We start from the raw sequence: 71,613 nt of genomic DNA, 5'->3' as shown, positions 1-71,613 counted from the left end.
TGCGCACCTAAGTACATGTGTGCTAATGGCACATGAATTCTATAATGAAAACTTATGATTCATCATTGGTAGACAGTCAGAATTCCAAGTGTACTGGTTTTCTTCCCCCCACCCTAAACAATCCTCATGAAAATCCCATACTCATAGAAATAATATTGGCTCCTTTTTCTTTCTTTCTTTTTTTTTTTTTAAACATAATGTTTTGATTACTCCGGCTCCAGCAAGTCTGCTCTCCTCCTCTATCTGCATGCTTTTGGGGGAAAAAAGCTTTTTTTGGTTCTGACAGACCAATCTATGCACCTGAAACATTTTGGAATCATCTAAGTGTTAGAGTCTGCGCCAAGAAGGAAGCTGGAGGAAGAGTTTCAGCAGTGCCAAGGCCCAGCTGGGTAGAGGGAGCCAGAATTCTTGGGAATGGGTGAAAACTGAGATCCTGAGCACATTGCGCGTACAGTTCCAGTAAGATGGGATAGGAAAAAAAATACCTGAAAATGATACAGGGGGTTGAAGTAGTGGATGGGATTTAGTGAAGGAAAAGGCATAGTAGGACCCTGGATTCCAGGGAGACCATCTTTTGAGCCAGAGAGATGAAGGGGCTGTTGTCTCCCAGAGTTATTGTATTGTTCTGGACACAGAGCAGAGTATTTTCTATCTTCTCAGCCAGTTCTAGGCATCTGAATGCACATGGAAATGGTTTCACCATCTTCACAGTATGGTCATGGGATAGAAGACCCCCTACCTCTCCTCTCCTCTCCTTGTTCGGTGAGCCTCTCATCTGTGCCTCATTTTTCTTTGGCTAGTAAAGAAAAAATACAGCTTTGCAATAGGTTTACCTTTGCTCTCATTTTCCATCTGTGGTGGTCAAGTTTCCCACGATGTTATACTCAGTACTCTTGGAGACTATGTCACTTTGTCTCTATGCTTTCTTTGGGTCTTACATCTGAATTTATTTTGAATTATTATTATTTGTGTGTGTTCAGACTTAATGAGTTATCCATTACTTAGTCATATTAAACATAGGTTTACTATGTTTTAAACTCATTTTTGCTTCTATTTGTGAGGCCTTCTAAATAGTGGTCAGGGACTCTTCTTTTCCCACATACCTAACCATGTCCAGTGGGGGCCTAGGAGAACCATCACTCATCTGGCTTCATTGCATCTTGTTCCTGCTGTCTGAGTCCCCGCTTTTCCTAAGATAAGATGTGCTCATCCTGCTACTGCTCTGCTTTCTCTGCCCCTAGTCAGTGCTCTCCAAGCAGTTTTTCTCCCAAATAAAGCAAATAAAACTGTCAGGATGTTTATTCTAATAATTAGCTTGGATTTATTGCCCTTAAAGCACTTAGTCCTTCCCCTGGTGGGACACATGTGCTTCCCACTAACCCCTCCCTGAATTTCTGATGGTGCCAGGTAGAACCTGTGACTCACACATATCTTAGCCCTCTTACCCCCCACCTTGAGATAGCTCCTGGTTTTCTATTCATTTCTCCACCCGACAGCAGCATGGCTGTAACAAGGAGGGTCCAGCCTAGAACTCTGGAGTTGTCCCGATTTCTCAAGGCAAAGTCATTGCCTCTTTCCTGGAGCTCTGTAAAAGGCTGGTTATGTTGAGAAAGCAGAAGCTGACTTCATTGTCTGACACAGGTCTTTGTGAGTCAATGGATGGCATCCACCACCCCAACTTCTGGCTGGCCCAAGGCGAAACAGAAATCTTCTCTATTGCTGTTCTTGAGAGAATAAATTCTGATCTGTCCATCCCTCCTCCTTCCTTTCTACTTCTATGGGGTTATTTAGTTCTAGGAAGGTCACCACTGTTAGTTTATGTAGCCCTGAAAGAGACCTAAGACTCTGCCTTGATTAATGTAATGGGACACTGGATTTTTTTTTTTGTTTGTTTTTTGTTTGTTTTTTTTTTTTTTGGGCCACACCTGGCGGTGCTCAGGGGTTACTCCTGGCTGTCTGCTCAGAACTAGCTCCTGGCAGGCACGGGGGACCATATGGGATACCAGGCTTCGAACCAACCACCTTTGGTCCTGGATCGGCTGCTTGCAAGGAAAACGCCGCTGTGGTATCTCTCCGGGCCTGGATTTTTTTTTTTTCTTAATCCAGCATTTAGGCTGTTTCAGCACAGACAAGTTGAACTTCATCTCCAAATCAGGATACATCACTACTTGTTTGGCTGGAGTTGATATATGACCAAGTTTGTTCACCAGGATTCTTTGGGTTCTACCAGCTGCCCACTCAATGCCTGGAGCTTGTTGAGTGGATCTCAACACTTCCCAGTGATAACATTATCCCTTAATCTTGTTTTGTTTGGCACAAACTCTTTTTTGACCTCCCAAAAATGTACATTTAAAAATCACAGATAGCAAAAGGTTCAAATTCTATAGCAGTGGCAATATTCCTGGTTTATATTTTGAGTTTGTTTCTCCTGGAATCCAATAAACTCTTCATAATCTCACCCCAAATTTTTTTTTTGTTTTTCGAGTCACACCTGTTTGATGCTCAGGGGTTACTCCTGGCTAAGCGCTCAGAAATTGCCCCTGGGTTGGGGGGACCACATGGGACGCCGGGGGATCGAACCGCGGTCCTTCCTTGCAAGGCAGACACCTTATCTCTAGCGCCACCTCGCCGTCCCCAAATTTTTAAACAAAGGAAAAAGATGATATGGAGCAGGCTCAGGTGATGTATCATTTATTTTTAAACTTTATTTATTTTGTTTTTGGGGCCACACCCTGGTGCTGCTCAGGACTAACTCCTGGCTCTGCACTCAGAAATTAGGCTGTTCGCTGGCAGGCTCAGGGAACATTATGGGATGCTGGAAAATTAATGGATTGGCTGCATAAAAGGCAAATGTCTTCCCTACTAAGCTATCACTATGGCCTCAGGTGATGTATGTAGAGCTGAAATAACTTGCTGGGGGTAAAATTTTAATGTAAAAAAAAATGAGAATGAAGAACTCCCAGGACCCAAACTGTGGGTAGAACAGCAGTGTTGTTTATTGAGCTAAATAAGACTACAAGCTTGGAGTTATCAGTGTAGGTTTGGTTATTGTGTGTGTGTTTTGGGAAGTTGTGGTTTTTAATTTGGGATTTCTTCCTGACTGTGCTCAGGGATTACTCCTGGTGGGCTCAGTGGATCATATGAGGTGCCTGGGTCAGCTGCATACAAGACAAGTGTCTTATCCAGTGTCCTGTCTCTTGGGCCCTGAGGGAATCAAGTTTTATTTTGGACGGGTGATATATTCCTGAAATAGTCAAGTGAAGAAATCATACAGACAGATACATGAGTCTAGCAATCAGGCTTGTCTTGAATAGTCATTATTGTAGAGCGTCCAATCTGAGTCTTCAGCTTAAATTTCTCTCTGTAGTTTCAGACTTGCCAATGCCATCATATGGGATCTAACAGATACCTCAGGCTTAAATAGCTGTGAAACTAAATCCTTCTTAAACATAAATATATATATTGCTTCTCTTTCATCTTTCCCCTTTTAGTTAATAAGCACCATTTCTCGTCACTTTTAGTCCAAATGTAAATTTGCTTCTCTCAAATTAATGTTAGATTTCATCAGAATCTAACATTAGACTCTGACCCTTTCTTACCATTTAGTAATGCTACATTCTACCCTTACTTGGATGATTTCAAGTCAGCATCTTTGCTTCTAACTCTGACTCCCTCCTCTTCTTCATTTATTGTTTAAGGAAATGCTTTCTTATCACGATTCAGATCTATCTTATCCGAATAAATAAATAGCCATTTTCTCAAAGTAAAAGCCAGATCCTTACAGTGACATGAAGGAATGTCAAGTGACACACCCTCCTCACTAGCTCTGAGCTCATGTCCTACAATCCTCTCCCCTACATGCCCTTCTCAGCCACACTGTCAAATAAAAGGCAATCGTCTGTCAAAAAGAAAAACACAAAAACACAAAAAAATAAAATGGCTTACCAACAAATACATGTTCACTTATAGTGTAAGTTGGGTAGTAGCTACCCAGCCAATACCAGGATGCAATGGAGACATAAATCCCAGAGAGCCAGCTTGTTATTTGAGGCTAAGAGAGCTGAGATGGTGACAAATGGGAACTTCTCACTATCTCCTCACCACACACCTGCCACCAGAATCAGTCCTTCCACCCCAGTCACCCCTTGCACCCACACTTTTTCCCATTGTCTGTAAGTTTACGTTTCTATCTCACAGTTTCAGACTGGAATAAAATTCTTTGAGTCTTCCGTGGCACGACTTCTTCTTAACCAAAATAAACCTTCTCTTCTGAGGGACCAACTCCGGTTTCCAAGCTCTCCATTGGGAATGGATCTTTGCAGGATAGAGTCTGGCATGGCTCTTTGAGGGATAGAAGGAAGGTGGGGGTGGAGGAGGAAGAAGGGACTTAAATGAGAGAGAATTGGTGTTTTCTGCCCCCCTTGAAAACCTTAAATATCACTAACTCCTGATCACAAAAACTTGAGTAAAGCCTCAGTGTCCCTGCCCTGGGCCTTCTAACTACCTTCATATTTTAAATGTCTTTTTCCTTTGTAAAAAGCTTTAAATAGGGGCCAGTGGTAGGGCATTTGCTTTGCATGCAGCCAACCCAGAATAGACAGTGGTTCAAATCCCGGCATCCCATATGATGTGAGTGCAGAGTTGGGAGTAATCCCTGAGCACTGCTGGGTGTGCCCCCCAAAACAAACAAATAAAACAAATAAACAACAAACAAAAAAGCTTTAAATAAAAGTCCTCTTAAACAAAGCACTGGCTTCTCAAAAATGCCTTTCCTTTTTCTTGCCACAGTCCAGGTAAGAATCTTTTCCCTTTTTCTTTTTTTTTGGTTTTTGGTTTTGGGGTCACACCCGGTGGTGCTCAGGGGTTACTCCTGGCTCTATGCTCAGAAATTGCTCCTGGCAGGCTTGGGGGACAATATGGGATTCAAACCACTGTCCTGCATGCAAGGCAAACGCCTACCTCCATGCTATCTCTCTGGCCCAAGAATCTTTTTCTTGTTGGGAAATGTCTCCCCTCTTCTATCTCTCTGTGGTATGTTTCCATCATTTTCTGCAAATTCCCAACTAGTCTCCCAAACCAAGATCTTGTCCTCATATCTCAACACAACTAGAGTACAAGTCAACAGAGTCTACCCACTTGATTTCACTGATGTCAAAGATGGATCATTACCCAGACAATGAGCTAAATATCTAACCTACCACTTCCCATGTTCTCCTTATCCCATAACCCTCCTTTCATGACTGTGGGAGAAAAAAAATCCCCATGTATCATGGACTCAGAGATGAGTACATTAGACCAAGAACTTTTAGGATTGTGAGGCATTTTGTTTTTGTGCTCAGCCAATAAAACCTTCACTCTAGTTCTCTGTGAGTCTCCTCTATCAATGCCAGAGCCTTCCCTCATAGGCACATGCATGCCCAAGACAATCTATGATTTTATTTAACAACAATCATAAGACAAATCCTCAGAGGCCTGGTGAGCTCTTGATTAGGAGGCCTGTCAAGGTCACTCATATCAGGGACATATCCAGCCTATTAGGAATTACAAGGCCAGCTGTTGTTTCATATCATTAGATGTTTGGAACCAACTGGGAGAAAACATCTTTCTGCCAAGAGGCAAGCCTCCAGCCCTGCAACAAATATCAGCTCCAATTTGGTTGAAGTTGCACAGGGTTATTTTTTCCTATGTTGGTCATGGTTCCAAAACTAGATTCTCTGCACATTGGTTGGAATGCAACCTCAGCATGTAAGATTTTCCACCTCAGTTAGACAGCTGGGCATTAACTCCTGCCCACCAACTCACAGTGAGAGGTGGCCACCACAAGGCCTAATGTGTGTCACTGATCATGTTTGCCTCAGACAAGGGATAAGGGGGCGGGGGGAGGGAATTCTAACTTGTTATTTCTTCTTGCTTGCAAGAAGATGTCTTGTCCAAAGTTGGGAGCTATTCAGAAATCTGCAGGTGGCTCTCTCTGGCAGTACGGCATTTGGAGTTTGACAGGGACATGGGTGATTTCCTGGCATTTTGAAGTCACAAAGTGTTAGCGTTGGAAGGGAGTTGGTGAGCATGTGACCCAAATGCCTCTTTTTCCTGAGGTCAACATTGATGTTCTTCTGAGTTGCCTCACAGAGGCTGAAGTCATAGCATAGGCCTTGGTGTGAGGTCTGGGAGCAGTCTCTGGACCCGGGAGTTTATCTTTCCATGATTCCACATCTGACTTTCCTGCTCTTTGCTGACATGTCCAACTCTACTGGCTCACTCTGCTGACAGGTGCCAGCTGGGCAGAGAAGCTCCATAAAACAGGAACTTTCATAAGAAAAAATTTTTTTTGGTTTTTGGATCACACCCAGCATCGCTCAGGGGTCACTCCTGGCTCCATGCCCAGAAAGCGCTCCTGGCAGGCTTGGAGGACCACATGGGATGCCAGGATTCGAACCACCATACTTTTGCATCTAAGGCAAATGCCTTACCGCTGTGCTATCTCTCCGCCCCCTCAAAATATTTTAATTGGAGTTTAATTGGACCTGATTCACAGTGTCAATGTTTATGGTCAGGATGTACAAGATTCCAGCCCCTTCTTCACCACCAAAATGCTGACAGCGCTTCTGCACTGTCTTCATGGCACTCCTAGGTTGCCCATCACCTGGCCTTTAGCCCATGCTTGGATCCCTTCCCTGGTGCTTGGGAACCTCAGTTATTCTTATTTTTGTTCACTCCTGATGGTATTCAGGGGCTACTCCCATCTCTGTGCTTAGAGGTCACTCCAATCTTGGGGGAACCATATGGTGCCAAGGCTCTAGCTTACCTGTCACATGCAGAACCTATCAGTGTAGCATGTGTACAAACCTTTCTGACTTAGAGCTTAGCCCCAAGTTCTCCCCATAACCAGCATTCCCCCCACCCCCCAACTTCCTCATCACATCCGTGTGTGCTTGAACATGACTGGGAAAAGGCCACCCAGCAATATCCTTGACTCTGACCCCCATTTCTTTTTTCCTTTTTTTTTTTTTTGATTTTGGGGCACATGTGGGGGTACTCAGGGGTTTTTCTTGGCTGTGCTCAAAAATCACACCTGGCAGGTTCAGGGAACCATATGGAATACCAGGGACCAAACCTGGGTTAGCTGCATTTAAGGCAAACACCCTACCTATCGTGCTATTTCTTTGGCCAGGAGGACTGCCATGTCTTTCATTTGTTTTTGCTTCTGTTTTGGCAGTGCTCAAGGGTTAATCCTGGCTCTGTATACAGGAATCACTCCTGATGGTGCTCAGGGGACCTTAAAAGATGCTGAACATTGAACCAGGGTTGGCTGCCTATAAGGCAAAAGCCTCCCTGCTATAGTTTTCTCTATCCCTGACCCTGCTTTCTTCATCTCCAGGTTCCCTGTGGCCTCTGTGCTGGCAGGAAACCCTACTTCTCATGTCTGGCCAGATGCTTCCAGCCCACACCTTCCTATGAGCAGCATCTTCAGCTACTCATCTGCAGGTGTAGACAGGTGGAAACGCATCAGTGTGGCCTTGGTTAGAACTGGCCTGTAGCCATTAGGGCGGCTGCTTCAGTGCAGGTGGAAGGAGGCTGAGGGGAGCCTGATACCCCCTCTCCAGCCCCTTCCCTTACCCCCTTACCTCTGCTTCCTATGCTTGCTCCAGAGCAAAGAGAATTTCTTGACACCCATTATCCTGTCAGCCCCTGTCAACGCCATCAGCACATCTGAGCTCTCCCGGCTGCAGTAAACCTGCTGCTCCTCTTGGGTCAGCCACTAGCAGCAAGGAGCCACCCTGTCGTGCCCACTTGCTCTCCAAGGCCCCCCAGGACCAGATTTCACCCTCCCACACACCCCTTTTTGTGGTATTCATACACACCTCGCTGTGATGTAGATAGAAATCACTGGTGACCCCAGGTATGGCAGGTGACTGAGCTCAGAGAGTGCATAGGGGAAACTGGGGGTCTAGATAGGGTGGGATATGGGGGTACAGAGGACTTGGACCATGGAGTATCCTGAACAACACTGTCTAGGATGAATTTTCCCTGGGCTCTGGAGGCATGAGTGAGTTGACTACTTAGTACTCAAAAAAAAAAAAAAAAAAAAGCCCAGAATCCCCCAAACTCTCACCCACTCACCTTGGTCCCACATTCTTCTTATTTGAAAATGTGCTTCACATGTGTGATCCTAGGAAGTACACAATGCTAATGATGATGAGGATGGATAGACTGGAACTACCTTTGGACTGAATTTGGCCTCTCAGGAACAGCTGGTGATGAAGAGCTCAGAGCCTGCATATCTCCCAGAGCTATTGGGTCAGGAAGGATGAACTTTCTCTCCACAGCGACACCTGCCTTCCTTGGCTGGACTATGATTGTGGCTCTTAGCCACGACAGACACTTGTACTTTTTCTCTTTAATTTTGTTCATCTGTTTGTTTCATTTTATTTTTGGTCATACCCGGTGGTGTTCAGGGATTACTCCTGACTCTGTGTTCAGAAATCACTCCTGACGAATTTAGGGGATGCCAGGGATTGAACCCCCAGCTCGGTTGTATGCAAGGCAAACACCCTCCCCACAGTGCTATCACTCTGACCCCCAATACACTTGAACTCTTAGTGCTGAAAGACCTCTTTGACTCATGAATATCCTCTTTACTGCCCAGCTTTAAGAGAAAACAGCAAATTGTTGTGTATGTAAATATTTTTGGGATTATTATGTTACTGACCCTACCCTGATCCAGTGATTGTGCCCTACCATAGGGTGTGACCTGGCACTCTGCCCCCACCCTAGGGTGGTACCTGATTCTGCTTCCACCATTGGGTGGTATCTGATCCCACCATTGGGTGGTACCTGATTCTGGGGGATAAAAACAAGGGTCTGTGGAAGATGAGGTGTGGTTGGCTGGAACTGAGGCTGAGACCTTGGACTTCAGTCTTGTCCACCGAATAAAGCTAATATTTCCACAAGCCTGACTGTGAGCTGTTTACCTGCCGTTTCACCTCAGAACCGTTGGCTGGACAGGGTGGCAGACGGGTGCTCCGAGCTGGAGGGGAAAGACCTCATCCTCCATCCCTCCATCAGTCAACCTCTTCACGGGCTGACTTGCAACAGCAAATAGCATACATTTTTCTCTTTGGCTTGGTTTTGGGGCTATCCTTAGAAGCTACTCCTGGCTCTGTCTGGGAGGTCACTCTGCTGCTAAGCATTAAACCTGGGCTCTTGCACACAGAGATGAGCCTCAGCCTGCTGATCTTTCTCCAGCTCCTTTTCGTCTTCCATGGACATCTGGCTTGGGGGTCGGTGCTAGTTTTTCTAATAATCACTCAATGATGGAAAAACAAATTTAAAGGTCACTCCTGAGCAATGAGTGGGCGTCAGAAATGTTTTCCTCCATCTCTGCACGGCTGCTACAGAATCTGCAGGGAGGCAGGCAAAACAAAAATGTGGGGTCCTTTGTTTAAAAATGATGAAGGGTTTGAAGAAAGTGACAGCCAAGAGCTCAATCAATCTGGAGAACAGGGGACCTTGTGAGTCTTGAGCCCTGGGGAGAAATACATTGGGGTCTTCATCTGCTTAGGAAACCAAGATGTCATTTAAAACTAGATTCTGTTAGTAAATAGAGTCAACATGAGTCTTACAATCTTTCCCGGGAATATGGTCCAGGGGTAGGCAAAATAACTGGAGATGGCTCCAGATGGACATTTATTCATGGTAATAGCTACGTAATAGTGTGTTTGGCTCTATGTAATAGTCATGTAAATGTGCTTTCAGGAAATACAATTTGCACATCTATCAGTGATTTTATGTTTATTATTGCTTGGGACAAGCCTAAGTTTAAAAAACAAACCGAATTAAAGAAAAATATTAAGTAAATAAGAGTACGTCTGGTAAGCAGATGTTGCACAGTATAAAATGGTTCTTTATTGATTGAAGTTTGGAGGCTGTTGCAAAAATTGGATGGTCACAATATTCTAATGCCCTTAGGATTTGGGAGGACTTCTGACTGGGGATTTTCTGTTTTGATTTCCTCATTTGGATTTTCACATGAGGCAGGTAAAAGCTATTCCAATAGGGGCCGGAGAGATAGTACAGGGGCTAAGGCACTTGCCTTGCATGCAGCTGACTTGCTTGGTCCTCCAAGCACTCCCAGGCGTGATCCCTGAACACTGTCAGGTGTGGCCCAATTCTCTCCTCAAAACATTTTTGAAAAAAATATTGAACATAAAAGGCCACTGAATTTGGAGAGTTGAGGGTTATCTGAGGCTATTGCCTACATTTATATCCTTATTTCTCTAAAGTGCATAAAAATGTATATAGTTAGTTCTAATCTGTTTGATTTTATCAACAAGACAACTTGACCTTTTCAACAAATCTGAGTAAGAATATTCAGATTTCCACATTGTTGCGCCAACTGACTTGTCCAAAGCTCACCTAGGGTAAGGGAACTCTTCCAATTGACAAGTTTTAACTAAATTCAATGGTCTTTTTCTCCATCTATTTTTATGAGTCCTAAACTCCTCAGTGGTCTATACTTGAGTGATATCTCTTCCTATATTCCCTTAGTTCTAGAAATCTGAAGTCCCAAGTTCGTCCTGAAATTCTTCCAAAGTCTTTATACTCCTTTGCTCATTATTCCAGATATCTAAAAATGCTTAATACATACATTTAATACAATGTTCTAATGTGTGTTATTAAAGGTAGTAGACATTAAGCTGGGTAGTACTAAAAGAACTATAACTTAGACCAATTATTCAATGACTGAAAACCTCCAGAAAACATGATTTCATAGATTTTAAATAAGGTAACACTTAGGTTCACAAGAAACAGTAGGCACAATCCCAAGCTAATATTAAAAATTTAGGAATTTCTTTTTCTTCAGGAGCTTTTTGTAGATATATATACATGTACATATATATACATACATAAACACATTTCTTAGGAAATGTGCATAGAATATTTTTGTATTTAAACCTAATATATATGAGAATTGCTCCTGGTTAGCAGTGACCAGAGCCATAAACTTCCATTTAAACCCCAGAAAGTCATTAAAAAAAAAAAAGACCAAATCATCCATGAGTTTTCCTGTGCACTTGATCATGACGACTTATTTGTCAAGGCCCCTGTGATGCAGTGTATTCTTTGTGTGCTTGATTGAATTTGAGTCTCAGAGGAGAGAAAATCTTTTGCTATGTTCCCAATTTATCAGCTCACTTGATTCGGGATTTAAAAAATGCTCAGAGAGTAAAATAAATGGTGAGACAAAATGGCTAGCGGCTTCTTACCTAGAGCAGGCATCTCTCGGGGCTTGTGTGTTCCAACAAAGGGGCTCTTGATAATATATCCTTCTTTTGGAACTATGGAACCTTTTTAATTGTGGGCTAGCTAATGAGTGTTGCTCCATGAACTTCAAACCCTGAACTTCAAACTGTACTTTTCTGGAATAACCATTTCTTGGGAGGTCATTGCTGACCTCTAATTCAGCCCTTTCATGATTGTCTGCTTTTTACTTAGGGGCTCCCTAAACAAGCTCTCCTGGTAGACCCTCTTCTGCCATACTAGATAGACATGTGTTTCTTATTGAAATGTTTCACTGCCTCAACTGAAAACAAATCCACTTGTTTTGGGGATCTTGAGAGGAAAAGAAGGTGGGGATGTATTCCTGGATAAGCCCAAGGAAAACGTTATCCTAATGGATGAAATATGTTTGCAGTAAAGACTTCTCAAAATCCTCTTTTCTGACTCTGTATCCTTGCCTTGGAAAGAGGACAAATGCAGAAGAGCCCTGTAGGTTCATCCTGGCTTTGTCCTCCCAAGGGGGGCATACCCCTTTTGGGTGGACTCAGATAAGCACCGAAAGGACCAGTCACTATCACTGGGACAAGCCATGTAGTTTAGAAGATAGTGCTAGAGGATTCTCATGGCCAACCCTAGTGGTAGAAACCCACTTCCTCTAATTCTCAAGCCCGATTCTCGCATCCATCCTTGTTCCTCTGTCACCCGCCCTTACCCCCTCGCACAGCTCTCACTGGCTCCTTAATGCTCCAGTGGTCAGCCAGAAAATTGCTTCTGGAAAATATATTTTGGCTTTCTGCAGGGAAAATAATGGTCTCCTTAAGACTGGTGGAGGAATTTTGGCTTCCTTGTCTGTTTTGTACCCTGATGGGACACAGGGACTAGAAAACCAGATTCCTTGCCTTGGAAGGCCCAGGGTGTGCCTGTTTTAGGGATTGTCTTCATCATAGACTTTGTGCTAGACAGTCCCATATGAAGCTGAACTCCGTTCTCAGGCACTGCCGGGAAAAGGTTTTAACATAAATGGCTTTATTTCGCCATCTCTGCTAGTACAGGAAAATTAAAAAAAAATTTCTTTTGGACTTTGATTTTGTCAGTCAGGGCTTTGGGAAGTGAATGGAACTTGAGATCTGGCACACAGCACCATGTATTCAGAGCCCAGCACTTGCTGGCTCCAGTTCCTTGTGATGTGGCTGTGTGTTTAGCACTGAGAAAACACTAAAATTGAGAGGGGGCACGATTAAAGCCTTTGCATTGGATGTGGTTCATCCTGGCTGGTTCCTTGCACCACACATCAACCTGAGTCCTGCCAGAGTATAGGTCACTGTACCATCTAGAGAGAAATTGCCTCAGATGTTGGGGAAGCAGGGTATCTTCTCTTGGAATATGCCGTGAGTGTCTTTTCCACTTCATTGGCTTGTTTCTCATATGCCTTGGAGAAATAAAGTTGCTCAGTGTTTGTCTTTTCCCAGCAAACTTGTTCAGTTGAGCATAGCATCCAAAGTCCAATGACATATATAGTAGAATTATATCTGGATTATTATGGGTTTTATATATATATGTATATATATATGGATACTATGAAATAAGTTAGTTCTTATCTCTTTCTGAGAGAAGGAATCAACATTTTTAGATGTAGTGAAAGTTTTCTATTCTACAGTGGAAACCTGGATAATGCAGGTAGTTATGGCACAAGACTTGGAGTCAGTTGGGGCAGGAGTGGGACACAGAAAAGATTGAGATACACTGGCTTAGACCATGGAATTTCCTGGAAACACATGATTGAGTAGGAATTGGAGCCAGTCGAAACCAAGGCAGGTGTTCCTGGTAGAAATTGCCATTTCTCTGACTGAAGGCTGGGTTAAGTAGTAGATCTGCAGTTCTCATGTGTTTAGCTTTTTATTTTTATTTTTTGGGGGTGGGGAAGGGTCTTTGGCCTCATTCAGCAGTGCTCAGGGCTGACTCCTGGCTCTGTACTCAGAAATTACACCTGACAAGGATCGGGACCCTATGGAATGCCAGAAATTAAACCTAGGTTGGCCACATGCAAGGTCAACACCCTTCCTGCTATTCAACCACTCCACCCCTCATTTGCATTTGCATTTGCACCCCTTCATCTGCTAACAATGCCCATGCTCTTTTGTCTGATTGCTCTGTGTCCTGTCCCAGTGTCATTTTCCAGCTCTTCCTACTGCTGCTTCAAAATAAATTTTCCATTGTGAGCATGTGACCTCCTTTGAGCATCATCAATTCTTGGTACCTCTACCCACACCTGCCCCTTCTTCACTATACACACACACACACACACACACACACACACACACACACACACACACACACACACACCTCCCCTCTCCCCATCACTGAGTGCTCAGACATTCTTGATGAAACCCACTTTCCAGCCCTATGCCCCAGCGCCCCCTCCCCTATCTCTTCTTCCCAACCTACTCTTGACTGTCTGATGCAGGCCTAAGAACTGGTTTTTGTTTTTGCTTGTACTGCCTTTTTCAGCATATTTTTATTGGTCTGAACACTGAACTTGAGTTTCACAATTCACTTCTTCTGTCCTCCCTCCCTCTCTCCCTTCCATTAACTCACTGTACTTTGAACCCAGTAGTTGTTTTCAACACTTAACTTTGTGGTTTCATCCTAATTTATTTTTAAAAAGTGTTTTCTTTTCTTTTTATGATAGTGATCATAATAATCATATTAGTGATGATGATAATAAGAATATGATGAAAAGTGCTGTCTAAGATGTCTGTGTTGTTACCTACCTGGCACTGTAGGTCTGAAAGATGTTGGCTAAGAAATATAAAGTTAAGTGGATTAAAGCCTCCTTGACGCATTCCTGTTATGCTCTTAGAAACAGCCCCACATTTGAATGATGCATTTTTCCTTTCCAGGGAAGGCTTCCCATGTGGATCTGAAATTCCCTCTCACCTCTGCTTTTCCAGTATGTGACTGAGATCCTGGGACATCTCTTCTTGATGCTCAGAGACAATTAGCAGGTGCCCAGAAAGGCTGTGAGAGACGACACTGTACCTAATGTTTATCTTTCTTTTTATTGAAAAGAAATTCATTTCTACTCTAGTGCAAAGAATGTACATTTTACATCATAAAGCAAGATATAATTTACATATTATATTTTACGAGAACTTTATATCCTAAATATCATTCCTTTTTTATCTTTTAATATTTTTTAATTCAGTCACCTCTTCCAGTATGATGTAACCTGCCATGTACTCTACAAGCCAGCTTCTTGTCAGGGGGTGGGGGGACAAATTGGGATTCAGATACTTTGTATGTGTGTCTTTGTCTGGAGCATGGGGTAGAGACAATGAGTGACAGGTGGTATTCATTTGAACTCTGATGGGAGATCTGATGCCTGGTCTCAAAATGTGCATCAAAACTCAATTTTCTTGAAGTCAAAATTAGATGATCTAAACAGAGGAGCTGCTTGTTTCCACAAAAGTATGTCCTTTCAGATACTCAGAAAACATGCTTGTGAGAGTCATTCTAGAATGAGCATGGGCAGCTCTGGCCAGCACCATCTGCTGTGTGATGTCCCAGCCATCACTTGCCCAGCTGTCTGGCCACATTGCCCAATCTCTCCACACCTTTGCACTCAAGCCTCAGGCTTGTCCTTCACCAATGAAAATTGAAATGACTTGATTTCCCTGGGATCCCCCTTTTCTCTGAACTTGCTCTTCCAAGATGCCTCCCTCCACAAAATACCCTTTTCATGAATGCTGACCAATCTTTGCTCTCAAACCCACAGACTCTTTCCACCAGTCTCCCCCAAACCCCTAGAGTTCACCCATTCACCAGTCACAATACGTCTGAGTCTGTTAGGATACACCATTACTTGGAAACGCATTAATCCACAATAGCTAATAGGGCAAAAGAAAGGGAACTTTTGAGGAAAGCAAGTAATGTATTCAGCCAGCCTGCATGAATGAAATGTTCTGATTCTCAGTTGAAACCAGGAGGAAGTCAGTTGGCAAAATCAAGAGATTCTAAGGTGAATTTTCTTCTCGTTAGTGGAAGAAATAAAGACTCAGCCTATGAAATGCATATTTTCAAATGAGTGACTGGGAGATATATCACCAATAGCTAAATCCAGTATGTTAAAATAAAGGAGAAATGTTTGCTAAAATTGCGTCTTAAATTCACCCCAGTCCCAAACCCTTATGTGTCACCCCAAGTTACCTCTTTGGCCAATAGCAATCTAATGTGTTTTAATCACCATTAATTACAAACAATAAGAACCAGGCTTCTTAGGATGTAAATGTAAGGCAGTAAGATAGATATTCTGTGCATATGAACTTATTCTTAGGTCAGCTGAATGTGTTTGGGGAAGTCTGTTGTAGGAACCTATTGCTCTTTACCTTATATGGTGCACAACATCCAGATCTGCATCTTTCCATGAACATGGTATATGGATTAATAGCCCTTTCCCCATGTAGCCACAAAGTGCTGGGCATACAGAGCTAGGGAAGAATGAGGGAGCAAGCGAACAAAGCCTCACACACCCCTGTGAGGTAGTTTAGGGTCCCTAAACCCATTTTACAGAAAAGGTAAGCTTAGGTATGGCCTGGGAGCATGGTTTGGTCAAGTCCACCTGGAAGGAAGGAAGGAAGGAAGGAAGGAAGGAAGGAAGGAAGGAAGGAAGGAAGGAAGGAAGGAAGGAAGGAAGGAAGGAAGGAAGGAAGGAAGGAAGGAAGGAAGGAAGGAAGGAAGGAAAGAGGAAATGAGGAGGGAGGAAGAGAGAAAGAGAGGAAGAGAGGCCTCAGCTCTGAAAGCTAAACTATTTCAAAACTTCAGAAACAAGAGCCAGAGCCCACAGTTGCCTTTTGAGCCAGGGGCTGTTGACAAGTCATTGTAACATTCTACTTAAACTTGTGTCTTTGGAGAAATAGCAGGTGATTTGGCTTCCCTCACTCCTTTCCCTAAATGTGACTCTGAGTGACATCAACCAGGTTTCTAATACAAGGAGATTTCTACAGCCTCAGATAGTGACCACTGCACACCCTCATGGGAACATGAGACCATGAGACTGACAGCCAAGAAGTGTTTGTCAAGAAGGGAAGGAAAGAGGAAAGGGAAGTGAAGGAAAAGAGTTCCCTAATAAAGACATTTTATCACTAGCATATATATACATATATGTATATATGTACATATATACATATATACATACATATATACATATATTCAAGTGTTGGGTCAGATGGACCAATAACCTGATGCTGAATACAATACTTTGGGATATTTGTTTTTCCCCCCAGTAGCAGATAGAAAATCCCACTATGGCCCACAGAAATGATAACAGTAAGGAAGGAAATCATGACAGGTATTGGCTCTTTTAAGAGATGCTCTTAAAGAGGGGACTGTTGGCTTTTTAAAAAATATCCTCCAGAGGGCTGGAATGATAGATAGCACAGTGAGTAGGATGTTTGCCTTGCATGCGATCAACCTGGGTTCCATCCCCAGAATCCTATATGGTCCCCTGAACCTGCCAGGAGCAACTTCTAAGTGCAGAGCCAGCAGTAACCCTGAGCACCACCCGGTTTGGCCCCCAAACAAGCAAGTGAACAAAATCTCCCAGAGCCTCTCTCTAAAGAACTGAAAAGTACAAAGGCATAGAGGGTCAGGTATACCAATGAAAGATTCTAGGCATGATTCAGAATACAGACACATACACATACATATCTACATGCATATGTAGTTTCTTTGGTAGCTATAGGTTTTTAAAAACCAGTACAAACAAGGTAGGGTGAGGTGGGTAGGCTGACCCAAACTGAAGAAGCTGAAAGTAGATCAGGCAAAGCACATGATCAGAAGGTAAAGCATATGTAACACACACATGTACATATAAGTGCTGGAGGTACCCAGAGCAGGGAGGGTCATTGGGTCATGGGGATTATTAACTAATTTCCATTTCTCTTCCTCTCCTGCCCTCTCTCTGCATGGGTTCCAGTATCTGTCTTGGGTTGGGATGGGCTGTGATGACTGATCTGTGTTTGGTGGTCCACAGATGAAGCAGCGACTGACAGAGCTGGAGAGGTGACTTAGGGGTTTTGTGGTATTTGGTGTGTTGCTGTTTTGGTTTGGTTTTTGGTTTTTATTTATTTTTTAAAATTTCTTCTCAGGCCTGTGTAATTGTTTTCCTCAGTTCACTGTTGGCACCTGGTTCCTCTGTAAACTATATTCCTTGGCCTTCAGTCTCAGGTTGGCAATGCTGTTGGCCATGTGGATGCCCTGGGCAGGGCTATGGTTGGCGCATGTGGCAGAGTAAGTGACCATGGCACTGTAGGGACAAAGGAGAGAGTGGGGAGAACAACAGGCATTAGTTCCACACAGTTGCACGACTGTACTCCAGGGGGGTGTGACTGTCAGATTGGGGAGTTATGTGAGGGGGGGGGGTTCAGGGGAGGGAACACCGTGGCCTCTAAGATCCCTGTCAAGCCAAGACTTGCATTCAGAGATGGTGCCCAGGTTTGGAAGAGCAGAGGGCATTCCTGGAGAGGCCCAGGGTGGAGGGGGCACAGTGAACTAGTGTCTATTTCTGGGATGCACAATGGGCCCAGGAGAGAAAATGGTGCAGGTGTGGGATATTTGCTGACCTTTCAAGTGGTTAAGATTGGTGATGGGGAATTAAGGTGGGAAACAAGTGTTTGAGAAGAGACCCAAGAGGTTGTAGGGGGGTTGTTGGGGCACTGACTCTAATGCCAACATTCCTTGAGACTCCAGAGCAGTGCGTGTCTGGGGGGGGGGGGAGCAGAAAATCCACCACGAAATGTCTCTTCCATTCTCCAGCCCTAGGGGTATTGTGTTCAGTCCTGTCCACACCCCTGTGGCCTTTACTGGGGAACATCACCTTTGGAGCACCCCCAGAGCTGCTCACTCTGCCCTTGGAGTCTGTTATTTGGTAAATGCTTAAATTCCACAAACGGACCCTCTGGGGCTACCATTTTGGGGAGGGGGGACATCCAATCTTGGAGGGAATGAATGACATCTCCCTGTCTGAGGGTTGTGAAATGACTGAGGTGTCTTTTCTGTCAGAAAAGTTGTGGTTCAGACCTGGGAATGCCACGGGGCAGAAATTCAATATAAGTGTGAATGTGTGTGTTTGTGTGTGTGGTGGTAGTGGTGGTGGGGTTTTTTGTGCTTCATGTGTCAAAATTTCTTTTCATTTCTGAGACTGAGTGGCCTTGATTCCTAGCTCTCTATCAAACAGCTAAAAGGGCACTATTTGGATTAAACAGAAACATTCCAGTTGTTTTTAAGATTAGCAAAAGAAAAAACAAAACAAAACTATAATAGCCCAACACACACACACATACCACACACACACACACACACACACACACAGAAGCATTCCAGTTGTTTCTAAGATTAGCAAAAACAAAAAACAAAAACAAAAAACCCTAAACTATAATAACACAACACACACACACACACACACACACACACACACACACACACACACACACCCTGTTCACTACCACTCAGAGGTTGGGGCTCAAGGAATAAGCCCAGGGAGAGGAAAGGAAGAAGCCCCACCCTGTGAGTGTCAGGTCGATCTGAGACTGCAACAGAGAGCATCAAGTCCACACCACCTTTGACTCCTTCCTGCCCATCACTACCCATGAACCCAGAGAAAGTAGGATAAAGACACAGAACAAGGCCCAGATTTTTTTGAAACACAAGGAAACTAGTTCTTTCTGATAAAAAGGCCTTAATTTGAAATCATGTTGTTTTCTGTTTATTTCCAGCACTGATCTTAGGCAACATAAGGATGCCAAGAGAATTCCAAGTTCTTCTATTTTCCATAATGATCTTCACTCTGACACAACATATTTGGGGAGACATGTTCAACCCTTGCCTCAAAGTGAGGTTCCTATTAGAAGGAATACCTTGAATGTCTCCTTCAAGCCCTTAATTCAGTTCCTCCTCTCTGAAACCCAGAGATCTGAGCTACTACCTCTGTTTCCCCTGCCCTGCCTAGATAGAGCCAGACAAATCCAACATCCAGTTAGTATTTCAGAGCTACTGACTGTGTGAGTAGTCACACAACTTCAGAATAGCTGGACATTTGGGTGAGTGATATAAGATGGTAAAATGAATCCAACTCAGTTCTGTGTATGGACACTTTCTTCTGTGACTAGCAACTGCTACAAGTATTTTCCCAAGGTGCTTGAACTTTGCAGAGACTAATTCTTTTGGTGAATTTTGCTTAATGGAATGGCAAAATCAGAAGGGAGAAGCCAGCAGAAAAGAGTGATAATAATTGCTTGATTGTTCACAGACCCCATCAAAAATTGACTCAAGAATTGGTATCAAAAATTAACTACTGTGGGTTAGACTTAGAGACAGACCAATGTAGTGACTATCATTTTCTAGATACTGAAGAAAAGTCCAATGAAGGGAGATTTATTTATTTATTTATTTATTTATTTATTTATTTATTTATTTATTTATTTTGGTTTTGGGGCCACACCTGGCGGTGCTCAGGAGTTACTCCTGGCTGTCTGCTCAGAAATAGCTCCTGGCAGGCATGGGAGACCATATGGGACACCGGGATTCGACCCAACCACCTTTGGTCCTGGATCGCAGGCAGTGCTCAGGGGTTATTCCTGGCTCCAGGCTCAGAAATTGCTCCTGGCAGGCACGGGAGACCATATGGGACGCCGGGATTTGAACCGATGACCTCCTGCATGAAAGGCAAACGCTTTACCTCCATGCTATCTCGAAGGGAGATTTTTTTAAAAAGGAGTGAGAAAAAATTATCAGAACAACTCATGAAAATAGAACAAGTGTGGGTTTTCCCCCCACATTATATCATGAAACTTAAATTGTTTTCAAAGCCTCTTTGTGTATAATCATTTAATGAGCTCTCTGTATCCTTCTAAAACTCTACTAAAAATAAATGCAAATCCTTAAGCCTTAAACTCATGAATTTCATAGATATGATGACAGCTAAAAGTTCAAAAACAGTCTATGATCTAAGTAGCTAAGAAAAGAAACTTTGCTTTGAGAGTGAATCTATGTTCTAGTGTGTGGAATCTGTGCAATCATCCCCCCCCCCAAAAAAAATTAAGCCCTATAAAGAGTCGTAGTATGATTTGAAATAGCTGTTTAAAAGTTGGATTTGTAGGTCAATTATATTTTTTGTAAAGAACTGGGAACAAGATGGAATGGCTTCTGAAAACAAGAGACTAAATCTTCCTAAGGGTGCATAAAGAGAAAATTCTCTGCCAGTCCATCATAAATCACTAGGGAGATCTGTACTTTTAAAGTGCTGACTCTTTTTTTGTTTTTGTTTGTTTTGTTTTGGGGCCATACCTGGTGACGCTCAGGGGTTACTCCTGCCAATGCGCTCAGAAATCGCTCCCGGCTTGGGGAACCATATGGGGCGCCAGGGATTGAACCACGATCTGTTCTAGGTTAGCCACATGCAAGGCAAATGCCCTACTGCTTGTGCCACTGCTCTGGCCCCTAAAGTGCTCATTCTTAAGAGACTTTTAAGTAACTAAAGTCCTGTTTAATTGTCTCTTTTTATTTAATTAATTTATCTTGCTAAGGTTTATCTTCCTTAGCAAAGGGAACAACAGACGTGGGATTCTTTGGCTTATGGAATATGTTATTGTTTATAAGTGTCTAGTCTTAAGACTTCTTATGTACTAACACATTTCTTGGAATTACTCTCATTTATATATATATATATATATATATATATATATATATATATATATATATATATGTACTTTTAGCAATGCCAGAAGTCTCACCCAGGGCTCAAGCCTGTATTTTTCCCAATGAGCCATATCCCCATCTTGAAAACACTTTTTCCTCTTTCTAATCCAAGACACTTGGATCCCCATCAAAATAGATACTGACCCCAATCTCCAGACCAAATGACTGGAAACACAGGGTAGACTTGACTTTGGTGGTTGAATTTTCACAGGCCATTGTCCCAAAGTCCATATTTACAGGCTTGAGAACAATGGTCTTATCCAGCTGTGCTTAGACACTGTCAGGGAAACACCACAGTGTTCAGGGGAGCTGGAGGTTTTGGGGTGGTTCTTAACCTCATGAGGGGTAAGAACAATATGTTCGTTGACATAAACACATGAGTTTTTCCATTATGAGAGGATATTTCTATTCAATTCTGTTCTGGGAAATTGTGACCACCCAAGAATTGCTTACAGTTATTTCTGTATGGGGACAGCCCTGAGTAGTGGGACAAAGAGGCTCAGAAATGTTCAGCCACAGCTCATAGCAGACATGTTGCCACCACATGGTGCCAGGTTATGGTCATGTTTGTGCATACTCAATGAACAGTCCATCTGGCACTTTCTCAGCATCAACTACACAACCTAGAGGGCAAGAGGGCAAGTGGGAGCTCTTCTGGGCTACTGTGGGGCTGGGGTGGACTGGTCACAGGTCAGACAAGACAGGCTTTAGGAGTGAATATGCTGCCTCTGATCTAGGGGCATTAGACAGATGGTTGAGATATGCTCCCACTCCCGAAAGCAACCATCTGAAAAGATAGTTCTTCACTCTGAATCTAGATCATCATTTGAATTAATAAGAGAAAGAACCAGAAGATGTTTTTACCCAAGCTAGAAGGGCTGTGAATGTGCATGCCATTGGAAACATCAATGGATGTTTCCAACCATCAATAAAGTTCTTCAAATCTCCTTCAACTGTCACTCCATCCTCTCCTGGTTGAGCTTTCTGAGGTCAAAGATGAGGCCTGTCAACCCCCAGAGGACAGTCCTGTCTTCTCTCAGAATGCAGTGACATGCCCAAGACTGGCTTGAGAGGGTTTAACAAAGCAGCTTCCCTAGTCTTCTTGTTGGTTTTGGTTGGGGGCTACATCTGACTGTACTCAGGGTTGACTCTTGGCTCTGTGCTCACAGATCCCTTCTAACAGGGTTGTGGGGAACTAGGGACTACCCCCTTACTGGAAGCATGCAAGGCAAGCACCCCACTTGCCATACTATCTCTTCAGCCCTTCTGCTATGTTTTTTCAAGAGCACAAAGTTCTTTGAGTCTGTCATGGGTAAGAACCTATCATTGGCCATGGGCTGACCAGAGGAATCAGAGATAATTAAGCATAGCTTGTTTCCCAGCTCAGCACATTCACATCAGGCCTTGAACCTGGAGGGTGCAGGTGTGGCTAAGTGGGCTTAAAGTGAAGCTCCTTCTCTGGAGCTCAGCTGCCCACAGCAGGACACTAACAGCTTGCAGGGCTCAATTCTGCTACAGCTGGAGTCAGGTCAACTTGAATCATTTTAGCCTGGCCTGGGAGGTGGTGGCCAAGACAGAAGCATCCCAGTGACGGCCATGAAGAAGGACAGGGTAGGTAGATATGCAAAGGAAAAAGGAGTGCCCATAACATTGGCAGTCATGGATGTTATCATGGATGGCTATCCCTCTACGTCTTATCACCCAGGTGTGGTGCAGAACCCACAGAATACCTGTCATTGGGTGGAACTGGGGAAAGAGGGGGCACAGGATACTTGACTCTGTTTCCATTTTTACTTGGCGCTCTAGAGTGGTTCTTCTGAATGGAATGTGACCAACTATTGAAAATGTCATTGGTTCCTGGGGGCACAGTGATAGCACTTTTGATGCTACTTTGCATGCAGTCCACCTGTGTTAAATCTCCAGCATCCCATAGGACCCCCTTAACCCATCAAGAGTGATTCCTGAGTACAGAGCCAAGAGTAACTCCTGAGCACTGCTAGATATGGCCCCCCCAAACAAAAGAAAACAAAGCAAAAACAAATAAAAGTGTCATTGCTCCTCCCCAAGGTGAATCTGTCAACCCACATGGTTCATGTCTTGTTAAGACCCTAGAATTTTCCCCAGTTCGAGTTCTGACCTACCCACTGCCCCCTGAACCCTAGACTGGAGAACTTAAGGTTTTCCTAATTACAGGGTGCAGAGATGATAGCCAGTTATATGCTACTTTTGTACAAGCTAGAACCATGGAGGTCCCCTGGCCTCCCTCAAGGAAATCTTGTTCCCCTCATTCCCAGGAAGCTACTACTGAGGGAGATCCCTGAGCTTCTCCCCTGGGTTAAATAGTCGCTTCCATCCAGTGCTGTGTCATGGTGCCATGGAATCTGATACAGGATGCTCCTGTGCCCTTACTGTCTTATTTCACAGTTGGCAAGGCCATCGCACCTTATTCCATTGGTGACATTTCTTTTTAGAAAGTTATGGGTAACAGAGGTAGAGATTGGCCTTGCCTGGCAGTGCTCAAACACAATCTGGCTTTGCACTCCAGGGTCACTCCTGACCAGTCTGGGGTGGGGGAATCATTGGTGGTACTGAGGATCAAACCTGGGCCAGCCACATTCATGGCAGGCACCTTCACCACCATCTTGTACCCCCAGCTCCTCTAGGGATAATTTCCTTCTGGGAGTCTCAAATCTCTCTCCTGCTGAGCCCAGTCCTTTGGGATTGTGGCCTTGAGAAGGTTGGAAGCAGGAACTCAGCAAATTTATTAGGGTGTCTGATGGCCTAAGGTTCCATTGGCCTGAGGCCATAGGAACTGGTACCAGAACATAGGAACAGATCCAACACAACTATTCCCTCCACATTTGCCCTTAGCTTGGACCAGATGCACATCCAGGAGATGAAAGAGCTTCGGTGTGACAGTCTCAGCCTGCATTAAATGGCTCCCCCACTAGGACAAAGCCTTGAGGGGGTCCACAAGTCTCCCTGCTCCAGGGCCTCCCTTCGTCCATCAACCACTCAGCCTGTGAGTCCCGTTCTTAGCACCCCAGTGACAGACATCTTGCCCAGCAGCCCCCCTCACGCCCCTCTGACCAGTTTACCTTTGCAGTCTTCCGTTAGAATCCGTTAGGAAGCCCCTCGTGTAAACAACATCTTGGGAGGGACGAAGATCTATTTTTGAAAGCGTGAAAGGGAGAAATGAGCTAATTGCACTGAGCAGATGATAGCCGCCCCGTGACCATCATGGGGATGGGAGGGACAGGCAGGCCAGATTGGGGCGCCACTGGCCTGGCTGGGACCTCCATGTCCTGGAGTCCTGTCCCAAAAGGGATGTCTCTGCAGACTGCTTCTAGAACTGTCTGGATCCTTCTAGGACTGGAGGTGGGGAGACCCTGCCTGCAGCAGGAGGAAACAGAGCCTCAAACCCAGTGATAAGTCAGAACTTGGGGGCTTCCTTTGCTTTTGAGAAATGATTCTGTGTTCGGCTGTGCAGAGGGAAGTGTCCCCTTATTCCAGGCTTCTAGGAATGAAGGATTGGGGTCCTGGAGTGCACTGAGCATCCCCGGGGCCAAAGAGCATCCTGGGCAATGATCTTTACCCTTCGTGGCTCTTACAGCACCTACTTTCATGCTTCCAAGCATACTGGGATTTGCAGAATGAAAGAGCAGCAGCGGCCAGCCTAGAGAAAGTGACCAGGCCACTGCCACCACCCCTCTGACCACTAGAAAAAGGCAGGAAAGAGCTCTGGGTCTCAGTTTTCCATCCTATCTGCTCAAAGCCGCTGCCTGATAGTGGGTAACCCCCAGAATAGGCCTCTGTATGGCCAGCCTGCTTCCAATGGAGTCAGTGGTCTCAAAGACATTGTCCTCGCATGACAGCCACTCTCAGGTAGCTTTGATCCACATGAAAATCAGGGCAAGGGGCTCCCTTCAGTGGGGGAAGCGACTTTTGAATGTAAGAGGCTGAGCCCCACACAGGACCCAGATGTAGATGCCACCACCCAACCATGTTGCCAGCCACCCAAGAATGGACAGAGCAGGAGCCCCTTAAAGAGCCACAATCTGTCCCCTCAACATGAGGGTCTCTGCCTCCTTGCTCCCCAGTTGCTTCTCCCCCCCCACATAGTTCCTGAACCCCAGTTATGTCTCCTACCAAGCTGCGAAATGTGTCCTCAAAACCGAGTTGGGTTCTAAATGGACAGAGCAAGGGAGAAAAGGGAGAACAGAACCACCTTTTATGGGGGGGGGGGGCAATTTTCACGATGACTCAAATACAAACACTTCAGTCAACAATGGGTCCAAAAATAACACATTATTATTGATTAAATTACGGCATTAAACCAGTTTTCTTTCTATTCATATCTGGAGATTAATTTATTCTTCATACAGAATATGAACAATTAGATTCTATGAAACCACTTTAATTATTATATATATATATATTTTTTTTTACAAACTCTGCACCCAACAGAGAAAAGATATAAAAGGATACCATGAAATGGGTAAAAAGGTATTAGGTTATATGCTTTTAAGTGAAAAGAGCAGAATACAAAATAATATGGACTCTCTAAGTCTACACTATATATAAAATACCAAACTAATCGCAAAAGTTAACAAAGTATAATGTCAACCCAGTGGAATCATGAATTAAAAAATGTACCTAATATTTCTACACAATCCTTCTGATTAAAATAGATAGAACATTCCCCTAAAGGCACATATGAATTGTAGTTTCATTGATTGAATTTGTTGCCCACAACAAAATGATGCTGGTGCAGGAAAGGGAGTGTAATTTTGGCTGAAGTAAAGGAGAATCTGGCCCTGTTTTATTCCCAGAATTCTGTCCTCCTCTGCAGCCCTCTATTTGGCACTGATGAGGTCCTGGAACAGCCCATCTGCCTTATTTAACATGGCTATGAAAAGTTCCCAACTCTGACCCAGGCAGGAAAAAAGAAAAAGAAAAAGCAATACAGTCTAGTTGAATCCAGATCCAAGCCAGAGACCTGGAACCTCGAGCTGAGAGCTGTATCCAAACAAAACCAGCTGGCGGATCTCAGAGCTGGCACTGATTTCTCCAAGAACCCAGTAAACTTTAGGCTGTTTCAGATATTCAGGAGAGGAGCCACTTTGCAAAGGGCTTAAAATGGTGCAAGACCTGGGGGATGGTGTGAACTAGAACACACAGACACAGCTCATTGTTTGAAATCAAGGCATGCCATATTGGAGAACTATGGGAATGTCTGATTTCCTGCATGCTCCCCTCACTCCAATTAAAAAAAATAAAAACCAAACTATTTGGGCTCATTTCTCACCATGGGGTCTCAGAGGAAGTCCTAGAGATGCATGGAAGGTATTTCTTTAAAAGAACTCAGTTGGAACAGAAATGAATATTCAGTGGAGGGGTCTTAGGCTTCAATGAGGAATTCAGACTTTCAGGGTGGGGTGGGGGAGAGAATGTCACTGTGGGGGTGATTCTCACAGAGAGCTTCAGCTGCAGCCAGGAGCTGACCAGCTGAGAGTCATTTTAAGATTCTCCTTTCTTCCTTCTACCCCTCACCTGAACAAACCTGCTACCCCCCTGACTCTCTGTCTTCTAAATGTTTTTAGGCTCCCTTCCAGTGAGCACTGGGTTCTTAGCTTTCTTTAGGCATGAATGTAGAGTTTCAGCACATGGGTGTTCTTGGCATTTGTTTCTTTAAAATGCTCCAGCATGTTATTGGTTTTTCGGGCCACACCCGTTTGATGCTCAGGGGTTACGCGTTCAGAAATTGCCCCTGCTTGGGGGGACCATATGGGACGCTGGGGGATCGAACCGAGGTCCTTCCTTGGCTAGCGCTTGCAAGGCAGACACGTTACCTCTAGCGCCACCTCGCCGGCCCCGCTCCAGCATTTTAAATATTAAATGTAGTATAAAAATCATACATTCTTTTTTTTATGTTGTAACAATACAGCAATAAAAAACCACAGCACAAATAAACATCTCCCCTCAAGTTTCCCCCAAGAAAGCATTAGACCAGAAGTTTTAGGCAAAGCATGGGAAAAGCTTTTGCATTTGGAGACATTCCTGCCTGCAACCTAGGGTCTTGGGGCTGTGAAGGCTATAGAACGTTCCTGGGTTTGCTTTCTGTCTCCTTTCCTTCCTGTTCATGCAATAATAATAATATAATAATATAATAATAACAACAATAACCAGTTAGCCTGTGTCTCGCCTTGAGCCTACCCTAAGCTCCCAGCTAAACGGCCACCTCTGAGCAAGTCTAGTTCCACTTCAGAATTGGAGAGACTCACTCAGTTCCAGGAGGGTGAGTGGCAAGAGGGACCGTGGGCATAGCTTAATGATCGGAAGATCATTAATTCATTAATCATTAATTATTCATTAATGATTAATGATTAATCATTCATCCAATTCTTCCCCATCTTGGAAACCTGTTGTGAGAGTTCCTGAGTCCAGAGGAGCCTGCAAGGGGGTTTTGTGGGGGTGGAGAGCTGCCTAATATCCCCCCAAGAGTATGTGGGATGTCAGGAAGTTGTAGTGTCTCTGTGGGCAGCTCACAGGGGATGCCGGATGGCTGGGAAAGGTGTGGAAGGAGCAAGGGAGATCGGGCCCAGCATTCACCTGTATGGAGAAGCAGTCCCCCAGGACAAGTAATCGGTGGGTCTGGGAGCTGGACGGGGCACGATGGGCTGTTCCACAGCTGCCACTTCACCCGAGTAGGACTTGAGCAGGGAAACGTTCTTATTGGCCAGCATGGCTCGCTCATTCCTGCGGAACTTGGCCCTTCGGTTCTGAAACCACACCTGAAGAGCAAGCAAAGATGCAAGGAGGCACGATAAGCTCCCAGAAGGGCATTTCCCAGAAGGAAACCATATCTGAGTGAACAGTGTTATCTGGAGCTCAGGTCAGTGAGAGAGGAATGGGGACCTCCTTGTTCTTGGGGAAGGTGGCCCTGAAAAAGAAAGGATTTTTTTTGAGGGGGCTTTCCCAGCTAACCACTTTGAGAAGAGGCAGAAACACAATCTGGGCCCACCCAGAAGTTATCTTAGCCAAGTACCTCTTCCTGGGTGCTCTTGATACTCACTGGGAGATCCAGAGAATGTCCCCTCCCTCCCCAAAGTGGACCCTGCAGTCGGGATACAAGGACACAGATGTGGAGGAAGGGAAGGGGCACCCATAGAAATTCAAGGAGAAGGGTCTGCTGTGAATTCAGCAACCCTGAGGTGTCCTCCATGTCCTCGGGAATCTTTGGTATGTTCTAGGATACATCTCAGGGAAAATCGGGAGCCAGGATTTCCCCCACTGGCCCTGCCCTGGGTGTCTATCTTTTGAGGTGGAACCCCAGATTTCCAGGAGTTGAGCAAAAGGCAGATTTCAAGGGAAGCCATGAGCAGGAGTGCATTTTTCTGTAGTGGTAAAATCCTGGGCTGCCTCTTGTGGTAATCGCCCATCTAGTTATGCTCCTGGGACTTGGAGAAGTACCTCATAGGACACACCTATGGCCAGGGCTTGGGGGTTCTGCATCAGGGCTGAGCAAACAAGGAGAGGCCAATGTTGACAGTCCCAGGCAGCCCAGGATATTACCACTACAGAAAAAGATAGACACCCAGGGCAGGGGCAGTGGGGGAAACCCTGGCTCCCGATTTTCCCTGAGATGTATCCTAGAACAATCCAAAGTGACCTGGCTCTCTCTCTCTCTCTCTCTCTCTCTCTCTCTCTCTCTCTCTCTCTCTCTCTCTCTCTCTCTCTCTCGCTCGCTCGCTCTCGCTCTCCTTTTACTTTATTTTGATTTTGTTTGTTTGGGGGCCATACCCAGCTGTGCTGAGAGGTTCCTCCTGGTTTTGCGTTCAGAAATTACTCCTGGCAGGCTTGGGGGACCCTATGGTATGCCGTCTGGGGATTGAACCTGGGTTGACCACGTACCAGGCAAACGCCCTACCTACTGTGCTATCCCTACACCTCTATTTTATTTTATTATTTTTAATTGCATTGCTTTTGAAAACTTTGGAAAGTTCTGTGGGTGTCCATGGTCTAACCTCATGCATCTGTGTCACTGTACCCCCACCAGCAGTCTGATTCCATCTGTCACTCCTCAGTGGACCCTTTCACCCCCTTCACTTGTTCCCTCCACTCCCTGCTCTTGGTCTGAGAATGTGTATGGGGCCGGATTGTTTCACTCTCTTCTTCCTGTGTGTTTCCCACAGTCCTCATCCGTGAGAGCTCATGTGTATAGAGTGTTTAATTCATGCTGGAGTTCAAAAGGGTATGGTCTTGAGCTGGGGCACTGCTTCCATCTTTGTCTCTCCAGCCTCAACACTAAGGTGATGGAAGTGCAGAGCAGGTCATCCTGCTCGTCCATCACATAAATACATGGATTTCATTGGGTGGGAAGTGATTAAAGCCTCACCACAGGAAGCGGTACCAGCTGGGAGGACAAGAAGGGTCCCACACCATCTGGTTACCTGCACTCTGGCTTCTGTGAGGTTGACTCGGCGGGCAAGATCCTCGCGCACGAAGGCGTCAGGGTAGTGTGTCCTCTCGAAGACCCGCTCCAGTGCCTGCAGCTGGCTGCTGTTGAACGTGGTCCTGTTCCGCCGCTGCTTCCTCTTCTTCTTATCCTCCGAGTTGAGCTGATCATCTGGAAGGGGAAAAGGCATGACCAGGAGACATAGATGTGAGTTACACTTCTTAACACCTGGTTCTTTTGGCACCTTGTGCCCCTCTTTTCATCCCTGGAGCCCCCTTCCCTCTCCTATCCTTGGCCCTTCTGACACTTTGGCAACTTCTCAAGTTGGGGCCCACTTGAAGCTCACAGAGTTTGCTCAGGACTCTTGGCAGCTTAGAGGGGCTGACTTTACTCCTGCTACACAAATGTCTGCAGAAACAAAGCAAATCCAAACAAAACCTCTTGCTTCTATTCCTTTGGGTGCCCTGAAGAGGCATAGGGAGGTGGGTGTGAGGCTGCACAATGCTGTGGAGAGTGAAGGTAATTTTGAACCATCTCCAGAAAATCCTTCCCACCCCCACTTTCATCTAGCCCCCTATTTGTTTTCCTTCCTACAGCAAACTCCTTTCTCTGGAATCACCCCCCAAGTCATCTGCCTCTCTCCTCTGGGGCGCTAAACTCGAATCAAGCCAGAGACCAGCTCTTGACTTGTTCTTTGCACTGCCCCACCAAATCCACCAGCCCAAGCTTCGTCCCTCTGGGACACTTTGGACTCTTTACCCTAGTCCCAAAGCCCATCCACTCCCCAGGGACAGCAGAGAACCACCCTTTGCTCCTGTACAGGAGTAAGTAGTTCCTGCTTCCTGGAGAAGATGCTTGCTTTAAACCAATGCAAACATCCACCCAGAGCACATGGAGGGAGAAAAAAGACATGCAGAGATCAGAATCTGGCAGATGTCCTTCCTGAGGCGAGCCTGATGGGGAGAGACAACCACCAGCTGGGCCCTCACCCAGCTACCCTGCCCTGCTCTCTAGTCCCTTACTAGTTCCTGCCCTTCTTGTGAACAGACACCTTGGAGCCCTGCCCAGGTTCTTGGGGGGCCTGCAGTGATGTTTGTGTTTTTCTAGGATTCAAGCCTTGGGGCTGGGGGAGAGCCTGTCACACCAAGAAGAGGTATTACAGGGAACAAATCTCATGCAGGAAAAGTATCTTTGTCTCTCACAAGAAGACAAGACAATTCCTGGAGAAGGTGGGTGTGAGACTGAGTCCAGCCACATGCTGAGATCCCAAAGCAAGCAGGATCCTCCCAAGAGTGACAGTCTCAAGTTGTTTTTACTATGGGACCATCTTATTTCTTGGTAGGGGACAGGTCTCTAAAGTGGTATAGAGAGCTGCTTTGGCCCTGCAATGCCGGGGACATACTCATCACCCCAGCTAGTGTTCTCCTGACTCCTGGGTGTGTTTCTTTTTCTTAGTTTTTTTTTTTTTTTTAGTTTTTTTTTTGGGGGGGGTCACACCCGGCAGCGCTCAGGGGTTACTCCTGGCTCTACGCTCAGAAATCACTCCTGGCAGGCTCAGGGGACCATATGGGATGCCAGGAGTCGAACCACTGTCCTTTAACATGCAAGGCAAACGCCTTACCTCCATGCTATCTCTCCGGCCCCTTCTTAGTTCTTTTTTAAATTATTTATTTATTTAAGCACCATTGTTACAGAAATGTTCATAGTTAGGTATCAGTAATAGAATGTATACCACCCTTCACCAGTGCAACTTTCCCACCACCAATGTCTCCTATTTCCTTCCTCATCCCCTGCCTCTCTCTGGGATAGGCATTACGCATCTGTCTCTCACTATTATTGTCATGGTAGTTGTCAGTGCAATTAGTGCTCTGACTGCTTAACCACTCTTTGTGGTAAGCTTCATATCATAGGCTGGTCCTCCTGGCCCTCATCTCTCTTGTCTCTGGATATTATTTCCATACTGTCTTTTATTTTTCTTCAATTCCACAGATGAGTGAGACTGTTCTGTGTCTGTCTCTCTCTGTCTTATTTCACTCAGCATAATAGTTTCCATGTCCATCCATGTATAGGAAAATTTCATGACTTCATTTTTCCTAATGGCTGCATAGTGTCCCACTGTGTAGATGAACCACAGTTTCTTTAGCTACTCATCTGTTGTTGGACACTTGGGTTGTTTCCAGATTCTGGCTATTGTAAATATTGTTGTGATGAACATAGAAGTGCAAAGCGCATTTTTGTATTTGTGTTTTTGTATTCCTAGGGTATATCCCTAGGAGTGGTATAGCTGGATCATATTGGGAGCTCAATTTCCAGTTTTTTGAGTAATATTCATATTGTTTTCCAGAAAGGTTAGACTAGATGGCATTCCCACCAGCAGTGAATGAGAGTTCCTTTCTTTCCACATCTCTGCAGCACTGGTCTTGTTCTTTGTGATGTGTGCCATTATCTGTGGTGTGAGATGATACCTCATTGTTTTGATTTGTATCTCCCTTATAATTAGTTATGTGAAGAATTTTTTTCATATGTCTTTTGGCCATCAGTATTTCTTCTTTGAAGAAATGTCTGTTCATTTCTTCTCCCTATTTTTTGATGTGGTTAGATATTTTTTTCTTGTTGAGTTCTGTCAGTACCTTGCAATCTTAGATATTAACCCCTTATCAAATGAGTATTGTGTGAATTGTTTCTTCCATTCTTTGTGTAACCTTTGTATCCTAATCACTGTTTCCTTTGAGGTACAGAAGCTTCTTAGTCTAAAGTAGTCCCATTTGTTTGTTTTTGCTTCTATTTGATTGGACTGTGGTATTTCCTCTTTGAAGACACCTTTAGTCTCAATGTCATAAAGTGTTTTCCCTATGTTTCTTCTATGTACCTTATAGGTTTAGGTCTTTTTTTTAATTATCTTTATTTAAACGCTGTGATTACAAATATAATTGTACTTGTATGATTACAGTCATGTAAAGAACACCCCCCTTCACCAGTGCAGGATTCCCACCACCAATTTCCCAGATCTACCCACTCCCCACCCCACCCACACCTGTACTCGAGACAGGCTTTCTTTTTCCCTCATTCATTCACATTGTTATGATAGTTTTCAGTGTAGTTATTTCTCTAACTGCACTTATCATTCTATGTGGTGAGCTTCATGTCATTAGCTGCACCTACATGGGAGGATGGGGGGAAGTAAGGGTTGGGATTGAGGCAGTAAAATATTAGAAATGAGCTTTGTAGGGCAGTATCAAGGTCCCAATACAAGATGGATATTATGGATATATAGAATATATGCACACAATAATATCAATATGAAAAAAAGAGAAAAAATTTCCACTGACTGTCCCAATATAAACCAGTGCTAGAACAGCCTACCCTCCTCCCAGAGTGCATTCCCATTAGTGTAGGGAGAGATAGGGGGAAAGCCTGTTGACCCCTATAGAGTCCACCTAGACCAGGAAAGACTGAAGTCCAGGGGAGAAAAACCCTATACCTGGCAAGAGCTGGTCTCCAGAATCAAGGACGAAATCGGAAGCCAGATGTCTGCCCGCCCTCCTCCCCATGCACCTCCCCCCTGGAGTACGGAGGGAGGGGGAAAATGAGGACCACTAAGAGTCCACCTGAACCCACTTCTGGCCATCTGAGCTGGCACCCAGGGAAGGACTGGAGTCAGGGGAAAAAGAAAAGGATGGCTGGGGGCCTGCCATGCCTCCCAGCACTCCCCAGGCTAGGGAGAAAAGCTCTGGTATGGGGCTTCCCCAAACCCTATACCTGGCAAGAGCTGGTCTCCAAAATCAAAGAGGAAACTGGAAGCCAGATGTCTGCCTGCCCTCCTCCCCATGCACCTCCCCCCTGGAGTATGGAGGGAGGGGGGAACCTGAGGACCACTAAGAGTCCACCTGAACCCACTTCTGGCCATCTGGGCTGGCACCCAGGGAAGGCCTGGAGTCAGGGGAAAAAGACAAGGACGGCTGGGGGCCTGCCATGCCTCCCAGCACTCTCCAGGCTAGGGAGAAAGGTTCTGGTAGGTCCTATATCCAAGTTTTTAATCTATTTTAATTTTATCTTCACTTACTTTGAGGATTTTTTCCATCATTTGATAATTTGTTTTAAGGGTCTCTTTTAACATCTCCTGTTGTATGGAGTTGTTATACATCTCATCTTCCAGCTCACAGACACTGTACTCCATAGCTGTTACTCTGTTGATGAGGCTTTCCAGTGAGGTTTATATTTTGCCTACTAAGTTTTTCAGTCCTGTTATTTCAGTGTGAAGTTTTCTCATTTCTACTTCATATTCTCTTGTTTCTTATTTGTAGTTCATTCAGTTTCTTTGAGTTATTTGAACATCCTCCAGATTTTCTCTCTAAAGTCTTTATCAGAGAAGTTACATAGGTGGCCAGTTCTTGTTGGGTCCACAGAGCTACCGTCTTCATTCTCTAAGCATGGTGTTGTTTCCCAATTGGGTCCTTTGCAGTGTGATATTTTCTACGTATTGAGCTAGGGTTCATTGACTAGAGGATATGCAAGCAGCTACAGAGCAAAGCAGCAGTGCTCTTCTTGATGTGCAGGTCTTGCAGGGTCCCTTCTAGGTCCTGGGGTGAGCACTGGGTCCTTGTTGTTGGGTGGCAGGGGAACAGGGGCAGCTCACCATGCTGCTGATGGCACCTTTCACTGATCTCTTCCTGGATGTGTTTCTATCACAATACAATATGTCTCAGCCAAGGTGCATGTGGATGTGTTGGCAGGTGCACACTGTAGGAAAGGGTTACCCCAGGGATCCTCACAGAATGTGCCAAACAGCCTCCTAAATCCAGAATCTGGGCACAGCAGAGTCCAGCTGCATTAACCTGTTTGATTTAAGGCTCTTGTTTTCTAGAGAAATAAAACATTACTGGGAATGCGGAGGGGGCAAGGGGTCCCCTTCATCATGCTATACAGACCCAGACTCCTCATTCAAGTATAAGAAAGGCTATATTTGCACCTTGGGGTTGGTGGGTTTGAGCTGTGAGGGTCCAAGACACAAAGAAAAGCAATTCCAGGAAGGAGGGGCTGGAGGGACCATGTGCCCCAAGCTGGTCCCAGAAGATTCTGTGAGGCTGTGTGTTCCTTGTGTGTCTTCCTCCAAAATCTGGGAGGGAAACAGGCCACGATCTCCAGCAGCATGGATAGTGCTTCTGATTAGATGTTCCCCCACTTTCCTTTCCTACACTCCTACCCTATGAGCTCTGGCTGTGTGTGGAAACACACAGAAAATAATGTAGGTTATATCCAGCCCTGCCCCTCTGTATCCTCTTCTCACCCCTAAAACAAAGTTTGTTTCCTAGGCCAGAAAGCTGGAAAACCAGGATTTTCCTTGCTTGTGGCCAGCCAGTTCCATCCTAGGAACCTCAAGTGGTCTTCTGAGCTAGGATCCCCAGGAGTCATCCCTGATCTCATAGATAAGAATAAGCCCTGAACACCACCCAAACAAACACCATCAGAAAGTCCCCAAATCTGTTTCCTGAAGGATACAAGCTTTCCCCACCATATACTGACTCAGGAACCTAGCACTCAGTGCACATTTTCCAAAAACCATGGCATTGCTCGTTTTTCTAGGCAAGTTCTTTCCCTCCTCAGGACCATCAACTGCTTCTATGGCATATGAGGCACAAGGCCTCCTGGTTAGCACCAAAAAACTGAGATGAGCCCAAGTCTTGTGGAAGAGAAATAGGCCAAGATCATGAGAGCTGCACAGGCCTTGCAGAAAGCAGGGGCTGAGGTGTCTCTTGTCCCTATGATTCATGGTTTCTTCATGGAGCAGATGATCAGGCTGTCCTGGTCTAATGCTTCTGGGTAACCACCTAACCTATGGGGTGCAGGGTAGAGGCCTTTTATGGTGCTGCATTTCCTTCAGGCACATGGAAAAATGAGGGGGGTCCTCTGGTGCCTTAGCACTGTCAGAAATCAGTCCTTATATCCCAATTTCTTCAGAAAAGCAGCTCCAAGTTAAGTCATGAATGCAAACCAGTAGGGACATCTTTGAGCCAGAGATGCTAACATGAATGATAGTTTCAGCACATCTGGGGCAGCACAAAGGTTAGTTCTCTCTTTCAAATTCTCCTGTTCTCTCTCTCTCTCTCTTCTCTCTCTCTCTCTCTCTCTCTCTCTCTCTCTCTCTCTCTCTCTCTCTCTCTCTCTCTCTACCTCCCTCCCTCTCTCTGGATACTGCTTATGGGGAACCCTGAGAGTTCAAACTCCCAGGATTTGGCCAGATGTAATTAAAAGGCAGGGCCAAAAAACAAAACAAAACAAAAAAACCCAACAAAACAACACACACACACATATGAGGCCTAAAATGAAAGCACATGCCAAAATCATATGTCACATCAGGCCAAGTCCCACAGTCTAAGAGCCAATGCCAGGAGAAAAGATGCACCTTCAGTGGTTTGAACCTGTGGTCGCATCAAAGCGGGTGTTTGACCATTGGTGGCCGCATGGCAGGCCCAAGGCCCAGCGAGCTGCCCTCTCATCATTTTATAGGCTTCAGTGTTTTCAAAGGAACTTGGGTGGCATAACAACTACTTACTTTAATGGGATTTGTATGGTTCGGGCCCTGTAACCTTCAGAAAATTGAAGGGGCACATAATCGTCAAAGCCACTAAAGAAAGGGTTCACTCTGAATTAAAAAGTGCTAAAAAAAAAAAAGTGCTGGGATCTGGCCCTGGCAGGCAGCCTGAGCCCCCAGGTTTTCCCCAAGAGCTCCACCTGGAATAAAGGTACTACTATAGCACAGCATCTCTTCACCCCACCACCTACTGCCCAGGGACCCTGTTGAGCCCTGTATGATGGCTACCTTCTGCATTCCAAGAGCTGTGGGAACTCCAGGCCTCTGCTCACAGATAGACACTATCCCACTCCATGTTGCCACTCTTGGATACCAGCACTTTCCCATTTTGGGGATCTTGACTTGGTATGGACTTGTTTGGACTCATTCTATAACTTAGATGATAATGTCTTCTCCAAATTCTTTGGGGAAGAACAGAGTGTGACTTGGCCATTCCTTTGATCCTACATCCTTAGGTGTGTAGCCCCACCAACATTGGTGACCTGGATGAACAACAACAGCAGCCATGGGGGTCCTGCCATTTCTACCTTCTCCTGAGACACCCTATCCCGATCCTCCTCGCCCCATAATAATGCCATTATTGTTTGGGGAAAGAGACCGCCCGGTCCTAACATTTTCCCAAGAAACCCTTGTCTTCCAGGAGGCAAACACTGTGGTGATTATTATTGTTATTATTATTACTAGTTTTAATTATTCTGTTTGGGAGTGTTATGTATGTTTGTGAAATCTGGTGGACACCAGGCTATGGAAGGCACACGGCTTTTTGAGACTTCTCCATGGGTAGTTGTGAAGGAGAGGGGCCTGTTTGGAAACAGATGGGACCATTCCAGAGCTGAAAGAACAATATTAGGGACTGCCTAATATTAGTGCCTGCCTGCTGGAGTGAGGTTGGGAGACCATCCCAGTACCCCCCACTTGCAGGCTCTGCTCGCATCCTTTTCTGCTTTGCGCCAACTGCATATCTTTCTGCCTTTCTACAAAAAACACACATGTCTGGGCCCCCCAACTCTGTCCTGGAATCTCCTGCTCCCTCTTTTAGCCTCAGTTTACCCCTCAGCTTCTGGAGTTCATCCAGCAGAAGGAGGCTTTGCTCAGCCTCTGAAATCTAGCCCCACCCTGCCAAGATGGAGTGAAGCTCTGATACCTAGGGGCCACCCTCGGTGGAATAGGCCCCCATCCTCAGGAGCAGCAGGCCCAGGAATGGCTGAGCACTCACTGGCCTGGCTCTTTTTCAGCCTGTGAGTGCTCAGCTCCCCTCTCAGATAGATTCTTCCCCTAGGTGCTGACCCATCTTTCACTTGGGGAGCAGGTGAGCGCACCTCATTTGCATCAGACTGTTTGGATTCATTAGCCCTTTTAGATCCAATCTGACCAGCTTCTTTCTTTATTCAATAAGGATACAGTTAGGCATCAGGAAAGACAGTACAAGGGTTAAGGCCTTTGCCTTGCATGCACTGACCCTGGTGTGATCCCTTGGACCCAAGATGGTTTCTGAGCACCTCCTGGAATGGTCACTGACATAGAATCAGGAGCACAGCCAGGCCAAAAACCTAACCTGTCCCCCCATCCCTCATCCCTGCCCAAATCAGCCAGTTAGATGGAGATTTCTGCCTGTGAGTCATTCTGATTGCCTGACAAGGGAGCTTGGCCAAGATCTGGCTCACTCATTCCCCTCTATATGATACTGTTTGACCTGTCATCCACCCTGACCCAGAACTAGTCACTTCTCTTTCTGGAGTTTGTGACTATCTTCATACTGATAGAGGCTCATAGGTTCAGGTCATAACAGAGAAAAAGTCAGCAGGAAGGGCTGGTGAAGGCTCTGGACCAAACTACTGGCTCCCCTTTGTGGAAGCATCATGTCCCCAGCTATCGTCGTCCCCCCCCCCCCACCCAGTCCCCTGACTAAGAGGGAATTCATTGGGCCCAGAGTGGAAACTGGTGAGTAATAGGTGATTCGTTATGATTCAGGACAGTCTGGGATGACAGGGGTAGCTGGCAGACGAATCACCGGGCTTAGCCCCAAACAGGAAGAGGCCAGGATGGAGGAATGACCCACACACTGAGGACACCAGGGGACTTTGGAACCACCCCAGAGCCTGCCTCTTTCTGGGCACCTGCTTTGCTGGTGCTTCCTGCTCCATAATGAGCTTTTCCCTTCCATTGCTCTAACTGTTAAACTTATTTACTAACTTGAAAATTAAAATTGAGCTAGAGAGATAGGACAGGGATAAAGTCTCTTGCTTTGCATGTGGCTCACTATCCCAATTGTGTACTCAGCACTGCATACCTTGCCTGGCACAGAGCTGGGAACTGAGTCCCCTAGCACCACCAGGCATGTACCCTCAAACCTTCTAAACTAATAAAACTAAACTACTCTTCAAAGAGGACTTTTGACAGCAATAGGTGGAAGCAAGAGGAAGTTAGGGTGCGGCGTCTTGGGGTTTTGTTCACTATCAAGAGAACATTCACTGCTGTCTGAGTTTCCCTCTATGTCTCTGCATAGGCCTCCAGGTTCTTACTTAGGAGTTGCCCCATTAACATAGAATCTCCTCAGAATAAACCAGATGATCTCAGGCAGAAGCATGAGCTCTGGCATTAAATGGGTGGGAGAGGGGGCTTGATTTTCATTGCTTTGATAAACTTCGAGTTTGCCATCAATTGTTGAAATAGTGTTTGGTAATGAACTTGATCCTTAGTAAATTCTTCCTTAGCTGTAGTTTAGAAATTGGTTTTATCAAACTGAAGAGCGAGTTACCTAAGGGAATCAGGGGTCTGTCACCCATTTTGCTCTTCAGTTGCATTTGGTAGGATCTGCTCCTGCTCTCTGGCCCTTTCTGGATGGACATTGCCTGGGGGGTACTCAGAGTGTCTCCCCTTTACCACTGAGCTTTCTTCTCTACTGCCTATCTCTCCATTTGGGCATGAGTTTGGTTACATGATTGTGAGACTTTTCATCCTGGAGAACCCAGTTTTAACACCAGTCCCAGCTCTGTGAATGCCAAAGGCACATGGGCCCAGAGTGGCCAGACAGTGACCTTCTAGGCCCAAGAGTTGGTACTTCTATGAAAGGGCCTGATACTTCATTGGAGCCCAACCAGAGGACTCAGTGAGGATCTTACACCCCTCCCCATATGTGGAATAATCTGACCTGTAGTCATTTGGGGGATAGAATTTGATCATAAAGTCAGGTTTCTATGATGAGGTGAGGGAGAAATCCAGTGTCTTAAAAACTTGAGTGCCAGGGTTCTTATATTTTTTCTAGACATGGGATCTTAGAATTGGGTTTTAGAGACTGGAAAGATAGCACAGTGGAGAGACTGTTTGCCTTGCATGCAGATGACCCAATTTTGATTGTCAGCATCCCATATGGTTCCATGAGCACCATCAAGAATGACCCCTGAGTGCAGAGCCAGGAGTAACTCCTGAGCACCACTGGGTATGGTCCAAAAAAAACCAAAGTAATCATTAAAATAAGATAAAATTCTTAAAAAAGAGAGAGAGAGAAAAAAAAAAGAATAAGGTTTTTAGGGACCAGAGTAATGGCACAGTGGGAAGGGCATTTGTTTGCACACAGTCAACTCAGATTTGATGCCTGTTACCCTATAGGGTCTTCTGTGCCTGCCAGGTATAATTTCTGAGCACAGAGCCAGAACTTATGCATAACTCTTGAGTACAGCCAGGTGTGGACAACCATCCCCCTCAATGTTAAGAATAGATTTGGGGGTTGGAGAGATAGTAGATCAGGTAAGACATTTGTCTTGGATGTGGTATAATTCCCAGCACTGCATATGACCCCAGAGCACAGCTGGGTATAACCTCCAAAACAAAACAAAAGAAAAGTCTATCTTTGCCCATCTACTTTCTCATTTCTATTACTGGCATTAAACTGTTTCAAATACCTCTTCCTGACTTTGAATTATAACTTTCTCTTCAGATACTAGACCAATGGCTAAACCCATGCCCACAGAGAAGAAATGTGAAAGAGCCTATCTTCAGCAGTTTCAGAACCAAGAGGTCTCACCATGCATTGGCCAGATAGTTTGTGACTTCAGGGATGTAAACTTAGGGTGCCAGAGCTGCAGGACTCTTGACAATGTTTAATATCATTGCTTTTATAACATCATGGATGGACTTTGCAGATCTCAGGGTTATTTTGACAGTACAGAGAGATTCAATTTCCTTTAAATGGTTTTGAAAGAAAAAAAGTCCAGCTTCAGCAGATTTCTAGTCATCGGTAAGAGAGAAGGACAGTGAGCTGCTGTTAGAAATGTTATGATTATAAAATAGATAATTGGGGAGGCCAGAGAGATAGCACAGCGGGAGGGCATTTGCCTTGCATGCAGTGACCCAGGATGGATGGTGGTTCGAATCCCGGCATCTCATATGTTCCCCCATGCCTGCCAGAAGAAATTTTTGAGCTCAGAGCCAGGAGTAACCCCTGAGTGCCACCGGGTGTGACCCCCCTCAAATAGATAATTAGGGGCCAGTACAATAGCACAAATGCCTGCATGTAGTTTATCCAGGTTTTATCCCTAGTATCCCATATGATCCACAGAGTCCATCAGGATTGAATCCTGAGTGCAGAAGCAAACATAACCCCTGAGCATCGCTGGTTATGGCCCAAAGCCTATAAACAAACAAACAAATAAGTAAAACAACATAGATAGTTAAAAGAAGGGGGACAGATTGCTTACAAATGGTTATATTTATGTGTGTGTGCCCACTGCTATTTGTGAGACTCAGCTGAAACTCTTTGCTTTAGTCAAACTGGAATCAGTGCCACAAACATAAAAATAGCAGCAAGTTCCTACAAAGGCCTTGGAGAAATATCACTTACTGTGTTCCCTGGAGATCCATCTACAGTAACCAAGGCCAGGTAGGACACCCTTGTCTCATGCCCGTGGTAGCTGGTGACTCATTTTGCCCATTTCTAGGCAGAAATGCCCAGATAGTTGGTGGCTTATGCCAGTCCAGCACCAGCCCAGCTCAGCTATCAACAGCAACAAACTATTCTAAATGGACATTTCAGGGACTCATCACTGAAGAGAGCATGTGTGGTCCAGGTGGAGTCCAGTTATGCTGATATGGCCAGGCCCTCCGTCAGCAGGGCTGTGAGTCTTGTCTAGTATAGACACAGAAGGAGGGAATGTGGGATGTCTGGGAGGGGCTGAAAGAAGGAGAGTTCCCTGGGGACGATTTGTATTAACTGCACTGGGCTGATGCTTTGATGCCTTTCTCATTAGGATCCAAGTCATAGATGAGCATTTGGAACTGTTTGCAAGATACATTTCAAAGTACGAACAAAAGTCACGCAATTAGTTTTCTAGTTCCCTGTAGAATAGGCTTGGAAAAATCACCTCATCAGGTCCAGTAACAACCTCTGCACCATGGTCCAAGCCAGTTCCTCTTTCCAAAAGGAGAGAATCCAGAAAAACAATGTATTTCTTAGCCTGACAAAAGTCTCACTATTCTGGAATCAGAAAAAGTTTGTGATGTGGAGAGTCACACATGGGGTGCAGACCCCCAAGAAATCTGTTTACTTTCTTGTTTGTCTTCAATAAAGACCAGAATGACATTGTGTTTCTCCAAGAGTATCTTAGATTGGGAGCGTGAGAAGTAGATGGAGTGACAGTAACACTATTTTTCAAAGTCTAGTTTGTTTCCATGGGTCTTTGGAGAATTGGGATGGGTGCTGAGAGGGCTAGTATGCATATGGTTCTGCTAGGGCTCACGGTCTGTGTCCAGGGGCACCCTGCGGAGCAGGCCTCTCTCTTTCCCCCACCCTCCCGGTGGAATGATCTTTGAAACCTGCTTATTTGTGTTGTTGTCAAGACCACAGTTAACCAGAGCCCTGAGATTTTTTTTTTTTGAGCTTAAAGGGAGGAACGAAACATCTGAGAACCCCTTGCCTTTTTTCCCAGCACAGTATAGAGAAAAAGGGATTTCTTTAGTGAGACACCATGTAATTGAAATCCTAGAGCTGGAGGCTTGAGAGGCTCCCAAAGATCATAAAACACCTCCCAGATGCTATTTCATTGCTGTTCAAAAGGTCTCCAGGGTCTCAGGAAAGAACATACAATAGAGTTTCCACAGGAACCATCTTAGGCATTGAATGCAGCTTTTGAAAATGGAGCAAAGTCTCCACTTATTTTCTATTCTTGGGGAGAACAAACTTTAGAAACATTGAGTCAAGGATGGCTGGTATGTCTCTTGTACCATACTCATCTTGTTTTCCTTTCCCAAACTTGCTTAGATGCCCTTATGATCTTGAGCTCTGACTGTACAGTTCTCAGTGCATACCATAAAGCACCTAGTAATGCATCATTTGATCCCCTGCAGAAATTTCTCTGTGTTTTAATCTCAGTGGCTACTCTTATGGGACAAGCTCCTAGGTCCTGGAAGTGACCCCAACTGAAACACACAGGCCCTTCTCCACCTGTCTCTGTCACTATCTTTATGCAAACTTGTCCTCCCTAAGAAATAGTTGATTTAGTAACACATGAAAACCAAAATAGTCCTAAATACCTTTCAGGGCCCTTGTAAAGTCTGAGTATGATGACTTTTCTAAGAGCTCTTTCAGTATTGGGGACATTAAAGCCTCATGGGAGGTTGTCTTAGGTCAACTTTTTAGCTCATTTAGTCATTTTTCCCTCCACTTTCCAGGATCAAATGTGAGATCAGGTCCATCTTCCTAAGTGAGTCTTGAATAAATATTTCTTTATTTTTTTTTTTTTTGGATTTTGGGTCACATGCAGTGGTGCTCATGCAGGAGTTACTCCTGGCAGGCTCATGGGACCCTATCAGATGCCAGGGATTGAACCCGAGTTGGCCACATGCAAAGCAAACATCCTCCACACTGTGCTACTGCTCCAGCCCCAAATATATATTTCTTAAGAGTGAGTCTTCACTGTGTGTTTAACATTCACCAAGTAGCATCGCTTGGGATCTTTGCCATCTCAGGTCATTCTACTGTCCTGCGATCATCACCTCATCACTGTCCAGGAAGAAAGAGGCTGAAGGGATGGAGGAGCCTTTCCTGGTGCTGCTTCTCCATGTGTTGTCTCCACAGCTTCTGCCATCCCAGGTCTACAGTGTTCACAGAGTCAGTACGCAGAAGAATGCAGGGCTTGTGAAATGAGATACTAAAATGAGAAGAGCTGAGGCCATAGTGATAGCATAGTGGTAGGGCATTTACCTTGCATGCGGCTGACCCTGGACAGACCTGAGTTCAATCCCAGGCATCCCATTTTTTCCCTCAAGCATACTGGGAGCAATTTCTGAGTGCAGAACCAGGAGTAACCCCTGAGCACTGCCAGGTTTGACCCAAAAACCAATATAAATATATATATTCAAGATTCATTGGGAAGTTGGACCTGACCTCACATTAAAAAAAATAAATAAAATGAGAAGAGCTTCAAGGAAGTGAATGGACAGTTTCTGATATGGTCTTGGGGATCATTTAACCTTTCAGATGGAAAACTGCGCCATCTTCTCAAGGATAAAGAAATCATCTGGGTTTCAATCCATCCAGGGGTTTATCCTTGAGCCACCATGGCAGAACTCACTGGGGCTCAGGAAACTCCCTCAGCACATCCCCCTGATACCTCCAACCTCCAGTTTTCTTTCTCTGAAAGAGCGCCAGTCTCTGTGCCCACAGCCAGAAATTATTTAGTAGGAGAAATAGGGGAAGAAAACATTCCCCCAAGTTTATGCACTCCTGTTCCAAAGTACCAAAAGCACCAGACCAACCCCTCAAACTGTAGCATTTGTGAGGTTATTGAGGAGGTCTGGCTTTACATGATTTATTGAAACAGTTCCCTTACCCCAAGACCTATTCCTATTAGATATGGCCCCCAAGCTGGACCAGAGGGTATGAGAAGTGGCTCATCCCATGGGCACATCTACAGTCTAATCACACCAGACATATTACCAGGTAGGATGTTGGCCATGCACACAACCTTCCCAAGTTCCCTTTCTGGCACCATGATAGAGTACCTAGCATTCTCCTGCATGTACCCAGAGTTGTATGTCAGCATAAATTCCACATAGCATAAGTGGCTTAAATAAGATACATATCTATATATGTGCACATGTGTATAATTTGTAAATGTGTATTCAGACCCATAACACAGCAGATAGGGCTCTTGCTTTGCATTAGGCCAACCTACATTCCATCCCCAGGATCCCATATGGTTTCTGGAGCACTTCCAGGAGTGGTCCCTAAGCATAGAGCCAGGAGTAACCCTGTGTGTTGCCAGGCCTGGCCCCCAAAATAAACAGAAAGAATCATTACCATGGGCTGTAGCCATAGCACAGTGGGGAGAGTGTTTGCCTTGCATGTGGCTGACCCAGGTTCTTGGTCCCCTGAACTCACCAAGAGTAATTTCTGAGTGCAGAGCCAGGAGTAAGCCCTGTGCACTGCTGAAATGACCCCCAAACCAAAAAACTTTATCAATATAAGCCGCATATAGCCAAGATAGTCTTCCACAATACTTGCATGTATGTATGTAATTCATATATGTGATGTGAATATATGATGTTATGTTCATGCATGTGCAGGGGAATCTTTGTGTGTAGGATGTGTGTATGTGAGTACAGGACATGTGAGCATTTGTCACATTCCATGGTGGTTGGGGACCAGTTCAGGGGTAGAAACCCCTCAACTCTCTAGATTGGAGCCTGTTCCTTCCCATCTAGGTCCTGGCGGTCACTTCTAGGTGAACATCCCTAGCCCCTAACCCCTAGCTCCTCCAAAGGTCACCAGTGCTCACATGGGGAGAGTTCAGTGACTGAGCTGAACTCAGCTTCAGGCTTCCCTGTGGACTCCAACAGAAGAGACCATTTTCTCCTGTCAAACTGAGATCCCAAGGTTGGAGAGCATCCGATGCAATGGTCTCCATGCCAATCCCACTTCCTGTCAGCTCAGTTTTATTCAGCTAAGTCCTGACCCCTAGCTCTATCCCAGAGCTCTATCCCAGCTTTCCCAGAGAGCAAGAAATGTAGAAGAGGTCAGGACACGCCAACTCTTTCCCCAACTCTCCTAGGCTCCTTCCATTCTCTCTTCTCCCTTCACATTTGTTCCTTTCCTTTTTTCTTCTTCTTCCATGTCTCTTCCCCTCCCCCTCTCTTCCCTCCTTTCTCCTCCTCTCCCTTCCTCTTCCCAACACCTTTACCCCCTCTCCTGCCATTCTCCTCTCCTTTCCCGTCTCTTCCCTTCTCTTCTCTCCTCCCCTCCTTCCTTTCCCCCTTCCCCTTTCTTCCCCTCCCCTCTCCTTTCGTTTTCCTTCCCCTTTTATCCCTCCCCCCCCCTCTCCCCTTTTCTCTCCTCCTCTCCCTTCCTATACTTTGAATATGGGGCAAATGCTTTCCAACTTGGCCAGTAGAGATGCACCCTGCCTTGGAAGGGTGTGTCACTCTGGAATCTGAGGATCATTTCCAAAGGAATGAGCCCTGAATTCCAAGGGCCCTGCAACACTAGCCCCAGATACCCGGGACAATCCAGACAGAATGAGAAGAGTATCCCTCAGCAGTGTGAAGGCCTCTCTGTGCCTCAGCACCCATCTCTCCAGTCTTCAAACTAAGCAGGGAGATGAGGGCATGTTTGGCCCAGTGGGCTGTCTGTTGTTCCTCTTTTCTGCTAGGCCAGAACCCCACAGCTTTTCCAAGGGCCATACCAGGGGCGGAACCAACTGTCTCTGTCCAATAAAAGGACTTTTCCAGGATGGGCTGGAAGTAAAGCACCATGAGGCCCCTCTTAGAGAGAGGAAGCAGTAAAATTCTCACAGGCAGAAAAGGCATTTTACCACTCAGTAAAAGTTCCTGAAAGTTCCTCCAGTCAGACTGCTCCTCCGCAAAGCCAGGGCAGGTCTATAAAGCAACTATTTCTGGATACTGGACCTCCCTGGCATGAGTGGTGGGTCTCAGAGAGAGCAAGGGGGTCCACTGCCTGGCTGGGCTGAGGACGTGGAAGAAACAGCCGCCAACTTGTTCCTATCTCCGGGGCTTTAATGACAGGAACTGGAGCAGGATCAGAGTTTGGAATGCCTCTGTAGCTCGCAAAGAAACACAGAGGAAGAACAGAATTCTGGGGTGGGAAGGGATGCATTTGGGGGGACAGAAGGAAGGAAGGAGATTGAGACGGTCAGGAATGTCCTCTCATTGACTTTCTGGTGGAACAGGGGCCGTTCTGCATCACTCCAAGCCCAGGCTTGGCTTTCCAGGCAGAAATGGGTCTTCTAAAGCTGCAAGCAGTGCCGTCCCCCACAACTAGCCCCTCTTCTGCTCCCCTGTCCCCAACCTGATCTGGATGACCCAGGAGGAAGCTCGCAGCTGCAGTGTTGGAATCTCAGAGTTTCCCAATTTAGACCGTGGATCTCTACCACCTACTATGGACCAGTGAGGCAACCTACTGTCAGGATCTTCTCATATAAAATGGCATAAAGAGAATTTTCATCCCCCAAAGGGGACAGCTAGTTTGATGGGGCAAATAACTCCAAGGGTCTCAGAGCATAGACTCTAGGACCAAAAAGGCCCAGGTGAAACTTCACCAGAGGTGCCTCTGAGTCATGGCAGCATTTTACTAGATTTGCTGAAGAAATGGACCTCTCTGGACTATGTTTTCTGTCTTGGCAGTGGTCCTAGCAAAGCCAAAGTGAAGGTGCAAGCCCAGGAGCTGAAATGGGGACATCTTGCACCTGGGGCTTGAGGTGCGCTGGCACCTGGAAGGGAAAAATGTGCCTTTATAGGGACCTTTGGGCAAAAAGACTTCAAAGACTCTAGAAAGCTTCAGTTTCTGTCTCCTGGGACACTGGGCAGGTCAAAGGGTGTTGTTGCACTCACTCTTTCTCCTGCCCTCCCCCCCCCCCACACACACACACAGGAGCCCAGTCACTGTTGCCAACACAGACTCATTGTCCCCAATGGTTTTCCTTCTTAGGCAAAACCTCACCTAGGTTTTTTGCTGAGGCCACTTGGCCTTTCTCCCCACTGGCCTTCTGTTTAGACCCAGTTCCCGGGCACACTGTTCCTCCATCCCTCTCTCCACTCAAGCTTTGGTCTAGTTCCAGAGCCTGCTTCTCCTTTGCACTGCACTTCTGAGAATCCCCAATCATGAACTGATCCCACCACCACTGCATCCTACTCTCCCTCCTCCAAGTGGCTAGAAGGACAAAAAAAAAGTCTGATTCCTGAAAACTACTCCCTGGCCAACTCTGGCAGGGCCTCACGATTTGTACCAAGCAAATACTACTTTGCAAGTTATTAATGCTGGTGATTGTTGAAGGGAGTCTGGGGGAGGCGGGAGGAGGGAGATCACAACCCAGCATGAAAGTCAACTGTTATTCTTTCCTGGATCCCTCCAAAGGAAGGCCAGGCTGCCATATGAAATATCCTGTTTCCCAAAGGCTGCCTCCCAACTTGGGAGAGACAGGAAATGACATCAGTGCCGAATTGGGTCACACTGACCCTAAGGTGTACCCTATGACAGCACTTGCCCCCCTCCTACTGACCCCACCTCCTTAATCACATTTGCATGCTGTCTCCACTCTTTATATTCAGAGTTCGAACCTTTCTGCAGCAAATTTGATTTTGCAAGTCATTTATCAATGCTAACGTGGCCCTTCTCACCCTCGTTCCTTTGCGGTAGAGCGCTGTGATTAGTAATAATAACAGAACCCTGGAATTTGGCTTTTCTTTGGCTTCTGTCTCCTGGGACCCCTGCAAATGTTCACAGCCTGCACAGTGGTCTCCTGGAATGGCTGAGCCCAGAAAAGGAGGGGCAGAGAATGCTAGGCTGCCTGGAGTGGAACACAGTGAGGACTGGTTGGAACAGAATCAAAATGCCGGTGTTAATATGCCTGACTATTTAGGAAGAATTCCAGGATCACTTAATGATGAAAAGCAATAAGGCTGTCAAAATTTGCCTGGAATATATGTAGGATTAGGCCAGCTCCTAAAATTTCCCAAGGTACCTCAGGGTCAAGGGCTTTCTGCAGAGAGTAAGCCATTTTGATGATATAAAAATTCCATAAGTCCCAGATGCAAAAAAAATGTAAGTGAGGAGGTGTGTGTGGTATGGCATGTGTGTGTGTGTGTGTGTGTGAGAGAGAGAGAGAGAGAGAGAGAGAGAGAGAGAGAGAGAGAGAGAGAGAGAGAGAGAGAGAGAGAGAGAGAGAGAGAGAAAGCTTGCTTCTATGAAGTTGTTTTGACCTATTCTTTCTTGTGAAAAAAGTTTTGCAACGAGGATAAAGTCAACTTGAGAAAAACACTCGAAATAAAAACATCCTTAGCATTCCATCAACTGCACGAAATGCAGCAATTTAGCAATGACAGATGGTTCTAATAGATTCTAGGTAAAGAGTCCTCCTTTCCCTCTGTAAAGTTAGCTACGATGTCTGGTGAAATTGAGTAATGACTCAAGAGGGCAGAGCAGGGAGGAACAGACGGTCTGGTAGAAGGTTCCTTCCTTGATTCCCGGAGCCCTGGATGGCAGCCGTGAAGGCAGCTAGCTGGTGCTGTGCCCTGATGAGGCTACTAAGCAGAGTCTAGAGGACACTGCACCTCACTCGTAGGCTAGTAACAAATATTACTCTTTTACAAACACACCTCTTTGTTTGTACCTCTCTGCTTGACTGCATGAGTTCATTCTACCAGGAACATACCTGGAGATACCATTGCCAGGTCTGTGACAGGCTCTGCCTAAACTGTTGAGCACAAAGCATCATGTCCCTCTCTGGAAAGGCTGCCCTGGGTTCCCCACACACACCCCCAGTTCAACCTTTTTCATTCCCATCTTCTTTGGAGATGGCCTGGACCGAGTCACAAGGCCCTTCTCGCTGTTTTTTTCCACCTTGTCTCACCGGATTCTGTCTCACCATGTGCTTGCCCCCCAGGACCACTTTGCAGTTTTATAAAAATCATGTGCTTCTTGGCATAAATTTCTTGTCACAAAAGTAACTATTAAATTCACAAGCCTCCCGCCTTCCACCCACAAGCCTCCCACGTAGGAAGCCTGAACTTGATCTCAGTACTGGGGGACAAAAAGGTTTCAGTCTTTTCAGCGACTCTGTTCCTCTGTCACTTCCATGTTTGGTGGGTTCCTTCTTCCTAAAACACTAATTCACCCAATTGTATGTATCCCACATTGTATTATACACTGTACCAGGCTTCATATGTCACACTGAATTCATAGCAGCTTAATCTCTCCCCCCAAAAATCAGAAAGGTCTTCAGCGATATCTGAGAGCAAACAAATAATAGCATCAGGTATTTTAGAAAGAAAAGAAAAATTAGTTAAAAAAAAAAAAAAAAAGGTCCTACACATTGTTTCTAAGAGGCTGGGAAATGTGAGAAGGAACAGTAGCAGTTTTGGAATAATTAGATCCTAAAGGATTTAGTACAGCTTTAAGCCAATAAATCCTGGGTCATAAACAAAACAAGTCAAATATTTTTCTTTATCTCAGATTATCATTCATTTGGTTTGAGATTTGCAATTGGTTGTCTGTTGCAATAACCAGGTTTTCATTCTATTTAGGATAATTCTTCTTTGCTGCTGCTTATTACTCATTGGACTAGAAGCACCTTTGGATTGATGTTCCTTTTGGATTGGTCCCTTATCTACCTGTCCTCACTCCAAAGGGTGGTCTTTCACCTCCCCAAAAGATCCCCGGATCTTAGGGAGAAACGGCTTTTGGTTTCTTTTCCACAGCTAGTCAAACTACCTGTTAGTATCTTTTGCTAGTAGCAGAAGGTTTATGGTAGAATTTTCCTGAACCCTATTCCCTTCAATCTATATGGATTGTTTCCTGAGTCAGTGTTTGCTCCTGGACCCATGTCTCCCCAATCCCTTGGGATTGGGACATGAGGCTTTCATTTCAGTTGTCAATGACCTTGACAACTGAATTGGAACAACATCATATTGTTGTGGAGCTAAGAATCAAACCAAGGGTAGAGAAAAGTGCAACAGGAACAAAGCTTGGAGAACTCCAGAGTTCATATCAGGTGAATCTGTATCAGGATGATTTGACCAGCCATGGCCAGTGAACTATTTTCAGAAGATAAAATGAGCATGGAGTGTTGCATCCAGAAATAACCCTATTCTATGGAGACTCAACATCTATAGATCTTCTTTAGAGAGAATACACCTCTATTCTTCAAGGTCATATTGTCTTTTCTTTCCTAAAACAATATACTCAGGAAATGGGAGGAAGTTAACTTGAATATCCTTGACTAAAGAAATTTTGGAAGGTCTGATGAGGTAGTGCAGCACTTGCCTTGTACGTGGATCATCAGGTTTTGATCCCTGGCACCCTACTGAGTTCCTCAAGCTTGACAAAAGTATGTACAGAGCCAAGACTAAGTCCTAAAAAACCAGAGCTATAGCACAGCAGGTAGGACATTTGCTTGACATGCAGCCAACCCCCAGGTTCGACCCAGCATCTCATATGGTCTCCCAAGCCTGCCAGGAGTAATTTCTGAGTGCAGAGTCAAGAGTAACAAGGAATGACCAGGTGTGGCCCCCAAAAAACCAAACAAACAAACAAAAAGATAAAGCCTGAGCTCAACTGGGTGTTTTCCCCCAAAAAAAATTTTTGATAGAGAAATTTCTTGATCAATACTATTTTTTCATTGCCCAAGTCACTGACCACAAATCCAAAATGAATTCAAAAAAGGTTAGGTTAGGAGTTCTAAACCCTTAAGTTTGATGTCCTGTGCTCTAGAAGAGAAATATCTAAAATCTAATGATTTTTTTGGGGGGTCACACCCAGCGGTGCTCAGGGGTTACTCCTGGCTGTGTGCTCAGAAATAGCTCCTGGCAGGCACAGGGGACCATATGGGACACCGGGATTCGATCTAACCACCTTTGGTCCTGGATCGGCTGCTTGCAAGGCAAACACCGCTGTGCTATCTCTCCGGGCCCCTAATGATTTTTTTTCAAATGAACTTCTTCAATGAAAGTGCTTTTGAAGGAACCTGAAACCAGGTATGTCCACTTTTGCCTCTCAGGAACACTCAGTTCTGGAGCTACTGCAGACATGGAGCTGAAATGTTGCCTAACCCACACTGAACTTCATTTATTATTATTATTCAACTGACATTTATTTCCTTTAATTTTTTGTTGTTGTTGTTGTTGTTTTGGGTTACACCTGGTGGCACTCAGGAGTTACTCCTGGCAGGCTCAGGGGACCATATGGGATGCCGGGAATCGAACCAGGCTCAGTCCAGAGTTGGCCGCAAATGCCCTACCACTGTGCTATTGCTCTGGATCTCCTTTAGTACTTAGTACGCAAGTTTCTGGAGGAAGAGTTGGCAGGACATTCCCTCGAGTGCAAGGACAATCACCAGGACAAAAATCACAGTGTTTTGAAGAAGCAGAACAATGGATAGATCACTGAGACACTAAAAGCTTTGACTTGTCTCTAAGCACTGTGTGGTTCTTATTCAAAATGCCCTGACATTTAGCCCTCAGCTGCATCAGCTTCTCCCTCACCCCTTGTCTGTCCAGTCTCCCTCTGGTTTCCTTTCCCTCCCCACAAAGTAGGCTCCATCGACACAGAGTGCTTGGCCACTTGACCTTCAACCCCAGAGTCCCCTGAGATCACATATTCATTTTAAGAAATGAGTTCCTCTAGTTACCTAATGTATCCTCAGACTAAATCGGTTCCAGATGTTTACAAATATTTCAAGGAGAGAGTCACACAGTACTTGGGGCTGGTGACCAAAGGCTGACTCCACCTTGTCTGTGAGAATCAGGCCAAAGCACTCACTATTATGAGAGAAAACATACAAGCAAAATAACCTTCCATGGAGCAAGGCCAGCCTTGGTCACCTGTGTCCTCCCCAGAGGTTCTCAATTTGTCAGGGTGGTACTGCCTGCCTCCTGGGGACAAAGAGAGCAAGGAGAGTGGCAGGGTAATGGCCTGGGAGTTATGGTCAGGATCTTGGGCACTACAATTCCTGGGCACCCCCATAGCTCCTTAAAGAAAGAGTGTGGAAAGGCAGATACAAGGTACCTTGGGAATGCCAAGGATTTTCTCTAGCACATTCATGCTCCCCAACAAGTTGTGCCAAATGCTCCCCAGAACTTCAAGTCACAGAGGAAGATTCAAACACACATACTTTGTCTTTGTCTCATGCAGAAGTCTGACTTGAAAAAGCAAATTTCCTAAATGCTTAGTGGCCTCTTTTTTAAAACAAAACAAAACAAACAAAAAACTCAGCCTTAATCTCCCTGAAGTCATGCCTTTTTGCTGCTGATTTTGCTGTTGTTCTCACAGAACTCTGGGTTTCTCCAGAGGCCCAGGTTACTTGGAGCACTCAGAAGGCTTGCTCTTAAGGATGTGAAGTTGCTGTTCTTTCTATCGGACAGAAAGAAGCAAGATGTAACCCCCAGATGCTGGCCCCATATTCCCAAATCCAAGCCAAGCACGGTCCTCCAGGTAGTCTCAGGGAATCACCTGCCTTTTCTCTGGAGTTCATGACACTGGCGGGTGGGAATCATTGTTAAACTGAGCCTGGCCTTGATGCATTCCTGAGATGCTGGGCGATAGGAGGGGTCTTTTCAGGGTAGACCCCAGGAATGAGATACAGTAACTCTGAAACGATCACGTTGGACATGTCAACTGGAGCATTTCAAGGAATCCCAGTGGGGGAAAATCCATATGCAGGCAATTAAGAGGGGTCATGTTTGTTCTGGAAAGTTCCCTCCTGGAATCAGCTTGCCTGAGCCACGTGGGCTGCCCAATTCCTTCTAAAGTGAGCTATCACCTTCCCGCACTGCCTTCCTCAGGTCAGACCCCTGCCCCCCAAGATCCACCAAAGAGGCCCTGTCAGGAATCGCTGACCTCACCCAGGTCCCTCAGGATGCTGGGCCTTCTGACCTTGTCAAAAATCAGGGTTCAGGGCACTCCCTGGCCCAGCCATACTCTTCCTCCAGTTCTGGTGCCTCCATCTGTTCAAACCAGCTCCCCCATTCCTTTGGGCTAGTGTAGAATCCACAGCTGCCCTTTGCCTGCTGAGGGTCCTTCAAGGATGCAGTCCAGGCTGCATACCACCCCCAACAGTCTTTTACCTTCTGCCCACTCACCTCACCCTGTTTTTTAGAAAATAAGAAACTACCTGGAACACAAACAGTAACTTGTTTTTGCACCTTTTGACTAAAAATCTCGATTAGTCATGTGTGTGAATGCGTATATGGGTGTACTTTAATGTGTGTATGTGTGTGTATATGTGTGTATGGGTATACATGTGTGCCTGATATGTGTGACTATGTGTCTGATATGTATGAGTGTATGACGATGCATATGTGTGCATGGTGCTATATGTGTATATATCTTGTATGAGTATTTAAGTATGAATGATCTTGTGTGTATATGTGTGTGTGACATCATGTTAAGTAGAATCATTTTCTGGTGAAGGTACCTAACTGAAAGCTTAGTGGTGGGCATTGGAGGCATATTACTTGTTACAAAGGTATATTACCTGTTACAAAGGCAGAGGGCATGTGGAAGGCACTCCACGTGAAAAGAGAAAAAGAGACCTAAGAAGAGCTAAACAAAGCTTCACAGACATGTGAAAGACTCAAAGCAGGGGAGAAATCTACATTATCTGCAAACTGGCTTTAAGGGTGCATTGAGGATGTAAATGTTTCTGTCCTCAGGCAGAGAGGCAGATTGGGGAGAGTGGAAAGTGGAGGCCACCTTCTTTTTGATGCCTGTCGCTTCCTAGACCTGAGACAAGTGCCCCTTGGCATCAGCCCTGGATTTTCACCAGCCCCAGACAAGTACTCCCAACAGTGCATGAGTACCAACTCTGCAGGGTCTAAACACTCATCCAAGAAGTGCTGTTGAAACCACCTACTATCAACAGTGCCAGACAGACACACAGAGAGACAGACAAGACAAGTACTTTGAAGTAAAGACAAGGGTTTGGGCTGGCAAAGACTCAGAGACTGGAATGTAGGAAGGCACCCCACTTCCTTCCAAGGAAGAAAGAACAGTCCCTAGTATGCAGCCCCTGAGTATGGATCTGCCCCCCAAAATGACAAAACTGGTTCATCTATTGGTTCTGATGCAGAGGAGCTAGGCCGGGGTAAAAAGGCCCAGCAGTCACAAGGGAGCCCACTTGGAAAAAGAATTTGGGGGGTCTTTTTTCTCTTTATCCCTTTTCTGTACAGGTTGGGTACAGACTAGGGGAAGATATTGAGAAAGAACCAGAAAGAAATAGTCCCCATGAAGAAGCCCAGGGCTTAGCAGCACCTGGACCTATGTATCCATGTGAGTGTTTAGACATTGGGCAGAAACACATAGATGCATCACCTGCACCTTTCCAAGAAAGAATCATCTAGAGATAGCCCTGCTAAACCCTCACTGGCCCCCCAAAGTGCATTCTCAGAACCAAGCCTGAAACTTTAGCAACAGGCACCCCATTGCTGTGCCCTGGACCACAAGTAGAGCCCAATCTTACAGCCTGCTGCTGTCACAGAGCCTTGACCATGGTGACCCATTTGCTCCACATTTGCTCCAGGCAGGTCCATCACCAAATGATGCCAGTGGTCTGACTACTGAGGAGGAAAGAGCACTGGGTTCTGTATAGACTGGATTCCTTTCCCAGTCTCTTCAAGGAGCCCCAGGCTGTCTTGAAACTGGAGTGACCAAGATGCTGACCTTGGCCCCCAGGCCACTTCCCTCTCATTGGCCTTCCTGATGCACAGCACAGCCATATTCATCTGAGCTCATGTTCATCTATTTTCAAGGCCATGATTCCAGAGCTGGTCACTTGTCCAACTGAGAACAGAAATTCCCACTCACTCAGCTGATGTGAGGACACATAACTGGGAAAAGAGGGATCTTGTTATATCCAATCCAAGGGTGGCAGGGGAGTGTGCTTCAAACACAGAAGATGAAAGGAACTGGCTGGCCAGGTCCTCAGAGGGGCAGGGAAGCTGTGCTGTGTCTGGGAGAGAGGGGTTCATCTGTTTGGTCTCCTGGTGAGGCTAAGAAGGCTTGACTTCTTGGGTCTTAAGCAAAGCTTACGGTTCTCACCCACATTCTATTCAGTGGCTACAGTGACAGATGGGTATGGAGAGTCAGTGGGACTAGGAAGGGTACATGGCCATTATCAGGGACTTCAGAGCTGAACTCCTGGTTCAGCCATACATAAAAGAATCCCTGGAAATCACCAGGCATTAAATCCCAGAGGCTGGAGCCATAGGACAGCATGGAAGGCACTTGCCTCACAATCTGCTGATCTGGATTTATTTTCTGGCACCACATAGGGTCCCCTGAGCACTGTCAGGAGTGATCTCTGAGCACTGAGCCTGGGATTAGCTCTGAGTACTGCTGAGTATAGCCCACAATCCCCCACAATAAAAAAAAATAGGGCATTCGATCCTAAGTATCAATCAAGAACAGATGTTGGCTCAGTGACATGTGAGAACCACAGATTACAGGGTCTGGGAACAGTCCTCATTCAAGTGAGGTTGACTGGCCCACATCTTACAGACCCAGGATGTAGTTGAGTCTAGGGTAAGGCTCTGACAGAGGTGGAGGGTGCAGGGGCTTGTGCTTTGCATTGGGGGGCAGTAAAGTGTTGGGGTCTTTGTTTATATTATTCCAAACCACCAAACTATGATAGATATGAAGCTGCCAACCACCAAAACGAGGAAATCAAAACCCAGACATCTGACTCAAGTCAACCAATACATCAACTATGGCTGAATATTTAAGTGGGAGTTCATCCCCAACTCCAGAATCTCAGCAGACCCTTAAATCTCAGGGGGCAGAGTTCAGCTTGGCAGGAAAACTCATTCTTATGTTCTGCCTTTTTTTTTTAATCTTTGACCTGATCATGTAGAAACGTTAATTTGTAGTGGTGGAATCAGGCATATAGTTAGGCATATAGTTTTGTGTTGTCCACTATTTTCACAAATGTAGCATCTCTTTGAATTTCATAACCTGAGATATTGGAAGAGACCCATGTTGTTTGGGGGTGTCAGTAATTGGTAAGGTCATGGACAGTCTCCCTGCTTCTAAGTCCATGTTCTCTTGCTAGACATTTTGCATCCACATGCATCTGAGAAGGAGGCAGTGGGAAAAATTGCATCTGCAGGAGACAAAGATCAGAATTACATCACAGTAGCTCACAATGTCTCCAAGTAGGAGCCAGAGTAATATAGTACAATGGGGAGGGCTGCTGAACCAGGTTCAAGCAGGGTTCCTGGAGCACCACCAGGAGTGATTCCTGAGTGCATAGCCAGGAGTAAGTCCAAGGCATCATTGCTGGGTGTGGCTTTAAAAACAACCAAAATTTTCTCCGGGTCACTGTTTTCATACCCGTAAAGTAAAAATAGTTGTGTTCTTCCTGCCTCTCAGGAAGGACTAGTTTTATAAAGTACATTTGCCCAGATCAAAGTTCTTAAGAGACTGGGAAACTGCTTTCATATTTTTCACTCTGCCCTCAGTGTCCAAAGATGAATCCTTGAAAACAGCGAAAGACTTGAGTTTAGATATGATGCCAGGGAAGAGAATAGAATAAGCCAGTCATCTGAGTATATCCATCCAGGTTAAGCTATTGGACTTTAAGATCCACCCCACCCCAAACACAGCTGTAATTCTCTACTGGTTTAAGGTAGTTGCCCTGAAATTCCAAATTCCAATGCTTGCAGAAAACAGATCCTCTCATGGCCCTGAGAAATGAGAATGTCCAGAATAAAGTAGTACTAGGGTGGGTGGGGGGTGGGGACACATATAAACTGAATGTGCACCCCCTATATTCTGAGGCCAAGTGATCACAATGGGAAAATCTCTTTCCCTACAAGGAGGGGGGAGCTGGGACAGGGTGCCTCCAGTTCAACATGCAACAATATTGTTTTCTGTTTCTCTTGTCAGAGGGGGATTGTGTCTTTGAAATATGTGCCTCCAAACAGCAGGTTTCAGTCCCTTGATTAATGAACCAAATTACATTTTATTTCTTAAATGTGTTGGGGATTCATCTTGCGGTCTCCTCTCGAAGTGTCTCCTCTAGGCACATCTGGTTCTAAGCAGGACCCTCTGGGTGGTTCCTCGCTGTCCTCCCTTGCAAAGAGACATCGTGACAGGAAGGCAGGAACCATTCTTTACAGGGCCAGTGTAGTCCTCTAACCCTCAGAAGTGATGGCAACTTTCTCCACTGAGCCCTTGCTCGGATGGAGTAAGAAAGACTCAGTCTCCAGGGAGCTCTGATCCATGATTTTCAGTGTTGGTTCTGCAGGGATGACTAGTCAATACTTTCCACAAAGCAAATATTAGCTCAGTTCATCAGCCCCCTGGCCTGGGAGTTGATTTCTAATTATATGTCACAGTGTTCAAGGAACACTTTACATAAGGGTGGAGGGGTCACTGATTTATCTCTCAAGAGAAATGCATTATTTTGGGATTCTTAGAAGTTCTTCCCCTGCCCAAATATTCTACAAGATCATCACTCTACTTGGCAGAGCAAAATAATTGTCACTTTTTTAAGAACAAATTTAGGAGCCTGATACATTTCACAGGCATGACTCAAATGCCGGGAGATTATGATGATGGGGAATGCCTGTCCTTTTGGGGGTATTTTTTGCACCCTTTCATCTGAGGCTTCTCTTTATCAAGCCATGTAAAAACTCAAACTTGAGTAGTAGTTTGCTAACAGCAGGCTTCGGAGTGTCCTGATGACATTAGTCCTGCTTTTTCAGTCTCCCCAGAAGACATGTTTAGGAAAATATTGGGGAACAGACTTTGAAGGACCCTCCAGAAGTGGCACAGCAGTGATGTCACAGCCCACCTCACCCCTAGCTCTGGGGCACTTTGGTTTAATGGGTGTTTTTTTTCCCCCATGGAAACAAAGTAAGTTATGCATTTTGTGTGTTCCCTTCATTTGGGGGAGAACCAGTTTTTTGTTTTGTTTTGTTTTGGGGCTACACCTGATGACCCTCACCTAGCTATGCATTCAGAAATCACTCCTGGTTTGTGGGACCATATGGGATGCCAGGGATTAAACTCAGGCCTGTCGTTGGTCAGCCGCGTGCAAGGCAAATGCCCTACCACTGTGGATTAGAAATTCTTTTGGTGATTATAGACATAACAGAAACCAATAGTATTCACACAAAAGGGGGGGGCTTTTAGGGGCTATACTCAGCAGAGTTTAGGGCTCATTTGTGGCTCTGTGTTCAGGGATTATTACTCCTGGCAGGTTCAGGGGACCTTATGGGATGCTGGGGATTAAATCCAGTGGGCTATGTGCAAGGCAAGTACCCTGCCCACTGTGCCTCTGTCCCCCACCCAATCTCTAAACCTAAGAGAACACACAAGGTAAATAAACAACAACATGAGATTTTGAAAATAACTCATCAATGCTTAGAGAGGTGCTGAGGGCTTGTAGAGCGGGAGGGGGGAGAAGCCTGTGTGGTGAGGAAGAAGCAGGCTGGTAACAGAGCCTGCAAACAGCAGCAGCTGGTTTGCAGGGCTACCTAGGGTGAGGGCCTCTGGGCTCCCAAGTCAGAGAAACAGAAAGTGGCCAGAGAAACAGTTTGGTTCTCTGTGTGTGGAAATACAGTCAGTGAAAAGGTGATTTATAAATAAACAAAATTTTAAGGGTATTGACATAAAAATGAATGAAGATGTCAGTGTGAGTTGGAAAAGAGAGTCAGGGTTTGGTAAAATGAGTAGGCTTTCAGTCATTCATTCATTCTGTGGATGTTCTTGAAGCATCATTTAGGGCCTCCTTGTCCATCGCCTGAACCCAGAGGAGGACATGTGTGACCCAGCAGAGGACACGGGCAGGTGGAGAAAGTCTTGATTCTTTAGGAAGTTGGTTACACCACTGACCCCTACACATGTACACATACACACACACACACACACACACACACACACACACACACACACACACACGCATGCACGCATCATAAAGAATTTTCAAAGGAACAAAGCTGCAAGTGATTTTAGAAGGCAAATTTGTACTCTGGAGATGGACTCGGCAAAAAGTAAGGCATAAGAGAAAGCGGGGGAGCTTGGCACCCACAGATTGTGATCCAAGCAAACAGGAGGGAAAGTTTGATGCAGACAGGGTTAAGGATAGGATGTTCTGGGAGCCATGTCTGGTTGTGTTGGAGGTGATGAATATCAGTGAGCTCCAGGTCCTGTCTCCTTAGTTCTGCCACTACCAGGTCTTGGGCCTCTAGAGCTATAGATGCAGAGTGAACCAGGCCAGAGAATGATGAGAACAGCGAACAGTGTGGCAAGGGGAGGAAACTGTGGATTGCAACTGGATCACAAAGGAGGCTCAATCCCATAGATGCCTCGCTCTTCAGCTCCTTTACACAACCTGATGGCTGTGCCTGGAGCAGATGGCAAAGTATGAAACACCCCAACTTTGCCCATCAGCAGGCTGATTAAGCTTAGCATATCCTGGCTCTAAGTTGATGGAGCTGGCTTCCCTACTCTTTAATTAGTTGTGTATCAAGCTTCTCCCAGAAAATGTGTCCTGCCCTCACTGACGCTTCCAACAGGAGCAGGGCACTGTGTGGTAACCTGTTCAGCTGGGCACTGTGCTCACCTGTTCAGCGAAACACTGTGCTTACTTGCTCATCCCTAATTATGCACCAGCCGCCCAAACTGTACCTGTGGGGACTGAACACTCAGCTCCCAGACCAGATGGGGCTCCCCATTGGTTTCACTTGCCCAGGTGGCTGGGACTCCATTTCTTTTGTGGTTCTGGGATGGGGCTGGATTTCTCTTGGACTCCTACCTGCTGCCTCCACATCAGTTTAGGAGGAAGGAGAGGGAGCATATGGCCTGTTAAGCAGACCATGCAGTGTCAGTGCACTCACTAGAATTAACCCTCAACCACCCTCCACTGTCCTGGGAACTTGGATCCCAAAGAGATCTGAACTCAGGGTCCACCTCTTGGGCACAAAGATCCCCAACTGGCTATCCTATGAGTACAAGAGGGATCTTTCAAATCAGAGCTCTCCTGTGGGTAAACTCCAGAGATCATACTCAGCACCCTATTCTCTCCTGTCTGCTCCCTCTCTTGAAATAACTGGGGTTCCTTTGTAAAAAAAAAAAAAGTATCCATTGCTTCTTCCCCAGGAAGCCCAGACTCTGGCTCTAAGTGCCTAGGATGGACCCACTTCCCCTTTCGGAAGCCTGCTTCTCCAGAACCCATCATCACCTTCCTTTGAAAGGAGAGGAAGTCTGTCTGTAGGGCGTGGGGTCCCCCAATACTCCCATCCCTGTTCTAAAGCACCCCGGGATCCATGGATGTAGGTCCTAGCCTGCCTCAGCCTGATTTCATTCATCTTGCCCTATGTGGGTCTTGAACCTGGTTCTTTCTTCCTCCCTAGATTTGGGTTTCTTCAATGCCCTCCAGGGTCTGGGAGAAAGGTACCTGCTTTGGGAGAGGGGAGCAAGGAGGCAGTCCCTGAGCCCTTAGAGGAAAGCAGCTGTGGGCCAAGAATAGGGTTGGAGATGTCTGGATCCCTACTCCTAACAGAGACAGGGAACATTAAAATCCTGGTCTTGGGTCTCGAAACTGCAAACTGAAGCACCAGCATAATTTCTCCCCAGCTGTGCACATACCACCCCAAATAGTGACTGTGTTCTTGCAGCAAACTCAGACTCTCTCCTCCCTTCCTAAGAAGTGGTTTTTAAGAAGCCTCACCAACTAGGTTCCTACCAGAGAACCCAAGTCTTCTCCCCTTCTCAACACAAAGCCAGGCCCCCTATTTAAGTACCTTTTCTAAATTCACTTCTCATTTGCAGCTCATACTGGGGAAATTGGTACAAATACAAATAAGCTCCTGAGTGCTTAGAAATGAGTCCTCCCTCATTTGGGGGGATATGGAGGGCAGGGACATCTGATTCCCAGGAAGACCCACTTCTGAGCTCCGCTCGGGCCCCTGTCCCCATGTTTGAGAACAGGGAACACTAGGAGCCTTAATATTCGATGTCACTTGAGTATGACAAGGTTTCTTTCACAAAACGTCCTTCTCTTAACCCACCCTTTCTGCCTCTTCCAGCAGAGCCAGTCAGCTCCATCAGAGCAGTAACGGCTCCCAAACACACACACACACACACACACACACACACACACACACACACACACACACACACAATCTGTGATTGTTTTACTCCGAAAATCCATTATTCTCCGTCCGACAGCTACTCCAGGCAGCCACTCCAGCTAGACAAACCACCATGCCCAAAACCTCCTATAATATTAATCTCTGCTAATCTCCGCAGAAGCCCTGGGTTCCAACAGCTCCATGCTGGAAAACCAGTCTGTTGACCACCCCAAACAGGGAAGTCATCGCTCCCAACACTCCACCCCCAGTTGTCTTCCCTGGATTCCCTATCGCAACACTCAGAGGCTTAAAGAAAAACTGCGTTTTGGGACAAAGAGGCTAGGGCAGGGTGTAGATGCGCTGTGACCATTAGAGATGGTGGTCTAGATGGAGGAGTCCTTAACAGGCCCCAGGAGCTTTTTGATTTGACAAGATTACAAATTCTTGGGCCCGGCCCGGAGAGATAGGACAGCGGTGTTTGCCTTGCAAGCAGCTGGTCCAGGACCTAAGGTGGTTGGTTCCAATCCCGGTGTCCCATATGGTCCCCCGTGGCTGCCAGGGGCTATTTCTGAGCAGACAGCCAGGAGTTACCCCTGAGCACCGCCGGGTGTGGCCCAAAAACCAAAAAAAAAAAAAAAAAAGATTACAAATTCTTCCCTCAATAAATTATTTCCTCAGGAACCTCCAGCACATTCTTTTCCGTGTGCCCTTGTGAGCCGAAAAGGGGAGTCTGCGAACGGAGCTCGGACTTTAGAGAATTAAAACGGACTCCGAAAAAGAGAGGACAGCCTGGCCCCAGGGCTAGTGCTTTCAGGTAGTTCTGAGAAGACTGGACATCAACTAGCCATGTTGAGAATCAGCTCTTTAGACAAACATTTCCCAGAGTGCCTAATCGCTTCGGGAACCTCGGGGCAACGCACACAGCTGGGATCTGCGGATCCATTTTACAAGCAGTTCGGATGAAAGAACTAAGGATCTTCTCAGCAGTTTAATTTTTCTTTGCGGAAAGAGGATGAGATTAAAATAAAAATAACATGCCCCCCCCATCCAATAAAGCAAAATGCAATCTCATCACTGTCTTTTACAAATTTTCCCTTGGCTGATAAAACTCGCACCTCTTATGATTCCTGTTGACCCTTATCTCCTGACAGGGTGAAAAATGAGTGCTTTTTCCCAGAGCTCAGGAAAGGTGGTATGGCCTGAAATGGAGTGAGGGCAGATTTGAAATACCCAGAACTGAACCCAAGGGAACATCCCCCTCTCCAAGATCTACAGGATCTCGATCTTGGGATTTAAGCAGGGAGGTCTGATAAGGAATGATACCGGGTACAGCAAGATAGAAGCAAAGAATCCTTAAACAAATGCAGCTTCTAAAATAACAATCAAAGCAGTCTGGGTTTTTAAGCAGTAGATGCCATTTAAAAACAAAAAAGGGGAGTCAGCGAGGACCTGCGGGACCTTCACAATCCATATCTGAGTGGGTCCGGGACCAAGGACCTGGAAGGCCGAGCCATTCTTGAAGTTGCGTCAAGTTTTATTTTGTTCGTTTTCCACGGTTTGTTTGGGAGAGGACCGGGTCAGCTGGATGTCGCCCACTTATTTATTAACCTGCAGAGAAGCCTTTGGAAAGTGAAGGGCCTCAGCGATGCCTCTAGGGTCCTTCGCACAGCCTGGTGTGTGTGCGGAAGTCCCTGGAGGAGCTCTGGGCCATTGGGATTTGTGGGTCCATAAACCCTGAAACTATCTCTGAAGCTGACAGGGATCTGTAGCCTAGGAAGTATTGGGGCATCACCCAACCCCTCTGGACACAGCATCACTGTCTGCCTGGAGCTAAAATTTTCGGCAAAGCAGTTGAGTCTGAGACTGAGTTTTTTCCCCAAATTGTGTGTGCAAGGTGTGTGCGGATGCACCCAGCCCCCCACTCCACTCCCCTAAATGAAAAGGTAAACCTCTTCCCAGCGACCTTGACTTTCTACTTTGGGGGCTCTATAACCTCTCTTGACCATGAATTTCAAGGCCTTTTTAAAAAAGCAAACTATACGGCGGGTGGGGGGAATGGAGCGCAGGCTTTGCGTGTCCCTGAGCACCTTTGGGGAGGAATTCCCTTGGGACCTGAGCCGCGGTCGCCCTGGGCGAAACCAGATTTTGCCTAAAAAGAAAATGAAAGAGAAGCAAAGGAGAAGGGGTAAGAGGGAGAAGGGAGAGGGAAAGGCAAGTTTAGGCTCCCTCCCTAGTGCCCTGGGCTAGGCTGTGGCTTGAGTCCCGGGTCCCTAGAGCTTCCAGGATTCTGGGTACGTCTGAAGGATGCTGAGTTTCGAGGGGCACACTCCCTGTAGCCGGAGTAAGGCTCCGAACTTGGCGGCCGGTGGGGTAGGCGCGGGAGTCCCTAGTTCCAAGTCTACACCGGCCTTGCCTGGCCCGCTTAAGGAGCAATTGTGTGCGCGCTTAAGCCTCATGAACTTTTTCGTCTACCTTTTTATGGCTACACATGTTTCCAACAAAGGTCTTATTAGGACAATCTGGTTTCACTAATTTAGAGGCTGGGAACGTGAAAGGCGGCGTGTAAAGGGGTGTGTGTGTGTGTGTGTGTGTGTGTGTGTGTGTGTGTGTGTGTGTGTAACTTTGCTGAAGTTCTGATTGAGAAATGACAACAGGGTCACTTCTGCCTCTGTGGTTGGTTCCACCTTCCTTTCTTCCCGATTTTGATTTATTCATCTTTCTCTCTCTGTCTCTCTGTCTCTTTCTCTCCTTTCCCATCCAGCCATGCATTGGGTTTGAAACAGCCACCCCCCACCCCCCACCAAAAAAAAAAACCCGGTTCTTGAAACATTTGAGAAAATCTGGAGAGTTGGGAGAATTGAATAGAGAAGAGATGATTGTGCAGAGGGGGAAAGAGAGTGAATAATAACCCCCTGAAACAGCACCACTGGCCAGGCAAGGACTGGACTTGTAATTTGGAATTGTGGCCTAGCTCAACAGTTACAAGTGTAGACAGAGTCTGCTTATTAATCGTATTCTCCAACGAAACAAGAGAAATTGCTGAGCAAGGTCCTGTTTCTAGAAAGCCGAATCAAAGGTTAAAAAATATTTGTCCACCACACCTAGAAATAAAGTTTTAGTCTGGACTCCCAGCAAGCTATAGTGGGCCGATTCTGGGTTTTTTGCTTTTGTTTTTGGGGCCACACCAGGCAGTACTTAGGGTTTAACCCTATATCTGCTCAGGGATCCCTCCCATGAACCTTGTTTGGAGCCCTGAACTTAGCACGGGTCAGCTCTGTGCAAACCTGATATCTTCCCCGCTGAACCATCTCTCCAACAAGAGGCTGAGACTGGTTCAGAAGCATTCCTCTGCCCTGCTGAACTGGACTTTGAGGAAGCTGATGGTCAAGCTGGGGGTGGAGGTGGGGAAACTGCCTGCCTTTTCTCCCAATGCTCCAAGTGTCAGGGCCTCCTTCGGGGCTCTGCATTCTAGGCACATCTTTTTGCAGCACCACTTGCCTCCACCGTTCAGGGAACACCGTTTTTTGGAAAATGCTGGAGGCTCCTTAACACTGTCCATCAAGACTCCAAAGTTAGTATACCCAAGGGGTAATTCTGGGTGATCTCAACACTTTTCCTCTGGATACTGAGGCCCCATTCCCAGCTGTTCTTTGACCATGTTCCCCAAAGCTGCAAAGGGCAGGGCCAGGTGGCCCTGTGGAGTCCTGGGCCCTTGATGGTCTTCTGAACTGGCTTTCTGCCCCAGGGCCTCCTGACCCCCCAAGCAACCTTGAAAGAGAATAGTCACAGAGTAGAGTGAATCAGGGCTGGGTCTCTGTCTCTGTCTGTCTGTCTCTCTCTCTTTGCCTCAAAAGATTTTTAAAGCCATCAGATTCATCTGCAGCCTGCTCAGTAGGCACTAGTAGTATGAGTCTTGGTAGCCTCCCTCAAGAGGCACCCCACATGGTAAATGGTAAGCATCGAGAATCCCCAGGTGTGTTCCCCCAAACTAAACCAAACCAAACCAACATGTATGGTTTCAGGGACAGGGACATTTCTCTCCATGCGGGCTGAGACCCTGGGGGAACCTCCCAGACCTCACCCAACAGGCTGCTAGCCCGGAATCCAGGGATTCCACCTTCATTCTACTCTTCCTAGTAGATTCCCCTTACCATGGTAAACCCCAGGGTTTTGCACTGGGTTGGGAGTTCTGGGTTAAAGGCTGCAGAGAAAAGCCCAGCATTGAGATGGATTCCCCTCCCCGGGATTCGGGGGGTATATTTTGTTTGTCTAGTTCTTTTCTGGTCTGAGGTGAACTTAGGCTGATTTGAAGTTCCAGGACCCCAAACCCGAAGACAACGCAGCAGCCGCACCAGGCAGCGAGACAAACGGGCCCCTGAAGGCCAGGCGAGAGCTGTGGTCGTGCCCCTGACACTAACTCGTGTCACCTCAGGAAGTGACCGGCCCAGGGCTCCTGGAATGGGACCAGTGACATATGAGCGACAGACAGACCTAGAGAGAGGAGGTATCAGGGCTTCCTCAGATCTGGGGGCCATGAGGGGCCACTTCCAACACTGGCTAATTGTGTAGGATCCTGTAGGCTCTTTTCACCCCTTAAGACAGAGGAGGCTTTGCCTTGACTTTTCCAAGGGCTCCCCAATGGGGTGGCAGGTGGAGGCAGAGCCAGCGGCCACGACTGGGTGCCCCGCGGGAGAGATCGATCGGTCCCTTCGGCAGAGGCTGAGGAGCCGCCTTTGCCTCGCGCCCCAGAGCGGAGCCCGCATCGCAGCCCAGCGCCACTTCACAGCCTGGGAGAACTCCCCAAAACCTGCCCTGGTACCCGGCTCGGCCTGTCTCCCTCGCTGCCTTCGCTTTGCTCCCTTCCCTCCGACTCAGCCCTCCGCCTGGGTGGCCAGCGGCGAGAGGGGCCCGAGTCCCCGAGCCGGCACGCCGGGCCAAGGGTCCTCGTTGGGTGCTCGGCGGAGGCCCCTCTTCCGAGCACCCCCGTTCCTCCTCTTCCTCTTCCTCCTCCGTCCGCGGTCCCAGCCGGGGCCGGGCCACACCCCCAGCCCACCCCGCGCCGGCTGTCACCCCCGCACTCACTGTCCGGCAGCGGCGTGTCGCTGCCGCTGGTCAGCCCCGGCGACTCGAGCAGGCTCCGGCCCGCCTCGCCCACGCTGTCGTCCGCCTGCGCCGCCACCATGTCCCCGGCCTCCTCCAGGTCTAGCAGGTGGCTCACGGAGAAGTTCTTCTTGGCCTGCAGCGTGTCCAGGTTGCCGGGACTGTCCAGGCGGCCGCCCAGCGCCGGCTGCCGCTCCAGAACGTGTCCGTAGCTGGAGGTCATGGTGTCCCCCCGCGATCCCACCCACCCCCTCTTCCCGCTCGAATCAACACCAAACGCCGTGGGCGCGAGGGGGCAAGAGAGAGAAGGGGGAGTGGATTCAGAGAGAGAGAGAGGGAGAAAGAGAGAGAGTCCAAAAAGAGGGCGGGGGACCCACTTTTGCGGGCTCACTCACAGCTTTGCGCACTGGAGGCGCCTTTCCAAGAGCCAAGTCCCCGCGCTCGCGGTCCAGAAAGATAATCCACACCCCCAAAGAAGAAAAGGAAAAAAAAAAAAGTCGCTGTTATAGTTAAGTCAGCGGTGGGGGCTGTGTGCTGGGGGATAGGGAGCTCGACAAAACAAAAACAACAACAACAACAGAAGCAAGCGCACTAAAAATAGGGGAAAGCGGAGTAGGGAAAGGGGAGAAGGGGCAGGAGGGGAGTTAGGCAAATAGAGAAGTGGTTGGAGAGGAGGAATCAAAGTGGGATTTTTTTCTTTTCTGTTTTTGTTGTGTCCTTGCTTTCTTTCTCTCTTTTTCTCTTTCTCTTTATTTCCCTTTTTGGTTCGGGTAAGGTTAAAAAAGTTTCTCCCAGGCAAAAGTTCAAGTACCAACCCAAGACTCGAGCCAGCTTTAAAACATCTTCCAGAATGCGCGTTCCCCGCCCGGCTCCTGCCGTGTCTCAGGAGCGACTAAAGTTTCAGGAGGGGGTGATGGCTTGCAGATGTACAGCGAGCGGGGTTCTCACTTTACTTTTCCTAAGGAGTTAAATAAAAGGGGGGGAGGCCAGGTTGGTGGAGGGGGGCTTCCAGTGCCCGAAGGACGGTCGGAGGGCAGCGGGCCCCGCCTGGCCCTTCTTTTCCCCCTTCTCCGCCGTGCTTGCCCCCTCGGCTCCGCTCCCCGAGCTCCTCTTCCCCTTCTCAGTTGGATCAGAAGTTCTCTGGCACTTCAAAAGGCACACACTGGCTTGCAGAGGCGGCTTTGTATGGAACACCAGAAAATTGGGCCCCCCTGGGATGGCAGATCTCCACTTAATAGGAGCCTGTAATTACGTGGCAAAGCCTTTGTGCTGGCCTGACATTCTACAGACCCCTTTTCCCCATCTCCTTCTTCCTCTTCTCTATACCCAAAACCAGCCTGATTAAGAAAAACCCCTTTTGCCAATGCTTGAGGGGGTGGAGAGAGAGAGAGAGAGAGAGAGAGAGAGAGAGAGAGAGAGAGAGAGAGAGAGAGAGAGAGAGAGAGAGAGAGAGAGAGAGGAGAGAGAGAGGAGAGGAGAGGAGAGGAGAGGAGAGGAGAGGAGAGGAGAGGAGAGGAGAGGAGAGGAGAGGAGAGGAGAGGAGAGGAGAGGAGAGGAGAGGAGAGGAGAGGAGAGGAGAGGAGAGGAGAGGAGAGGAGAGGAGAGGAGAGGAGAGGAGAGGAGAGGAGAGGAGAGGAGAGGAGAGGAGAGGAGAGGAGAGGAGAGGAGAGGAGAGGAGAGGAGAGGAGAGGAAAGGAGAGGAAAGGGAGGATTGGCAGGGCAGGAAGGGCTCCAAGCCCCTATGGACTTTTCCAGCAAAGGTCTAATTATTATTCCCTTGCAATCCTATCCAGGCAGCGACAAAAGATACGTTGGGACTTCACAGTCACTTCAAATGCACAGATTATTTGGCTTCACCATTAACTGCTCCACCAAGTTGGTTTAAGAGTCTGGTGTGTGTGTGTGTGTGTGTGTGTGTGTGTTTTGGGGGAAGGGGAAAGTCTCATTTGCATGTTTGGATAAAAGCTATTGGGGGAAAAATTCTCCAAACTATTGCGATCAAAATGGGGACAAATGTATGTGAATGTGTGTGAATATGAGTGTGTGGCTATGTGTTGAATGTGAGTGTGGGTATGTGAGTGTGAGTACCTGTGTGAGCTCATGTGTGGGTGTATGTTTCATTATTATTGTTATTTTGCTTTTTCTTGGACCACACTCATCGGTGCTCAGAGGTTATTCCTGGCTCTGCCCTTAGAAGTCACTCCTGGCAGGCTCGGGGACCATATGGGACACCCAGGGATCGAACCCAGTCTATCCCTCATAGGCTGCTTCAAGGCAAAGGCCCTACCACAAACTTTCCTGCAGTTCTAACAGTTTGGAGATGTAGGAATGTCTGAGAAAAAGATGGAGGGGAGGGAGAAAAGGTGAATTTGGGGCTGAGCTAGGCTCTCAGACAGTTTCTTCAAAAGAAAGCATTTGAATAGGTGGGGTTCTGGGTGGAAGCCCTTCCTAAGGGGAGGTTCCGAAGATGCTTCCAAGGGATGGAGATGGGGTGAGGTAGAGTGAGAGAGGAAGTCTGAGGTCACTCTGGGGCTCCAAGTGCCAGTGGGATTCCCAGGAAGAATAATGAAATAATTGGGAGAGTCAGTATTTACTTAGTACCTTTGAACGGTGGTCTCCTCATGCCCCCCATAATTCTGTCACCTGTGGCAGTAGCCAAGGAATCTGGGAGTAGTGCCCTGGGTCCTTAGTGGGAAGCTCTGGGGGTGGCAGGACACAAGAGGGACATAACAAAGTTAGACGATGCTCTGTCCTAATGATGCAGCAATGGTTCTGTTTTTCCATGGCCCATTGGTACTTGGCAAGGGCCTCTCAGAGCGCAGTAGCCAAATAGGATGTTCCAGTCAGGAGAGAACATTCCTGTTCTTTGAAAGGTATCCGGGTTGTTAGATTCTCTCTCTTTTCTCCCCCATTTTGCCAGACACTGCTGAGGAGGAATAATCTGAGCAGGGCCTGCTGGGCGGTTTCTGGACTCCCAACAGCCAAAGTAGCCCAGGACTGGCAGCCCAGATCTGGGAAAAGCACATTTGATGCCATCAAAGGGTGCAGATTGGAACCAGATGTGCAGCCTTGCTTGCTCCGTGCATTTAATTAAGGAGCAAGGACTGGGCGAGGGGCCTTTTGTCATCATTAACTGCCCACTCCTCCAACCTAATCCCTGAGCCTCTACCAGGACTGGACCCCCAGCCCCCAACCCCACCCCCCTCCTCTAGCCAGTGCTCTGCCCAGGGAGCCCTGGAAGTGGGGGAAGGGCTTAGTGAAGTTTGCATAGCTGCTATTCTGTGACACAGGGTGAATAGGGTGGGGGCCCCTTGGTCACTCGGAGTTTGCCTGCAGGTTTGAAAGCTTGGCCTGGTAGGCTCCAGTCCCAGACTCTCCTGTTTGCCCTCATCAAAGACAAAGTGGCATTGGCCCAATTATCCTTGAGACAGAGGTCTGTGAGTCCAGCCCCTAGAGACCCAGGGAGAGGGAAACAGAAGCCAGGGCCCCTGGGGGGATCTAGGTAATTATATCAGCACTTCAGCTGGTGCCAAGGACAGATCAACCAGTACCCATTAGTACCAGAATGATTCAGTACCAGTATAATTCAGTACCAGTACCCATCAATATCAGTATCCATTAGTTCCAGGATTCATTGGTACCAGTACCCATCAGTACTAGGAGCACACGGGTCAGTCAGTACTCATCAGTACCTGTCAGGGCCAGCTGAGAGGTCAGGTCCGAAGACTCTAGATTGCTTAATCCTCATCACCAAATGCTTAGGTGACATAGGTGCCCTGTGTCTGTGCCCCCGTAGCAGTGCCTATATGTCTGTGCTAGTGTCCGTGTCTGAGTGTTCATGCCTCTGTATTTATGTGTGCACATGCATGTGTCACAGTGCATGGAAGTTCCCAGGTACCATTTCCTCAAGTGTTTCCAGGTCTCTGAACTTTGCCCCTGCTGCTTAGCTGCACCAGACCCAACCAGCTGGGAACTGCTCTGTTCATCTGGCCTCTTGTGCCCTTGGATGCTCTTGAAGCACTGCAATTTTCTAGAGAACTAGAGACACAAAATTAGTCCAGGCAGTGGGCTGCTGCTGGCATCCATGGCAAGGGGCCTTAGGGACTAGGTGTCCTGCACAATTGCTGTTAGCTTGGTTCTGTAGGGGCCTTGTCTCAGGGGCCATGGTTAATTTCCTTCCTCTGCCTCTTTGCCCTCCGAATGTGGGAGACACCACCTAGGGTCCTTTCCCCTGGACCCACTTGGCTGAGCATGGTACCCTCCAGCTCTATCCCAAAATTGCAAGATTTTCTGCCTCCTTTGTGCTGGGCCATGCTCCATGGTGTAGAATATTTTGATCCACTTATCTGTCCTGGACACCCTGGTTGATTAGGGCCTCAGCTCTCATAAACTGTGCCCCTACAAGTACAAGAGAGCAACAATATTTTTGAGGTAATGTTTTGGTGCTCATGCAACAGAGGCCAAGAAGTGGAGTAACGAATGGAGACTTGACTCAGTAAAGGTTAATCCCATCCTTGATCCTATATATTTTGTCCTCTAGACTCTGACCCAGAGCCTAGGTTCATCTGGGCTCAGCAGACAAAGAGGAGGAAAGGAGAATCAATTCCTGCTGTGTCCCCATTTCTACAGAGTCTCCTAAGACTTGAGCATGTTGATGGGAAAAACTTGACCACAGGAATGGGGTCCAGACAGGTAGCAAGACCAGAAGTTGCCCCTTGTATCCTGCTAGGCAAGTACCTTCAAGAACCTTCCTTCTCATGCTGGATTCTGGGCCCTGCCCCAAACATATGAGTATAGGGCCCAGGTTTCCTGGCTTCCTTTGCCAGCTCCCCAGCTCTGGGTTCTGGAGCTCCATTTCCAGGCTGGGCACAGGTCTGATGGAATCTGCCAGGATGGTCACAGAACCCCTGCCTGATGACTCTTCGTGGGCCAACCTGAAACCCAGAAGGCCCTCTGTCAACCATCCTCTTATTTATAGGGACCCTGAAGAGTGCCATTCTATATGACATCCCATTAGCCAAGCTCAAAAGCCCCCACTTGCTTTCCTTACAAGGGCCCTGCCCAGAATGTCCAAGTTTCCCAACAGGCCTATTCAGTCCTCTGCTCGCCTTTCTTCACTGGTTGAGGCAGCTTACCTCTTCCTATGTCCAGTTATGCATCTGGGCTGAGACTTCTCTTTCCACCCAGCTTTTCTCTTTTTTTTTCCTTCCTTCCTTTCTTTCTTCCTTCCTTCCTTTTCTTCCTTCCTTCCTTACTCCTTCCTTCCCTCCTTCCTTCCTTTCTTCCTCCTTCCTTCCTTCCTCCTTCCTTCCTTCCTTTTCCTTCCTTCCTTCCTTTTCCTTCCTTCCTT

The 71,613-nt window shown here is 46.5% G+C and overlaps 1 protein-coding gene across 1 annotated transcript; it reads right to left on the bottom strand.

Annotated features, from left to right (window-relative positions):
- Positions 1-17,190: 17,190 nt before the first annotated feature.
- PRRX1 (paired related homeobox 1) lies at positions 17,191-66,486 on the bottom strand. Its single transcript, XM_049776598.1, has 4 exons — positions 66,246-66,486; positions 29,487-29,662; positions 27,646-27,827; positions 17,191-17,584 (listed from the first exon to the last, which is right to left on the bottom strand). The coding sequence occupies exons 1-4, from the start codon at positions 66,484-66,486 to the stop codon at positions 17,446-17,448; spliced, it is 738 nt and encodes a 245-aa protein (XP_049632555.1). The 3' UTR covers positions 17,191-17,445.
- Positions 66,487-71,613: the final 5,127 nt, after the last annotated feature.

Source organism: Suncus etruscus, chromosome 7 (genome assembly GCF_024139225.1).
Source record: "Suncus etruscus isolate mSunEtr1 chromosome 7, mSunEtr1.pri.cur, whole genome shotgun sequence".
Taxonomy (NCBI): Eukaryota; Metazoa; Chordata; class Mammalia; order Eulipotyphla; family Soricidae; genus Suncus; species Suncus etruscus.
This window is presented reverse-complemented; position numbering and strand designations above follow the sequence as displayed.

Bases quoted from the DNA above. Each gene is read 5' to 3' on its own strand.
- PRRX1 (XM_049776598.1), bottom strand. From the start codon at position 66,486: ATGACCTCCAGCTACGGACACGTTCTGGAGCGGCAGCCGGCGCTGGGC. The intron at 29,663-66,245 runs GTGAGTGCGGGG...TTCCCCTTCCAG, and splicing joins CGACACGCCGCTGCCGGACA to ATGATCAGCTCAACTCGGAG. The intron at 17,585-27,645 runs GTGAATGCTGGG...TTGTCCCTACAG, and splicing joins GGGACTGCTTCTCCATACAG to TGCCATGGTCACTTACTCTG.